Raw genomic sequence first — 72,089 nt, 5'->3', positions numbered from 1 at the left:
AAGAACGTTAGAGTGAGTTCCACTAACAAACAGTTTTACCTTTCACAGTTTTAAACATCCCAGGGGAAGCTGCACTGGCAGCGAGCTACTGTTCAGGGTTGTTCGGTGATGCCGTATGGCTGCGCCGTACTGTTGTATACTGTGCTGTATCATCCCAAACACTACCTCACTTTATTCACATTCACATGCCACTTTAATGCACATATCTGTCTATACATAAGCATATTCCCTCTATCTATTCCATTTTATTTTTATTGTATTTTATTGTATTCTATATGTTTTTATTTTATTCTATAAGTATTCAACTTACTGTATTACGTTTTAGGAGTCAGTTAGTCGGTCTATTAGAAATGGTTTTTTTTCCTGGTATATATTATGTGTTACCACCGGGTGCGTTGCATTACATTTCACTGCATATATGTATGAAAGTATGTATATGTATGTGACGAATAAAAATCTTGAAATCTTGAGCCGTCATTTGACAATGAATGCATATACTTTGAGATCATAATCATTCAACTATTGACATTATCATGATCAGCCCCGCAGCTCTGCGTGACGTTTTCAACTGAGCTCAGCGACGGAGAGGAAGTGGAATCAGTTGCGCAATGGATGTTGTCTGTCATCCTCAGCTCGGCGATCACTTCTGGACGCTCTAAAAAGACATGTTCCGTGCGGAGCAAAGCGCCGCCTGGAGAATGCGGGCATCGATCCCGCTACCTCTCGCATGCTAAGCGAGCGCTCTACCATTTGAGCTAATTCCCCCTGACCGAGGGGCCAACGGCGGATCGAGAAAGTGGGCGCACAAACATATACACACACACACACACACACACACACACGCACACACACACACACACACACACGCGAGAAAGAAACTTCTCTGCATCCCGCGCTCTCTTCTGGCTGAGGGTGGGTCAAAGAAGAAGAAACGCTCCCCGCCCCCCCCCACCCCAAAAGACCCCAAACGACGCCGCCCGAGTGAGACGAGACGACGGGGGAAAACACACACACACACACACACACACACACACACAAAAGACAAAACGGCGGGTGCTCGAGCCGAAACGCCAGGTCTCCAGAGAAGCGGCTGCACCGTCGGTCCGGACTGGAGTGCAGCCGGGATTCGGTTACTTACCGGGAGGAAAGAGGAGGAAAGAGCCGCTCGGTCACACTCCTGCTGTCCAGCACACCTGGGGTAGAGCACGTGGTTCTCCGTGGATGACCAGGGTCCAGCGGCTGCAGGACAATAGATATTATGATGATTATGATTATTATTATTGTGGTTATTGTGATGATTATGATTATTATGATGGTTCCTGACAGAAAGCTCGTTCTGTGCCCCCGACTCCGGCGCCACGCGACCGCTTCTACGCCTGCCGCCTCCATCACGCGGCTGATTGGAGGGATTCGAAGGTGGGCGGGGCCAACGATTCAGAAACGCAGCGGGGGGGGGGGGGGGGGGGGGGCTTATGGGGAACGCCATTTTAGTCGATATGAAATACATAAATATGTCTATGAAATAAATCCTGAAATAATAACAATAATAATAATAATAATAATAATAACAAATATCAATTTACTTCAGGATTTATTTCACAGAAATATCTTTCTATTTCACAGGCATATTTATTTCTTTCTTCCCTCATTTAATACTGACTAAACTGTTGCTCAAAACTCAAACACCACGCCTCGCTTCACGCTTAGGCCGAGGGGAGCCGGCCTCACACCACCAGCGGGCGAGAGCCTCCTTCCCCCTGCACCAAACTCTTCAGATGCGCTGTCCGCCTCCCCCATGCACACTCCCCGTCCCTCCAGCGGTGGTCCCTGCTCGACCCCGTTCACCGGACCGAGTCGCCTTCGCCAATACGGGGATCACGACCCCGGAGACTGAGACGGGCCCCGGGTCATCTCAGAGACTTCCCGTTTCGATCCCTCGGGACGGTGGGACTTCGTAAGGGCGGAGCAGTGTAGCGACCCTGTTCTAAACGTTCAAACTTGTGTTAGTGATGTGTTTATTGTTACTGTGAGCGCTACGATGTAATTATTGTATACGTCGGTGAAATAAATATTTATTGTTTTGTTCTGATGTCAGGGCATGGTCGTTTTGGCTCCTTAGTAACAGATTATTACCGGTCCTCGGTTGGTTGATGCATGTCTACAAAAACATGTTTTGCAGACAGACAAAAATATTGTGATGGATCTTTGTCAAGCATTCCCAGCGCTTTGGCACTGAGCAGCAATTGGCCAATGTCTTGTGGTGGGTGTTATCACGGGTTTGCAGTGTAAAGGGAAGTGAATGAAGCTTGGCTTAAAAAGTCAGTGCAATGCACAGACAGGTTCTACAGTGTGACTTGCCTTAATCCACTGATGCCCCCAATATTGGTCAACTCCCCGATGTCGCAATTACAGCAACCTCGGTAGGATGTTGTGTTTTACACTGGCTTTAATTCTGGAAAAAGATCATTACCGCTGTTAATGAAGAAAAGAAAAATTTGTGGCAGATTCATCCTTCCAAGGCTCGGCTCAGACCAAGTCCTCTGAGTCCTCCAAATTTAATTGGTATATCAAGCACCTCTACAGAAGACAGAGTGCACTGAACGGGCTCTACCATGTAGATCTTGATTTCAGATAGGCAATTTTGGCGTTGCACTCAAGATGCTTCCCTCGTTCAATTTTTAAAGAGTTCTTAAAGAGTTCTGCAACCCATCCATCACCGCGCCGGCTCTGCTCCAGCCGGGGCCCTTTGTCTGTTTGTCAAATCTGGTCCCAGTCAGATTGTTTCGACAGCAACAGAAGCCACAGTGATGTGTGACGGAATGGAATCTTGGCATGAAATGTGTTATCATCACTGCTGCCATGCTGGAGGGCGTGGCCTACACCGCAAAGTCAAAAATAGCAGTATCATACAATATAGCGGATTGATGGGATGACATACTGTATTAAACGAATGCAAAAACCTCAAAATTCAAAAGATGATATGGTTTTATAATAAAGTGTGTGACAAATCACTGCAATTTTCCTACATTTGAAGGAAAACTTCTCTTTTTTAAGTGGATTTGTATGATTTACCTGCATGCATTCATTTGTATCATATGAACTTTTTTATGCATATAATCTTTTTTCTTCCGCCTCTAAGACTACTGTGTCTCTTTGCACTAAACATGAGGTCCTGGTGTCCATGAGGACCAGTGTGGACACAGTTCACTTGTTGTTAGTAAAGGTTTCTATGTTTACACCTTGTCACCTTGTCTACTACTACTACGAAAAGTTTTCAAAACTCCAAGAGCTCAATGTAATCTTTATTTAGGCCATTACTAGGCTGTTACATCCACTTAGTACAGCAACCAATACTAGTGAGGTGGCTGCATCTACATACTACTCAGAACAACAATCACAGCCAGTATGAAGTGTGCTGGGGAAATAGCCATCACTATGAATAATTGATTGCAATCAATCATTTATACAAAAATGAGGTTGCAATCATCCAAACAAATTCTCAAATGATACAAACCTGGCAAAACAGGTTTTTATTTCCTTTGGCGATATATCTTGGTGAACCTGGCTTTACAGCTTTGTGGAAATAAATCTCTTGGTATTAGTGGTTTAAAAGGAGATCGACACACGAACAGTGATGCCAAGCATGCAGGCTCCTGAAAAAAAAAATTGTAATCTGACAATTTAATGCCGAGATGGCCCCAGTGACTAGATATGCTCGAATGAAAATGCACCATCAAATAGCTATAGTCAAATGTAAGGATATCCGACGCTGTGGTAGGTCACTCACAATAATAGTACTATAAAAACATTATCTTTGTATATTATGTATTCATAATGACAATAATATAGAATCACAGTATCATTCTATTTTGAAGCTATAGTACTATAAACTTTATGTTTTTATAAATTTAGCATTCATTGTGTGATTATTCCGATATTTAAAAGCAATGACAGGCTATGTCAGGTATCTATTTTTCCTTCAATAACGCTGTGTGTTGGTAGTGTATTTAAATTAGGTATGGTATGATAAATGCAGATACAGCTACAACTATAAGAAATATACTGTATGGTGTAACTCTAAACAATCTATGGGATCGTTGTAGTTATGTCTAGCATTACAATTCTATTCTGTACATTTTTCTGTGTATTGCATTTTAATCAAATTAAAAGATACACTTCAGTGATATCATCAGTAACACCATGGTAATGCTGTATTATGTTTTTCAAAAATGCATGTTCCAATATTCAACATGTATGATATGCATATCATGTTTTATATCACAATGACCCATGCTAGTCAGAACTTATAACGAGTTTTGAGGATGAGTAGCTCCAGTTTAGGTCTGGGCGACTAAATCTCTTGAGGAATACCTTGATATCGATGATTTGACGGTATTTGGGGGTGAACAGTTATGGTTCCATAGAAGAAGAAATCCTTAATAATGTGGATATTATGCCAAAGGAGTTAGAACAATCTGCAAAGTTTGGGACATTGCCTTGCTTTACTGTAATCCGGCCTTAATGACAAGATCACAATATTACAATAACCCAAATCACGGACGATATTAAGTCTCGATATCATATCGATATATATCGGGCTAGCTCCAGTGGTGAATCTGTGTGGGTTATTTATGTTTTTGTTGCAGTAAATTAAATGTAACTTTAAATTCATTATCACCGACACTCACCACTTGATTTTACCGCAAGTGGGAAAGAACGATTTGCGGATGAAAATATCTGCATACCAGGATTTAAAAAAAAGCAGGCTGCACAGAAGCTAAATGAAAAACAGACTGGAGGGATCACAGTGGTCGAAAGTCTCAGTGACAATATGCTTTCAAGGTAAATTAATATTGACATTTTAAGTTTCTAGCAGGGCAGCGAAGGTCAAACATCTTCTTACCTCAAATAACCGCAAAGGAAACACAGAGTCTCTGACCACAAACATCAGTTTATGTTGTTAAAAGTTGCCAAATCAAAGTCAAAGAAGGAGAAACTAATCGGTGAACGTCTTATCTCCAGCTCCCTGCGGCGGAATTGATCTCTTCTTACATGTCTCTCCCGTTCCTCCCCTTCAAGCTCCTGGATTTGACAAGAAGAAAAAAAACGGAGTGTGCACTTACCGTACGCCAAGTCCCGCTGAAAAGAACCTCGGGAGTCCGGTGCCGCAACTGGAACAAACACTGAGGTGTCTGTGTGTCTTGATATGTTTGGTTTGTCACACCCTCCGCTTCTGCCCTCGCTTCCACCTAGCCTGCAGCCAGTCTCTCCCTCCCCCCTCTGTGTGTGTGTGTGTGTGTGTGTGTGTGGGGGTGTGTGTGTGTGTGTGGTGGGCGCGGCCGCATTCGACACTTGACCTCACCTACTCTGCCTCCTCACCTGTGATCCATCAACTCATCACCTGGCAGTATATCAACCCCCGGCGTTCCACCCGCTCATCGCCAGATCGTTGTCAGAACGACCACGTTAGTCTCGCTCCCGTCCGCTCTGCGTTTATTCTCGCCGCCAAGCCTCTCCTCCGCCTCCGGTCGGATATTCTCCGTTCTCCGCCTCTGAGTAGTTTCAGAGGTCACGCCGAGACGTCCTGAGCATCTCCGAGCCAGAGCACGCGCGGCTGAGTTGAGGCCGTTTAACCCACGATTGGCCACGATCTCTCCACCTGTCCCCCCCCCGCCCGGTTAGGCGTACCACCACCATCATCAGTAGAGAGACGAGTACTCTCTCGTCCCCGGTTGTGATGCCACTCTCTTGTGCCGCATCCAGTTCTTGCCCCTCTCGGACCTCTCCGACTCTGGGGCACACGAGAGCTCCCTAGACCGACAGTGTGGCCGTACCAATGGGGATCGAAAACTGAGCCCCGAGATTTCCCCTCTGGAAGCCAGGGCCCTCAACGCTGCACGCCCGGGTCGCTCTGTGGCTTTCGGGTAGCGATCGAGAGTTCATTTGCCTCCACATCCCAGACCGCCTTCACATACAACTGGTATCCGGTTACCCCTGGCTACAGACCCTCAACTCTCAAGCGGACTGGACCTCCGGCAAGATAACCTCCTGGGGCACATTCTTCCATTACTACTGCATGCTTTCTGCACCGGCCCCTGCTGCCACCGTGACTCTGCCCCTGCCGGAGCCTCTTCGCCTGTCCTCCGTTCCCGGAGGGCTACCATGATCTCGCCGAGGTGTTCACGCCTATGACTCTGCCAAGGACCTCCCGCCTGGTTCCCCTCTCCGCAGCAGTGGGCTCTACAACCTCTCCCGACCACGTGGCGATGGAGGAGTACATCTGGGACTCCCCTTGTCGCGGGTATCATTTGGATCCTTCATCCTCTCCAGCGTGTGCTGTTTTTTGTTTCCTTTGTTGGGAAGAAGGATGCAACCATGAGGCCCTTGATTGACTTCCGTGGTCTGAATAACATCACTGTTAAAAATAAATACCATCTGCCCCTCGTTGGTTCCGCCCCTGTCCCCCTCCATGGGGCCATCTTCTCCAAACTGGATCTGCACAACGCGTACCACCTCATCCGTAGCCGTATCCGTGACGGTGATGAGTGGAAGGCGGCTTTCAACACCCTCCTCGGACACGTTGAATATCTAGCTATGCCATTCAGCCTCAACAACCTCGCCGCCGTGTTCCAAGCCCAGATCAACGACGTCCTCTGAGACCTGATCAACAGGGTTGTTTTTGTCAATCCTGATGACCTTCTTTTATTTTCTCCCAGTCCCCGTCAGGACATGGGCGCCAGGTACTCCGACACCTCCTAGAGAGCGAGATACATGTCAAGGCGGAGAAATGCGAGCTCCATGTCCCTCACGGTGGCGTTCCTGACCTGTGGTACGTCATCGCAAAAGGTCAGGTGCAGATGGACCCAACATCGTTCACCTCACCTGCTCTGTCTAGTCACCTGTGATCCATCTACTCATCACCTGGCAGTTTATAAACCCCGGCGTTCCATCCGCTCATCACCAGATCGTTGTTGGAACGACCACATTAGTCTTGCTCTCGGCCGCTCTGCGATTATTCTTAAGTCAGAGTATTTTCGGTGTTGGATTCCCGACGCTTAGTGTTATTTTCCCTGGTTGTTCCAGTTACCTACTCTCCGGTTGCCTGCCTGCCCAATCTGCCCCGCCTGCCATCCTCTTACCGCCTTGATCCCTTCGTTAACCCCCCCCTGTGTCTTGCGCTTGGGTTCACCAGTCTCCCCAACATGATAATGAGGAGATAATTGGTTCTGGCTTGTCACTGCGGCCTCATATTGATTGTGGTTTTACGGCTTTGCCTTTGTGTGTCAACATGCTGAGTCCTGTTCAGGGATCCGGTTTCCTTTTTTTTTTTTATGACGGTTGAATAACATTATATCATCTAAAGTGGATCACTTGCATGTTAGCACCACGGTATCGAACATGTGGTGGTCACGTGTTGCCGCGGAACGCAACACATGATAACTCATGGTAAATATTCATCCAGATTTTTTTTTTTTTTTTTTTTACAAATAACGCCACTGTACTGGCGTTATTTGTAAAAAAGAGCAGACAAAGTGTGATTTCTACCAAAATCGGGTCTTTGCCAGGATGTTTTCAAATCGATATACTGTACACTCGCCATGGTAATGAGGCTTTTTAAGTCACGTTTCCTTGATCTGCCCTCCTCCTTGGATTACCAGAGTTCCTAGCACGCCCATCAACATCTCATTTGGGCCCGATCTTTAAATTAGGAGCCCACATTTAATGTGAGACGCGGGCCCGCTGGGGAACTGTCGTTGTCCACGTTTTGGCCTGGATCGATACTTTTTCGATTGAGAATCTAATCGCAGCACAAGAGGCCTGACTGGCAGGGAGGCTTTTGTTCGGGAAGCAAAGGTAAAGTGAGCCGGTCTTGGAATACCATCTTAGGAATTGTTTCCCGGACCATCTGTACACGAGCCCAGTTTGAGGAAGGCAGGCCCGCAGCATGCCTACACCTGCCGCCAGGCATGTGAAGGGAATTCTGGCCACATCAAGAAGACACAGCTCTTAATGGCCTTACACGCCCCTGAGCTTGACTTTTGAACTCGTTTGTTATTTGCGAAAAAAAACAACCCCACAAGTAATTGCTTTGGGTTTGGGTTAGGGTTGGCCTCACCCCCCCTGTGAGCCATCGGTGACATTTTGAAGGTGAATCATTGATTTGACGGGACTTCAAAGCTTGTACTGGCGGCTCCTGTCAGTCGTTGGAGCGAGTCGCATTTATCAAACCAAACCGACGGCCGAAAAATGTAATCAAAAAATTTAGTTTGAGACGTTTGAGACAGCGTGTCGGACCTCTGACTTCAATCAAAATCAAACCTGAGATGTTCAGGCTTCACGGGGACATAACCTATTCTCTTTAGGTTGTAGATGACGAAGAGGACGAGTCCAATTACCCAAAGTTAAGGACGAGGGTGGCTTTAGAAAACGTCATTCTATTGAGCAATTCTCGATGTATACTATATGTTTTGACAATTTGGTGGCTGTCCCGATTGTCCCAAGGTATTTGTGTTCTTTTTTCTTTGAGTGAATGTCCGAGAATACTGACGGATTGAATTGAGGAGTGAATTGTGCAAATTTGCAAGAATGAGGATAAACACTTTTATTTTATATTTCCCAACTCAGTTCCCTACACCTGAAAATGGTATTATTTGACATTCAATCTCACATGGTTACAGAGAATAGTTATACTTTTGAGATATGCATATGAATACATTTTTTTGTGGATGCAAAAAACATCTTATTTGGTCTTGTGATGAAATGAAAAAACGAAAGTATGTGATTTGGCCTGAGCTATTGACACACACCAAATATCCTCCGTTCTAAATACTAAATGCAGTATTTCAGCTCTGGTCAGATCGTCAATCCAAGGTCACCAAACCTGACAAAGAGCAAGGAAATGATTGACAGAGCCGATCGAGGGCCAGAAAGAAAGGAAATTAAAATAACAGATAAGGAAAATGAATAAGTATAACAGATTTATACCGTATATGAATAGAGAGAACTGGGTCCATTCAGAATTGGATTTATAAGTAATCCATTTTTTTGAATAAAACACATTGTTCTGAATGAGTGCATTGGTCTTGATGGAGATGAGAGGTGTGCACAGATGAAAGTTTGAAGAAGTGAAAGTCTGTTGCTGCAAAAAAAACAAAAATGCATATGCTGACAACATAACAATATTTCCGTGTAAGTCCTCAGATCACCCTGAGGCTCATGCCACTGGCGTCACCTTACGCAGTGGTGGAAAGTTTTTTGTTTTTTGTTTTCCTTTACATGGGTCTCACTTATTTCCTCATAATATTAAAATTTCAAGAGAAACAAAACAAAATGATCCGGCTTTCACAATAAATATGTTTTTAATAGTGTTTAATTAATTATTAATGTTAGAAAAGTTGACAATAACATTAGTTAACATTATAATATAATATAAGAAAATGCTGTTATTAATGCTATTTTTTAATGTTTTTCCAAAATCTTCTTTTCATTGACCATCCAATTGACCATCATGTATTCAAATTTGGAATTTCTTTCCAACCTCATATTCTCCCTTCCCATGGCGTTGGACATTTTTGTAACACAATTTCCTCAGAATTTCACTGAAAATAAATGATGGGCCTCCACAATAAAGAATGCCACATGATAAGGTTAATGTATGCAGGTATATATGAACATGCATTTCGTATGCATGTGTATATTTGAACACGAGAGCGATGGTGACAAAAACCCTTAAAGACAGTGAACAAATAGGTGAGTCGGTTCAGTGTGCCAGTGTGCATTTGTCTGAAAGGTCGAGCCGGTGTGTTTTAACCAAGGCCGAGATCTGCTCTGACACAGACCAACCATGAAGAATAACAACACGAGGAAGACGATAGCAGCTGCCAAACAAACCCTATAACCAAACACTGAGGGGCCCCGGAGTTTCTAGTCTCCTCGCAACGGAAGCGCCACTGTCATACACAACCTTGTATAAGGTTGTTAAAGCAACAATTGTCACCAGGATTTACCATTGGCTGCCAAACGAGTGTTTCAAACACGTTCATCATTTGTTTGGTCTCAAAGGGGCTCTAATGCTTACATGCTTTCTGTATAGTGGGGATGGTAGCTCAGGCGGTAGAGCTGGTGGTCTAGTGATCTAAAGGTTCCTGGTTTGATCCCAGGCTCCTCCTGCTAGCATGCTGTAGTGTCCTTGAGCAAGACACTTAACCCCTATTTGCTCCTTGATGGCTGCGTCCGTCGGTGTTTGAATAATTGTAAGTCGCTTTGGATAAAAGCGTCTGCTAAATGACTAAATGTAATAGTAACTGCTTCATTAATATTTCTGCGCAAATGAGACCCAGTTTAATGTTCACGCAACTTGATTCTGATCCACAAAAATGCAATAAAATGCAATTACTGTCAAACATTAACAAATAATTCCAATTGGATATAAATGAGTCCTATATATACAGTTTATACACCAATCAGCCAGAATATTAAAACCACTGACAGGTGAAGTGAATTACATTGCTCATCTGTTCCCATGGCACCTGTCAAGGGGTGGGATATATTAGGCAGCAAGTGAACAGTCAGTTCTTGAAGTTGATGTGTTGGAAGCAGGAAAAATTGGCAGGCGTGGTCTGATCCCACAGCAGAGCTACTGTAGCACAAATTGGTGAAAAAGTTAATGCTGCTATGATAGAAAGGTGTCAGAACACACAGTGCATCACAGCTTGCTGCGTATGGGGCTGCGCAGCCACAGACCGGTCAGAGTGTCCATGCTGACCCCTGTCCACCGCTGAAAGCTCCTACAATGGACACGTGAGCGTCACAACTGGAGCATGGAGCAATGGAAGAAGGTGGCCTGGTCTGGTGAATCATGTATTCTTCTACAACATGTGGAGGGGCGGTGTTAGGGTCCAATCCCATCGAGCATCTCTTGGATGTGCTGGAACAACAAGTCGATCCATGGGGGCCCCACCTCACAACTTCCAGGACTTAAAGGATCTGCTGCTGACGTCTTGGTGCCAGATACCACAGCACACCTTCAGAGGTCTTGTGGAATCCATGCCTCCACAGGTCGGAGCTGTTTTAGCGGCACCAGGTGGAGCTACACAATATAAGTGGTTATTAGTGGTGGTTTGAATGTTGTGGCTGATTAGTATATGTCCTATATACACAAGTGTGTGTGTGTGTGTGTGTATATATATATATATATATATATATATAAACATAAAACAAAAGCACAATCTTACCATACAAAATAGGAACTGAAATTTAAAAAAAAGGCTGCTTTTTGACTGGAAGGGAAAGTAAAATTAATTTTCAAAGTCTGAAATCCAGTACGCATGGGTCATCTGGATCCCACTGGATACGGTAGGAGCAACATGGTAAATAAAGGCATTAGTTGGTCAATAATGAACCCATAGGTCCCCGTGGTAAATATCATTATCACTTATCTGCGGTACCAGTGCAAATGGTTAGATGCATAATGGAGGGATTCTCTTCTGGATCCATCTAGGCTCCATTCATATTTTACGCCTACCTCCATGCATTCATCCAAGATTCAAATGTTAATTATGACCTATTAGACCATCATTCAGTGCCGTATTAGATACAGTATACACAGTACAAATAAACAAACACATACTAAGTAAAGCACGCTGAAACGTTCCACTTATCTATGCAACCAAGGGTTAAAGTATTTGGTAGCGTGTTGGCACAGATCATAAAGAATGTTCTCAACCAGCCAAACCCTGTCTATCGACCAGGGTGCAATGAAATGACGTAGGATCATAATTTCTACGACACACAAAACACACACCCACGTTGGGTGGACTGGGTTGGCAGTTGCTTAAGCCAGTCGGGGGGCCAGGCAACGGGTGCAGAAAGAAGTGAAAGTCTGTTTCTGTTCCTCATTTCACAACATGGAGGTCAACATCAAGAGTTGAGGAGGAAATGTGATTTCACCATTAACATACAGAGGCTGTTTCGCGGACGGGGTTCCTTTAAATGCCTTTGAGACGTTGCTTAACATGAGATGGATTAGTTCTAGACTAGGAAGTCCTAGACTGAGGTGATGATGGACTGGTCAGCTCCTTCTGTCTGGTCCTAGTGTTGGTTTTAGTCCAGATCATCAATTTCCTTTGCTGTCAAGGTCGACCTAGAGGCCACATCCATTAATGCAAAAAAATAAACCTGCCTCTGGCCAGGTTTCACTCAGGCCTTCATTTAGACCTGGATTAGCTCAAGCTCTGGGGATCAGAGACAAGGAGACCAGGCAGCTGAGACTATTTTAAACAATGACTAAAAGTCATGTTTGATTAAATCTGATTTAAAGTGTTATTTACTCTGAGATTAGGCCGAAGCTGTCCGCCCAAAAGTGTGTTCACGATTAAGAATTGTAGATTTATCTTGACTTATCAGCGTGGCAAAGGTAATATAAAGATACCAGGACTCTCACCCCACTATTTCAAAATGGGATTTACTCTGTTGGTTATAAACTGAAACACAGATTTTCATCTTAAATATTCAATGAACAATAAATGACGACACACGAGGCAACAAGTCCTTTTATAGGAAAATTTTAATAGTTATTCAATGTTCTACATTTTACAGTAAATATTATACAATTACAAACTTGGCTTAGTAATAGTACTAAGATCACTAACTGATCTTAAAAAATAAAAACCTCAACAACATCAAAAAAAAAAATTAAAATAAAAACAAAAAAAATTAAAATAAAAAGCAAAAGGAAAAAAAACAAAACCCAAAAAAACAAATAAAATAAAAACAGATGTACACTTCATATCACAAGCCTGACGTAGGTCCTTGGACCAAATAGCTAACATACAAATCACTTCTCTCAACGCTGAAAAGACGTTGGGCTTCAGTTTGAAACACAACTGTACGGTAACAGAAATACCATAGCATGTGCAAACTGGGTACCAAACTAAAACTTCCAAAGACGGGGGTTGTTCCTAATACTTGACCTCCCGGGGGGTGGGGTGGGGTGCAAGTACTCTTTCATTTTGGAAGACAAGGAATTTTCCACTTTTTGCATCACATTTAGTGTCAAATTAGACTAAGTAGAGAAAATTCTCTGACAAGTTGAAATTAAAAGAAGCTGCAGCAGAACACCAAAGACATTTAAGAGTCTACTATTCACTTCGATAGTAGTGTTTTAATTTATACTCGTGAAAAAAAGCTAAGATTTAACAACTGCAAGGCAAAACAGAAGAAGGGAGAGAGGGAGGGGGACTAAGAGATTGGAGGACGGTGCTCTCTCTGCGAATCAGAGACACAGCAGCGTTCAAAGAACTCCGACGTAGAAATGAGCAGAATGCCGTTCGGCGACCGAAAACGTTCCACCGACGATGGAATGATGCACGAAGAGTGAAGCAAAACAGCAAAAGACTGATTAAGACAACCTTGCGCGTTTCTTCTCCCCCCCCACCCACCCCACCCCACCCCCCAAGAAACGCGACAAAGCGTAAAAATCGCCCGCCTCTTTCACGTAAGTGCAAATGTAAATCAAAGAGAGGTCGGGAGCAGAGTGCAAAGGGGACACTGTTTCACCGCCCCATATTCCACCGCTTTGTACAATGTCCTCGCGCCTTTGTTTGGCTTCGTCAAATTACTGAGACAGGGGGGCTGTGGGGCCTTTAAGACCGGACACGAGCGTCGGGATTCGGACGTCTGATTGGAAGCGTTTTTAATCCGCTTGAAAAGAATTAAAGACGACACAGATTAAAAAAAAAAAAAAAAAGTCTATTCCGCTCTGCCTCCAGAAATCAGGCAAATGAGTTGTAAATCTGGGGGGGGGGGGTGATTTGGAAAAAAAATAATTGTTTCTTCGGCTTCAGGAGCTACTGTTTAATTCTTAAAAAATAAAATAAAAAAAGAGCACATGTTGTGGCCTCTCTGGCCCTGGGGTCGGCAACTCTGTAATATCTGGTGTCGGGCCTCTCGGGAATTAAAAGAGATCGAGCGTCCCTGATCTACTTTTAAGTAATGGCGCCATCTAGTAATCATATTTGCAAGGTGGAACTTTTTCCACTGTCCGTTTCAAATAGTATTCAATTTTCTTATTGCTCGTGGTTTTAGTTTCACTGCTACTCATATGGGGCGGCGAGGGACGCCCTTCACAAAGCCCAAAACAAGATTTCAGTTCCAGAAAATGAGGAAATATAGCTGCAGAGTAAAAGGCAAAATAAAAATAAAAAGGCGTAGAAAAACAAGAGGGATCCGTGTAAAAATGACGCCATTTTGCCGCAGAAAACAGAAGCACGGCGCTCTGGAGGAGGGAGGCCAAGTGGTTTGGGGAGGAGGAGGAGGAGGAGAGCTGTGGCACCGAGTCAAACAGGTAGAGAGAGGGGGGCGAGATGAGGAGTGAGACAGGTAAGATGCAACCACTACACATAAAACAGACTGCAAGAGGAAAACAGTAATAGAAAGCGAGACATATTAAGGACTCAATTTACCAGTTTAAGAAGGAAATTAATATGACATCTACTGAACAGGAGCGTTGTGAAATATGGCACAGAGTGGAGGACGCAGGGGAAGAAGAACTTGTCCCAAATATCTATTCACCCCAAAGAAACAAAATGGACCAAATCTGCAATTCCTGGTATATCATTGTAATTTCTTCCTAAATGCACACAAATGCTCAATAGTGTTTCTTTTGAAAAGGAATGCCTATTTTCTTTTTTGATTATTTATTTATTTTTATTCAATTAAATTCCATGATTCATCCTCAACTTCCATCTTCAGGAAAAAAAACAAAAATTCTTAAGCAGTCGGGTAATCTCGACACAGATGCGAGATCTTGGAATTCGGCGAAAAGGCCACCGCCACCGGGACAAAAAAGGGGCCGGTCCTTAAACGTGGCGGTCCCACGCCAGCACCCTCCAACGGCCTCGTTCCGCAAGTCGTGACCTCCGACCCCCCCCCCCCCCCCCCCCCCCCCACCTCGGTGACAGATATGTATAGGACAGGAAGTAAAAAAAAGATTTTTTTAAATTACACAAGCACAAACAGTAGCTGCCACACTGACGCAACCATGCTTAGCTAGAAACACATTACTGTACCACTCGCTGTATAAATATACTGCATTTTTTATTTTTTTAACTTAGTGATCCAATGCTATAGTGAACTAAACCTGAAGAGTACAGTATATGCATAACCATTATGCTCAATTGACCACTGAGGGAAAACGAAAAAACAGCAAAAACCAAACTAATGACTAAACTGAGAAATACTGACAGAAACTGTGGTTGATTAAATAAGTCCTTATGGAGGTTAATATGCCACTGCTGTCCGAAGTAAAGTCAAATAAACAAACTGGAATTAGCCTGGTTGTCAATCTTGACATAGTGAGCACATTGAAAGACTCTCGGGCGAAATCAAACCAATGAAGTTACTGAAAATAAAGCCAACGGTCGATCTAAAGCAAGGTTCTGAGGTTTGGGTTAATGTTTGGTTGCGGGTTTTACGTCCGACAGCAGTGTTATGCAATGCTCTTTGCCAAGAATGATCCTATAAGTGTACAAACACCCGGACTAAGAATACCTCACCAAAAATTCAACATTATTGGTTTACTCTTTTTGAAATGTAAGAATGTAAATTGCCTCCTTTAACTCCCTTTCGCTAAAAAGCCTAGGTACCCGTTACTTAGCATTAAAAAAAATAATAATAATAATAAATCAACAATTTTTTTTGTCTTATTTTTTGCAACGTTTCCTCACAAAGTTATTCGATAACCAAATTTTTTTTTGATATGTTATATTCTTACAAGCAGTAACAAGTAATAATATATTGAATATGGGCTGCAACCAGCCCGTCATTTTAAGCAATTCTTTAAATCAATTTAAAATGCTGTTGAAATTATGACTGTGGTAACAGTTGGTTCCCTCTAATTATTACTATATTATTGCGATATCAAACCACTCCATCTAGTTCCACGCTGTAAATGCTTTAGTTACATCAAACCTGGCCACGCCGCGTTGCTGCTATTTACGCCTTTTTCTTTAAATATCCCCACAAACGCCACTAAGATAAAACCGTGCCCCCCAAACCCGGGACCAGGGACCAGACGGGGGTTTGCATGCACACAGGTACACACTGGAGTCTCTTTGGGGTTGATTCTGGACACAACCTGCGTTATCGGGGCGGGAGAGGATGTTAAACATGCAGCCACATCCGACGGACATCGGAGCGTCCGGACTGGTGTGCATGCAAATCCACGCGTTCCATTCCGACACGAGCGCCTTGTGAGACGCGGTAATCCGAATGCGGCTTTCGCCCTCGCCGTTTTCAGCGACGGAGAAAGAAGAGGGAACACGCGCCCGGTGTTCACGGTACTGTAGCCGCTGTGGCCAAAACATGCTTATAGTCAGGGATCTGCTCGGCACTCCAAGTCTTCCGCTGCCAACTACCACCACCATCAGCCCCGGCACAGGGGGAGGGAGACAAGATGGCCAGGGGCGCCAAACAGAAGCAGACTTGTGCGGTTGTTAGCCCCCCCTCCCCCATGATGTTCTGCTGTCCTGGACCCCAGCTCCACCACCCAATCAAACTCCTCAGTGTCCCTAAGACAGCGCCACCCCTCTGTCAAAAAGTGTGTGTGTATGTGTTGTTCAGTAACATGAGTTCATCTAAGTGCCACTAATTGATTATTGTGTTTATATAAATGGCAGAAGCCCCTGCACGTGTGTGTGAGTGTGTATGCTTGCATGCTTGTCTATGTATGTGCGTCAAAGGTGTGTACGTCTGCCGAGCCGCTGACGCGTTTTTTTTGTTTTTTGTTTAAATATTTCCAATAAAATGATATGCTCCAACCACACCACAAGCTGACATGAGCTAATAGACTCCAAAATGCTCTGTTGGCAGATAAGGAATATGAGAGTGTCACAACATACCAGGGTGCTTAGCATGAAGTACTCCACCTGTCCTCAGTGCAGACCAACACTATGCTAGTGTAGACACACACACACACACACACACACACACACACACACAGGGAGACATTAGACAAGTGCTCTGGCCATGACGACACAGCGCGCACAACAGCACGCATGCGCGCACACACACGCACGCACACACACACACGCACGCATACACACAAACAGAGTGTAAGATGAATGACTGACAGCTAGAAGCTCGACGACAAAGAAAGGTGAAACATTTTATCAGTGTGGATAAAAACTTGTGACACGATGACGAGGGGGAAAAACAAAGTCAGGAGAGACTAAGTCATGGCTATTTGGCTAAGTTGAGGAGGAGGAGGAAGAAGAAGAAACGTTTAAAAAAAAAAAAAAAAAAAATCCTATTTAAGGTGAAATCCTGTGCTGATATCTAGTTGGTAGAAAATTTGGCAGCATAATTTGATGGTGAGCGGGATGATTGTTGTTGTTGTAGTAGTGACTGATGGGGATGAAGAAGTGCCCGAAAAGAGTCCAGCCAGCTGAGCGGCAGGACCACACACACACACACACACACACACGCGCACGCACGCACGCGCTCATACCACACTCATGCACACAGATACAAGCGCGAGACGGGAAACAGGAGCAACCGATGCCCGGAATTGGTCAAGAGTCCTTCTGGAGTATCAATGACAGAAACTGTGAGAAAAAGAAAAAAAATTATAATGACTGGTTGGCAAATGAACAGAAGTTATATATATACATATATATATATATATATATATATAAAAAAAAAAAAGCAGCTTTTGTAAAAACATTAGAGTGTTGCAGAATAATAATAATAATAATAATAATAATAATTATAGTAATAACAATAATAGTAAAGTGGCTGTTGCACTTTAGTTTTGTTCTTGTAGACAGGTGCCGAGTTCCCATGGTAACCATTGAGAGCCCATGTAAGATGTGAGTAGTTGCATATGATGGTGGACTCCAGATCTGGTGGGAGAGAGAGAGAGAGAGAGAGAGAGAGAGGAGACAGACATTGAAAAAGAAACACGGCTCTAATGAAGGAAAAGTCCAGTAGGGTAGGAAAGACTACATTCATTGTGGGACTAAATAGAATGTACAATGAGAACAGATCAGCACCCGGTGACTTAGAAAAAACACAAAACTTAATCTGTTGAACTCCACCGACATATGAAGAGCCAAGGACGGCAAGATAAAGATGTACTCTCTATATCAGGAGTTTGCGTGTATTGCTCAGATTCAAGTCGTGCGCTAAAGGCTTGAGGCTGGAGCAGGCGATGGAAGGAAACCAGGGTGCCAGGCAGGGATATAAACTAAAAAACAAAAAGGCGGCGGGAGGGGACTCACATGGTGGGTGGCTCTACCAGTGTGGCGGCACGTAGCTGTACCCAGGCGTCCCCTGGGGCCTGTAGGTCGGCACGGTAACCGGGTGTGCTCCGATGGGGGGATGCTGGGGTGTTGTCAGCAGGGTCCCTGCAGAGAGCAACGCCGTTAGGGCCGTTCAACAAGAACACAAAACTGTAGTGGCTGGAAGACGAAGCCAGGGCTCACGTTATAACTTCCGTTCAATCTGAGCATCACAGGCCTAAAAGTCTCTTCTTGTCGATATTATCAAAACAGAAAAGAAGAAAATAATAGAGAAGAAGGAAAAAGAATCCCTTCCCAAATCCCATCTACAGAACCGACAGACGGTTGGGACAACATGTCCGCCGCTGGGTTGTGTTCTGGTCTCACCTGCACTCATAGCCATGGTTGTCCCGGCCACCATACCCATGGCGGCCATGCCGTTGTTTCGCGGGGCAGACACGGGGACGGGGGCAGGGTACAGGGCCGTGGAGGGGATGCTGTTCGGCTGCACCACCGTGGTGTGGTGGATCACATGGGGCTGGGCGGCGTACACCGGCTGGGTGTAGTAGGCTCCCTGCGGACGGACATAGAGTGGGTTGGATGCGCGTTGACACTGATGAATGAATGAAATACTAATAACGGCACAAAAACATGTCACGAACACTAGAGTCGCAGCCCCCCATACGCCTCATGAATCCGGAATAAAAAAACGGTCTTACCTGTGCGTAGAGGTTCTGCTGAGGGTAGGCACTGCGGATGGGGTACATAGCTGTGGGGTACGGGGTGGGGGTGGGGGTGTAGGGAGGAGGTGCTCCGTTCGTCTGGGTGGGAGACACTTTGTACGGGGTGCCCGCTGCAGTATATCCTGCAGTGAGGAAAGGGGGAGCGAAGGCATAAGACACAGTTGTATCACGTGTTGTGACAAAATAGGTATTAGCGTGACAGATCAGTATTCTCACACGCAACAAACTTCTCCGTTTACCCTCAGAAAATGCCTGAAATTTACAGACTCGTCCACTAGATGGCAGGACCAAGCACCAAAACAATCAACCCTGTGGCTAAAACAAGTGTTATCTGAAATGCCTCAAATTATGATCTATACACACCAATAAAAACTGTGGTTTAGGTTATATATACAGTTCACACTGACGTCACTGGCAATAAAGTTCAGCAACTAATCACTCAAAGTGCGAGTGAGAGCGTAATGAGGTCACAGTCTGACAACCCTCAAAACCACCACCACCACCTTATGGGCCTAAAGGAACAGAGTGAGGTTGTGGGAAGAGGCCGATATTGCGCATCCATTTTACACTTGTGATGCACAACCAACTTATTGTTGGGTCTCTGCGCCCCCCCCCCCCCCACCCGCTGCGCAGTACCTGTGAGCGGCCACTTGGGGGAGCTTGAAGGTCAAACATGCTACCAGCTAGTGCCGGGAGCTTATGAAAGCACTTTCCCTCACAAGGACGGGGAACAAAGAGATGATGGAGCTGCTGCGTGTGTCGGCTCTGTCTGCATTCTCTCACACACATTCCTTGCTCTAACATGCATGCGGGGCATTAGCGTACAATGGTTCGTGACAATCAAACAAAGGCGCACTGATTGAAAAGCGCTCTCCCTCTCTCCCCCCCTCTCTTAATGGTCTTGAGAAGTAATGACATTGACCAACACAGAAACCATCTGGCGTATATGGAGATTGATTCTGGTCCAGGATGCAAAGTGTATCTGAATTCATATCATATTAATCCCTTAATATATGCAGAGGCATCGAATCATCAAACCTAGCCCGGTCTGCTGCTAACAAAGCATACAGAACAGCTAACACCTGCTTCACATATTCTTTTATGGCGAATTTTGGAATAAATTGGCAGCAATTCATTTCTGCTTGCTTCACGAGCTGATAATTCTCTACCGCTCATAAATGATGCAGTCATAAAAATGGACTTAAAAACACAGTGGTTTCCACGTCATCTTTGAAGCCATCTACAAATCTACTGATTCAGTGATTTCCACGTTATTGATCTGGATCAAAACAAAGAACCACTTTGTCATCTTAAAATGGAACAATAGTATATTGAGGTACATTTTATAAAGCCCAGGTGCATAACAATAACTTTTCTCAGGCTGAAAAGGTTTCTGAACCCCCTGAACCCCAACATAAAGGACAGATATACGTAGGAGACCATGTTTGAGGAGCGAGGAGACAACTGGCCTCTCCATCTGCTGTGGGGACGAGACGCTCGGCCCCAGCAGGGTCTGTCTGTGTCTATATGGCTAGCAGCAGCTGTTAGTTGGCTAGCTTCCTATTTCTACAGCATCAATGTTCCTCCGGCTGGAATCCCATTTATTATTCATCTTGCCGCAAACTGTACCGGGAGTTCAATTTAATTCCGTGGCTCAAATGCCTTCAGATTAGACCGATTTGGTTTGATTACCGATTGTGACATAAAAACACAAGATAGACCTCAACAACAAAATAATATCCATAGTGCAAAACAGCCCCCAGGACATCATTAAGCACATGATTGCGAAGCACATAATTACATCAATGTGCTTCACAAAAGACTGACAAGACAGGCTTACCGTGTATTATTTTTATGACGCCCGACCACATACCCCCCGGTGTGTGAGACACTTTTAAAAGCTCATTGCATTAGGCAACTGTTTTGAAAGATGACAATAAGACTGGAAAATCCGGTGCAGGTTGAGGGCGAAAATAACTAATAGTACTGTAGCTTACTTTACAAATTTTAAACGTTGGAAAAAAACCCCAAACAAATAAGACGGGACGATTAGTGTCTTTGTGCCACTTGAATTTAACTCCTTGAAAACAACCTGATTGTTGGATGGTCTGTGTGTGTTTGTGTTTTACCTGGTGGATACCCAGGACTGCCTGTTTGGTAGAGGTTGGGTGTGTAGGTGGGGGCCGTGGCAGGATACCCTCCTGGATAACCTTCAGGACAGAAGGCGGAGGGAAGATTAGAACACAAACACACACCCACAAGAAAGGAGAGGCAATCTGACCACACACACACACACACACACACACACACACACACACACACACACACACACACACACACACACACACACACACACACACACACACACACACACACACACACACACACACACACACACACACACACCACCCACACCATTTGGTTTTGAACATAATGAGCACAGATGGTACTCGTTTCCAAATGTCTCCATTAATAATACACTCCACTAAACTTATTTTACACACACGCCTGCCAGTATGGCCAAGGAGGGGGAATCATTAGGAAACATTAGCAGCGACAAAAGGTGCAAGCAGGTGCCCGCTCTCGTTCACATCGATCAGACATCAAGCAAACAAAGCAGATTTGATCTGAGACAAACGAGAGAGGGAGCGAGAGAGAGAACTCAAGAAAGTGAGGCAGAATGTAAGAGCGGGTGTAAGTGAGGACCTGCTATTCTTGGCAGTCATTCCAACAGGGTTTTTCTCCTAGATGCTAGTTTGGCGTCGAGGGGACGCGGCTCGGGGGCTTTTTTTTTTTTTTGTCAGCGAGTGTGAGATATTTCCGATTTCTTAGTGGCACTCGAGTGAAATTGGTAAGACAAACAAATTAACTCTCCAACTGTAGCCCCTCACCTCTGAGTAAAGCACCCCCCTACCAAGATATATAAACAACAGTTTAGATAAAAAGATAACGCTTTCCACTATTTCCCTGAGTCAACCACAAAATTGAAAATCTCAATAGCGCCATAATGTTATCATATTAAATATTGTCATATGATATCGTCTGGAATTTTGGCGATTGTAATATCGTTATATAGTTAAATGTTGCCTTTAAGGCTGCCTTACAGTAAAATAATGCAATTTTCTGAACATCAGACTGTTCTAATCAATGCCTCTACCTGCTTGGTCATAATATCCACATTGGGCAATTGTTTCTCAAATGTGTCTTGTGTGTGAATATCCCACGAAAGCATTCCCGAGTCATCCCTAAGAAATCATCGTGAAATTATCAATATCAAGGTATTGGCCAAAAAATATAACATTTGATTTTGTCAACATCGCCCAGCCCTACACTATGTCGCCAAGCGCTTCTTGAATGAGGCTCACTGGTTAATAATACTGGTGTAAAGTAAGGTGATTTTACGATCAGATTGTACGACCTGTATTCAACTAAATGACCAACCACACGCAACCACCTTTTTTCATACAATGGAACTGCTCCGCGAGGACTACTTTTATTATTTCCCCTCGGAGCCCCTCTTCTCTGGATGGTTTACTGAGGTATTTCAATGCTTCATAAAGTATGTTGAACAATGGGGGGCCTCTGATCCTTTCAGCCCCAAAATGTCACTGCCTTACACAGTGAGACGCAGCATTTTATGCCCGCAAATCTCCAAGCTTTATGCTCCGTTTCCATTACACAGGGAAAGGCTCAATTGTTAAACAAAACAATAAGTGTTTAATGAAAAGTATGTTTTTTTTCCCCCCCATTCACTGACTTGGTAACCTGCCAAGTTGTGGGAAACATAACGCTGCATCCCCTTTAGTGGGGATTCAGAAATATGCTCTTTGTTGGACCAGCTACAAGTGTTGGGTGATCCCTCAGTTACAAGAACAGTGAGTAAAGAAAATAGTAATTAAAGAATAATAGTAAGTTAAGTTGTCATTTCAGTCAATGATTTACTTATTTGCATTGAATCAGATAAACAATGAAAAATCGGAATAACAAGAAATTTAAAAACGAGAATTGAACCGAGAACTCAATGCATCTACATCATTCTCTGTTGGTATCAGGTTATGCATTAGAGCATTTTACAAGTACAAATACAGTAGCAGACCTGATAACTGTGTCTGAATTCCTGTCATATAGCTTTACCGAAAGCCTGCTTGACTTGTTCATTAAAGATATAAATAATAATTCTGTATATATACTGTATATACATTTTTTTTCTTCTTACCTGTGAAGGCCATGTTCTTAGGGTTTCCATATGGAGCACCAGGCTGAACGGGACTGTAGACTGGATTCATACCCGAAGATAACCTGTTCTTACTAAAAGACAGAGGGATGGAGAAGGAAGAAAGTGGGGGTGGGGAGAGAGCAGGAGAGCAGGGAAGAAAGGTGTAAGCTTAACAAAAATAAATTGGAAAATGTTAGGATTAAGAAGAATTCACATCTAAATCCCGTATTGAGATTCCTAACGTGAGACTGAAACAAAGATGATCCCGATCGTGTGTGCAGAGACGTACAAGGACCTTGGGGTTCAGATCTATTAAAAACAAGCCATGATGTCAAACAAGACACAAGACTTCAGAGAAAAATCACAAGAAAGCATGAATACATTGATAGACTGGCCTGGTGTCCTTGGCCTCCAACACGTCCAAAGCCTAAGGCCTATTGTCTGGCCTCCTGTGCTGAACTGGACTTGAAATGGCTCTAATGAGGCTTAGTCTTCAGACTGGTGGGTACAAGATGCCAGACTGGGTTGACCAGGCCTCATTCATTGGGCATGTTCGTCAAAAATAATAATAATAAAAAAACGCCCAACCAAAGTTAGCCAGGGCTCACTTGTATCCTGCCACTACAAAAAGCCAGCGTTATTTTTGCTCACATACCCAAGTACACTGGATGACAGTACACATATTTAGTGTGCAATCCTGAATGTGACATAGCTCCTTATTTTAAAGTTGCTTCAAGGCTGATGTAGAGTTCTGCTGAGATCAGTACTCACAAAGTTCATTGTTGATTCTACAGATGTCTAACACTTGTCATATACTGTATTTCATGAATGGCAAGTGACAAGGAACAATTATCGAAGAAAGAAAAGAAAAGATAAAATACTGTGTGATTGCGTCAGCGAGTTCTTGGGGTCACCGTTAATTGGGGATGAATGCTACTCATTTTAGAGAGCTTTATCATGTTGCTCCCTATGATTGAAATTGAGGTTAAACCAGAGTTTCTGTTAGAAAAAAATTGCTGGCGGTCAAGGTGTCCTGGAGGATTTCAATTTCCTGGACAAATTGGAGAGATTCCGGTCAAATATTATCTGTGTTTATTGAGCTTAAAAACAATTGATAAGCAGGTTATATAAAGAATGACATCATCAAGACATGTAGATGTATAATATATTTTATTCAATATTTAAAATAAATAAATCCTGTCAGTTTAGCCATTTAAAAAATAAATTAATATTACGAATATTACTATTTGAAATCAAAAAATTTCCATTTTCAATAAGTAACAAGTTTAATTAACATTTCACTAAAATAACATTTTGATCAAATCAAAAACAAAATAAATATGGCAAGAAGGTCTAAGTAAATAACAAAGTTTGTGGTGTTGTCCGTCTTCGTCGGGACGTCCCGTCGACAAATTTACACAGTGGTTATTTACCGTCTGCTTTGGGTCTGAACTTAAATATCCAAAGAAAATGCCAAACTTTGGATGTATGTGTCCCAGCGATATATCATCATTCTGTTCCTCCTCAGAGTTGTAGACGCTGCGGCTTTGTCTCCACTCCGTATCTACTGTGTTTAAAAGTGCAACCTGTCCATGAGGGAGGGGGCGGGGCTTAGTTCTATATCGACAAACGTGATTGGTCAGAGGTGAAGCTTTCAGATCAGCTTTAGATCATCCAAACTGGTTGGCTTCCAGTTGCAACTTTCCGGGCACGGGATGAACAGATCGGCGGAATTTATCAAAATGATCCACCCAGCACTAATTCAAATCATGCTTGGAGGGAATTATTTTCACCGGACATCATGACTGGAGAGATCTAAATATGTCGGAGTTCAACAGATTTTCCCGGTCTAAAAGCGGCAATTACCGGATAATGGAAACGCTGGGTTAAACCCATGTTTGTGTCATTTCTTCAAGTGTATCCAAAGTATCTAAGCACAACAGATGTAATTGCCTTCTTTTGCAACATATTCCACTGTGTTCAACGTTGTTATCCGAACCACTTGTAGGGTTTGTTTTCCTCTTTGCATCTCTGGTCATTCCGTTTAATTTATGTGTTTTCAAAAGGCACGGTCTGATTTGATAATTCAGTTTGCATGCGGCATGGAGGGCACAGGTATTATGTCATGATTACTGATATTGGCAGCCCTTTGTGATGTGTATTATATCCCGATGACGTTGAATAAAAAAGAACAAATAAACACCATGCAGCAAGAAATACTTGTAAACGAAAGCCTTTTCATAGCTACTGCTGCAGAAAAGTGGACCAAAACACCCCAAAACTCATTTACACTTCTGGTTTAGGAACTTACCTGATTCTTGCGGGTATTTGTGACTGTGTGTGAGTGTTTGTGTGTACATGTATGAGTGCCCCGTACCTCTTGTGCGTGTCTGGTTGATACATGAAACTGAATTTGTCTGTGGGATGCCCGCTCGCCATTCTTGCTGTATGCAAATGAGGAAGGGGTGGAAGTGGATATGCAAATCTGAAATTAAAACAGCGAGAGGTCATGATTACAACGAACACAGCAAAGAAAAAAGAAAAGCAACAGCAAAGCAACGCACCACAGCAAATGGTGAGCGACGGCAGCGAGGGACACGGTGACGAACACGACAGTCTGAGTGAAGGAGTGTCCGATGCGTGTTCTAGTCAATGTGAGGCAGGTACATAGAGGTGACATGTGCATCTGAAAGTGAGGTTTTCAGAACAAAGCGTTCTTATCACACAGGGTGTGTATGGTTTTGCATGTCACCGGTAGTAACTTAGTTGATATCGACGATTGCATAATTAAGTGACATTACAGAAGAGCAGTCACAGCTTTACAAAACGGCTTTAAATTGTGTAAAATTTTTGTTTTCTTCTTTCCTTTTTTTATTCCAAATGCCCAGAGTTTCAAGCAAAAGTAAGAAATGTCGCAATTTTTACGGTCTACCCAAAGATTTATTTTCAGACGCTCAAAAGTAAACCTCTTCTACAATAGGCAGATACTATTACACTATTATAGACATACACTACAACAGTTGCATAAAACAACATTGATTAATGGCAATCAATCGTCAATTTAAATTTCACAATTGTGACAGTCCTAAACTACAGCTAGTGTTATTCATTCATGTGGACACTAAGTGTGTGTAAAATCACTCAAGTGCGTATGAGTGTGATTGTGTGTAATGTACTGCAAAAACACCAAATAAAATTGCAAAGCAAACAGCCAATGAGGAAGCGCAATACACCCATTAAAAAGAAAAAGAACAAATAAGAAATACAAAAAAATAGCAAGATAAACAACAGAAGATAAAAAAAAGGAATTAGAGGAGATAGAGGATTGGGAAGGAAATTGAGCAGCGAAGGACTGTTCCCACCAGGCCGTGTGGAAGTATGATCCAATTCACAGATAAGCTTAAACCCAACACAAGCAGCATAAACACAGTGACACGGCTGAGGAATGGAAATACAAAGGAAAACGTTTGTGTGTGTCTGCGTTCTGGAGCCCTTTGAGAGTTTATTAGGTTGCAAACTGAATTGGTGAGTCCAAAAGAATGGCAGTATGAGCTTGAGGCGTGTATATGGAAGGAACTTGTTATCTGAACAGTGTGTGAGGTTATTTCCTACCGCCGTTTTGGTCTGTTTATGTATAATGTACAATTTGAAACTGAAATCTGGTCCAAAGTGTTTATATGTGTTGGATTTCACGTCTGAAATTAATATATATAAAAAAAACCCCACAAATCAGGCCTAGTAGCAGCATGTTTGCAGTATAGATTTTCCATTTAATAGCTTTTGAGTGGCTCAGGCATGGTGCTTATTTTGTTCCGTAAAGAAACGGAGTAAAATAAAATAACACACATCTAAAACAAAAACCTACTGTTTTGGCACACCGATCATGGTTGCCCTTTGGGCTAAGTCAGAGCGGTCAGAGCCGATCGCGGCCATTAAACATTCGGAGCTGAAACCCCTGACGCCCACCCCTAACAACGCCACTGTTCACCTAGTATTATCTGGATGGCTCATTTAAAAAATTTTTTTTTTTTTTTTTTTTTACATTGGTGCATATATCAGTGCATTCCTGCATATATAATCCACCCTTAAGAATTATCCAAACTAATACCATTAATCTTCAACTGTCGTCACAATATCCAATTTTCCTGTTCCTGCAGGTTTGCTATCTGTAAATGGCTACAAACTTGGACTCGGCACAATAGAGCTGAAATACGACCTGGATTTAGTAGAACTGTCTTGCGGCTGTGTCCAGTTTGTGTTGCAGTGCAAAAAAACATTATTTAATATTGCCACAGGCCAGTGATGCATAACTACATTGTTCAGTCAATTTGTATGTACTTAGTATGCATTTAGTCTGTATCGAAAAACATGCAACTAGCACTGAAATGACTTGCCATTTTGGAGATCCATTCACACCTTGACACATGTGCCCCCCCCTTTTTTTTATTGATCTGTATGCATATGTATATCCTGTTAAGGCCATCTTCTTTGTTAATAGCAAAGCTGCGTGTGTTCCCTTTTAGGGTTTACTCTACACACAGAGGAAGAAAGTTATGTCCACTCTAGTTTGACACTAACAGTTAAGCTTCACCATTATTTCATTTACAAGACATAAGCAACGTTAGGGAATGTTTAATAATGACTGTGATCGGAGTATCACCGTTATCTCCCTAACTATACAGGTATGGAAGTTTGGACAAACGTTACCATATGCAATAACAAAAATATTCTTTGATTGGGTCCAGAGACATTTATATGGGGTCTGCGGCCTGATGCACATCACTGTCCCTGATATGAAAAAGGTTGAGAATCACTGCTATAGGTTGTAAGTCATTTTGGAAAAACTACCCTTCTCATTTTGCGCACACGCACGCACACGCACACAGACACACACACACACACACACTCTTTGTATCCTACAGTGTGAACAATGCCCATCATTACTAGCAGGACAGGTGGTTCACCTTACCCTGGGGGTCCTACCACCACCTCTGCCTATCTATAGCTAAGCTTGAATACGGAGGAGGAAAACAGCCATGTGTTCAGTGTGTATGTAAGGGTAATGAAGTGGGAGTGGGTCAGTCGGAGATGGGCACCATAAGTGAGTGTGTGTTTCTGTGTGTGTGAGCAACTGCAACTTCCTTTGTTTTGGGGGGTTAGAGGTCGGGTGTTGATGAGGTGGCTCGGTCCCTCATTTCCTCTGAGAGTGGAAAAAAAGACCTATTCTGCCTATAAGCCTCTCCTTTCAACAAACCACCAGCCATTATTGTGAAGACCATTCCCCAGAGGACAATCACCCTGCACCCATCTATGAGTGCGTGCACAAAGGGGGTGGGTGGGGGGGTGTGTGTGTGTGTATGTGTGTGTGTGGGGGGGGGGGCAAGCCTTCACATAATGGATTTCAGACTATTCTTTGGTGCTTGAGGCAGAGTCCAAGGGGGAAAAATACACACCAAAATGCCAGTGCCAGTTCACATGCTTTTAGAAAAAGGCCATGGCAGACTAAGAGCTTATCGATTAAAACTTTGAGAGGTTTACACTTTCAGCTAATTAAGTTCAAATTTTCTGATCTTTTCACCTCACATTTGAAAATTCTGCAATGACATATTTTCATTTGAACACTGATATTCTGCCCCAAATATGTTTACAAAAAAGTTCATTCTCACCAATGGTGAAACAGGTCCATACTTACAAAGCATTCAGTTGACAAAAACTTGGGTTTTTTTGAAAGTGAGAGGGCTGAGTGAGAGTGCCAAGCTGCTATGTTCACTCATTAAGAGTCCACATTTTTTTCTTTTGTTGATGATTAGACCGGACAATTTCCAGAGGGTCCTGTTCAGTTATCAGATTTGAAATCCATTCAACCAACGTGTTTCTCTACCATTCATTCATTTTCAGAAGTTGTTCAGTTCTAACACATTAATCAAAGTTGTCATATTTGGAGGTGGGTTCTCAATGTGATGTCCAACTATCATGCAGAGAAACATTCCAGTTGGTCGACAGCCAAAGAAAGCTCAACAGTTCATCTTGACACATTTGAGGCTCGGGATCTGTCTAAAACACAGCATCTTTTCATAGTTACATTAATTCTAACACATTAGGTGTCCTTATAAGGTGTTCAGTCATTTTCTTTTTAATGAGCATCAGAACTAACGACAGCCTTTTTGAAACATACAATTACAATGTAGGCTGTAAACCTATGAGGTAATAACCCAGCTCACCTCGCTGTGCTGAAGAAATTATGGCGTTTAGGTTATACACACAGTGAGCTGGGCTTCCCTAATAGTAGCCCCTGGCCTGGACACTACAAATACACATGGCCGACCTGCATGCTCTCAAAACTTGTGATCATAAACTGAGCACAGAGAGAGCGATAGAAATCTCAAGACAACCAAGGCCCCCTCCGTGTTTTATTTTAATGGCTTCTGGTAAGTGTCTTGTTTTCTGTTGTTGCCTCTATTGCTCACAAAGCTTTCTGCCCAAAGAATACCTCACCATGAGCATTCACAGTGAAGAGCACAGCGGGTTTGTTGTTGATGTGCACGGAATGGTTAGAACCCCTGAATGATTCCCGACTCCATCTTTACAGTTTATGTTACTTGTTCCTGCGAGGATGTAAACATCTGTGAGGTATTTCTGTTTTTATGGACCACTCATAATATTGTCTACACTTTATAAAGAAAAGACTCCTGTCATCCAGCGGGAGAAGCAACGTAGTGTGGGTAATAATGAGTGAGGACGTGCAAAGGAGAATAACACACACAGTTCCTGAAAAACATACAAAAGAACCTTCCTTTCCACCCCCACCAGAGCTCTCTCCTCCCACATAATACCTCACCAGGCATCTGCTCTTTAGGCAACACATCAAAACCAGTGGGCGTTATCACACTTAGGCTTAGGATAGAACGGAACTGATTTGTCCTTTTTAAACCCTTAAGGCAAGGAGCAGTTGACTGGCATGGGAGGCCTATATGATTAAAAAGACACCCCGAAAATACGAACAAAGTCCTATAAAACACGGTCTGCCCGTGTGTGCGCCTCCAAAAGCATTGCTTTTGGTCAAACAAGTATAAATGGAGTAGTTAATTATGAATACTGCAGGGTGATCATACTGTGAGCATAATGCTCTATACGTTGTGGGGAACACCGTTCCTTGCAGTCAACCCAAATAACTTCACAAATTAAAGGTAATCAAGTTCAATTGAAATAACCCTTGTTGCCCTTTGCTTGTGCTTCTCAATAGCAAACAAAATGTTAATACTTCTAACAAAAAATAATGTCTAACAAAACAATGGGATTGCTTTGACACAAACTAGTGCAGTGCCCATTCAAAGCATGCCTGTTCATGAAAGTCGCGGCAACTCGCGGTGAAAAACACTGGGGAAATACTCAAGAGGGGAAAAAAAGGAAAAAAACAAACAAACACCCAAGTCATGTTTTTGGATAAACTCGTGAGCTTGTTTCATCAAAGTTTAAAGTATTAATATTACACATGCCACGTGTCTGCACCAAACATGTCTGTTCGGAATGGGCCAATTGCTTTCATAGGAAGCACTGCCCCCCGCAGTTTCTCACGGCAAGCCCTGCCCCCGCTCACTTGCTGTGATAAAAATGTTATAACATACGATTTCATACCATTTAACGATCTTTTTCACAATCAATGTAAAAATCACAATTTCTGTTAAATGCCATATTTATATAAATAAATATAAAGAAGACAGTTGTATGCCATGATGTATTTTATAAACACATTTATTGGTGGAATGAAATTGTCTGAAATAAAACACCGGTCTTAAAGAAATCTGCATTGTAAAATAAAATAAAATGTTCCAACAAAATTTAGCAGCAGTTAGCATCCTTTTTCTTTAACAAAAGAAATAAAGAAAAATAGTGGAAAGAAAATTTTAAATAAATTGCAAAATATTATTTTTATATAATGAACATTGCACAGCACTCATAATGTAAGATAGACGTGAACAAGAAGTGACAAGTTCAGCTGCTTTAATTAACATTTCACTTAAAGGGGACCTATTATAACTTTGAGGTCCCCAAAACATGTCTTGGAAGATAGTTGCTGAAAATACGACTCAAGAGCATTCTAGTCATTCTAACATGCCTCTTTAACCCTCCTGTTCCGGGACCTCGATGATATAAAGTACGTAAACTTTGACTGATTTCACCTCATCAGTCCACCAAAATGTGTTTCTGAACAAATTGGAGGCGAGAAATAAGCAATTTTCACTCATATCAGATTTATAAGGCTTAATTTAAAAATGTGTTCTGACTTTTGTTGCCGTGCTTCGAGCTTGGGGGGGGCACACACTGCACCGGGACTCTCTGATGCACCGGACAGAGCACGCGGGAATTTTGTTTCATGTAAACGTCAGAAAATAATAACTATTCAAATAATTATTTTTGAAATACTTACATTTCCATTGTATGTGGTTTCTTCATGGACAGTAGGTATTAATACCTCTTTCTATTAAATTATTTGTTCTGGTCTTACCAACGTAGCTTGTATTATTCTCCAGCCATGGGCGGAGTTACTCTCAGATGGAGGCCGGTTATAATTGGCCGGTTATAATTATGGAGGCCATTATTTCCAAATAGGACCCCTTAAAATAAAATTGAGATAAAAATCAAAAACAAAATAATTATGGCAAGTATGCCTAAATGGAAATAGTTAAGTTTGTGGTGTTGCCCGACAATGGATATTTACCATCTGCATTGGATCGAACTTAAACATCTGTTTTTTTTTTTTTTTGTTTGTTTTTTTTTAAATCGACAATATCGAAATTATCAAGCTTATTTTATTTGGACATCGAGGCAAAAAATATTGCAATAATTATAGTTTGATTGCCAAGCACTATGTGCAGGAAAATCCTTTGGCGAATTCAACAGTAATATGTCATCCGTGTAAGTGGAAGGATGTCAGGGGAAAAAAATGTTGCAGTACTCTGCGGGTCAGGTTTTCAAGACCTTCTCCTGCCCAATACTGAACCAACCCCGCCACCCGCACATATTGCCAATTGGTTCCGCAACCCAATTACACATGATCCGCGGCCCAACCCAAGGCCACATATCCTAGCGCTGTTTAAATATTTTGGTTAGGCTTAGTCAATTATGTTTAAAATTATCATTTTGGGCCATTTCATACATGCAAAATCAAGGTAATATATTTTAAAACGAAGGTTATTCAGGAAATAGTTAAAATTAATATTATTTTGCTGATTCTCATAAAATTGAGCCGCAAATCCCCATTGGTCGTTACCAATGTCGCCATATTTGCGTTGTGACGAATCCCAATCTATGTTTTCTCCCGCCTTGACAGCCTTACACTCACGCGTTACTTTCAGTAACGGTGCCAACCTCGTCATCGGTCCAAGTATCTAGTCTTACTATTCGCTTTCTATGTAGTATGTATGCAGTATGCAGAGTTGACAATCGACTTCCTCTCTACACAGACACGCGCATGCTCAGTGTATGTAAATGGTCAAATGCACATTATTATGATTAATTTAATATCCAACACCTGCGATTCGACCCACACGCACTTTGTTGTACCCAAAACCTAACCCTGAAATAACAACACTTAAAAAAACAAACAAACTCAAATCACTTTTTTGCACCTCACCCGTCGGGTGCCCACAGGTACCCGATTTGATGCAATACTCTGCCCTGTTCATCTCAATCAACAATGGTTAAACTGTCCATAGAAAAACAATGAATCAATCTGATACTCATGGAAATCTCTTGATTTCTGGACTGCCGGGAAATGTTTACAGAATAAATTCCATTTACCTATTGTTTCCTATTAAAGAAATTAGAATGTGCTTTTTAAATTGTTTGAGCAAATAAGAACAATGTTGTGTCAAAATTGACATTGCCAGAAAGTGCATGTGCAACTCAGTGTGCATGGATCACATAAAAATAGATGTTTTAACTGAAAAGCATATAAGTAGATTGATGGCTACAATAATCAGAGAAGTGGTAAATTGGTTAAGATCTTCAGCCAGGCCAATACTGTCAACCTGTAGCCCGTGGATAACACTCTAAAATGGTAGCGCTTTTTATAATGCAAAAATGGGGCATTTCAGTAAAATTAATGGGTCATATCACCACAACATTATGTTCAAATGTACAAGTGGCACCCTGATGGAAGTAGGTGTTCATTTGTGAGAAACACCTACCCTGGTCAACACCACTAGTTCCAAATACAGCCAATTACATACTTACAATTCATAGCCAACTGTAGATATTATTGGAAATTCTGAGGTCAAGTAAAAAAAATATACAGTATATATCCCCTTTAATATGCACTGTGTCAATTAACCGTCTCTCGACTACAAAGCCAAACCGCTCTATAACACAATTATATATAATAATGTCTGGATTTTTACAATATGATGCGTGGGGGCAGTTTGATAAGGTATGTTCTATTCCAATCAGGCCTGCCCGGCAGCAAACAGCTCCAATGTGCCCCTGGGCTATTTTAGATCTAGGGCAGCATAAAGCACTGGGGGACAGCATCTCCCACATTCTCTCTGGCAGCTTTCTTCCCTCCTCATCTCATCTCCTTCCCAAAGTCATTGCATCAGTCGCACAACTAATGGGTCTCATGCCTGGATTATGTGACAGTATTGAGTTGGGCCACTGTAAATAGAACCGATATTCCTTCCCCAAAGAGTCTATTCTGTGCCATTAATACCCATCACAATGATCCATTTAAGAAAATGTATCAGCCACTGTGCCCATTGCTACTAACTCAGATTCAGAGAGGGCCTGTTCAAGTTATGATACAGATCATTCTCTAAAGAATTATAGCCTTATAGCTTGGCCCAGGTGTGACACTCGCCTGACAGAAAGGTTTCTATGAGGTCATTGCCAACTGAAAGGTGGTGTAGCACCGCTCTTTACATGGTTTTTCAAAAGGACAAAAATTAAAACTGCACTTGTCTTAATCGGGATGCCAGCTCAATTAACAAAAGAATGATCATAGATATGAGTTTCTTAAAATATAGAGGACCCAAGAGAAATTATAATTAAGCCATTGTCATATCTGCACTGAGTATCAGCACTTGCACTGTAAAGGTAGTGTTGGCACATTTGTCAGCCTTAATGTTTTACTGTGTGTGACTAAAAGGATATTTTGGAGTTAGGAGTTGTGCTCCTTTAAACATTCCAGATTATTGACTGCTTCAATAAAAAATGGTTTTGTTTCAAATGTCAGATCAGGTCAATGAAAGCAGGAGAGCCAACACGATGTCAAAGCCCACATCTTATTTAAAATAAATTGCATGAACGATAAGAACGTAAGTTAAACATTAAGAAAATGTATTCTAGTTTGGTTTGTCAGTGCTACAAGTTAAAAAAAAGATATTTTATCTTTCTTCATATATACTCAATTTCCCTTTCAAAGTACAGGCCTTATATTTACAACCTCTGTTGGGCTATGGTGTGGGAACCAAAAAAAGAGACCAGAGTCCCATCCATTGACCTTCTGCAATAACTTGCACCTTGGCGTTCAAGGGAAAGCTCACAAAGAAGATTGACAGCTGAGTGATTAAGGACTGAGGTTAAACCCATAACACAGAATCAATCGTCTGAGGCAAACCAGAGAGCAGACCAGCAAAATTGTCTGGAAAAGAGACGACAAAGAAAGCAAAAATAAATGAGGGATTATATTGGCGGTAGGGGTGCTAATTTTGAACGTTTTTTCTGACCGACAGCTGACCATCGTTAACAGATCATTAACCATTATCCGACAACATTAAACATTAACAGCATTAAAATATACTATTTAGAATGGGAGAATGACTGGGATGTGCCATATCGTATCGTTCGCGATAATGCTGGTATAAATTTTTATGTGATTTTAAAGAAATCATATCGTGATAATGGAAATAATCTTACTTGCACACAATTAAGCTGGGCAAAAACGATCGCATTACTTTCAATAATATATAACCCAGTCATACACTAGGGGTGGGACGAAATATCGATACTGGAATATATCGTCGCTAGTAAACAAATACATTGGTATTAAAGGGACACAGACTTATCGACAAAATCGCTGGTAACTCAACGTTTTCAATTCTGAAGTGATTTTCACTAATTGTGGTATATATTATTATTACTATTATTATATATGGTTACAAACATGAGAAATTGAATATGATACTGGTTACTTATTGGGGGGAAATCTCTGGGGTGAATCATCTTATTTCATTCACTACCAGGAAGAAGGTATCATATGTGCCCCATATTGCTTTAATTGAACAATTGCATATTGATTGAATAATTCATACACTTTAAGATATTATTTAAAACTTGGACGTCTTTTTGTTGTACATAATTCCTGCTTTTTTGCCTTTTTAGGGGTATTTGTTCTTTTTCGGTTACACAAGGTAGATCTTGCAATGTATCGAGTATCGTGATATCATTGTTATCGTGTGCAACGTATCGTGATAGAATGGTATCATGAGTTACACTGCAATTCCCACCCCTATCACACACGTAAAGATATTTTAAACAGTTTATTACAAATATTGAATTTTTATTCTGATCCTTTTTTCGTACGAAAACAGCTTAGCTGTACTGTTAGCTGTGCCGGTACTTCCGGGTTGGGGAAAGGCTGCGAAAGCCGCCCTCTTACGTGCCTGAAATAAAAGGCACGTGTGGTTGCACATGTCGCGGCCCTGAGTTGAGTTTAAGAAATAGATTATATAGCCATTTTTTTTTTTAAGCACCCAACAACCTTTTTTCCCCTTTATATTTTAATGTATATTTTTAACTATGTAAGTGATAGTATTAATTGGTCAGAATTCTTACTGTTGTTTAACAGTTAAAAGGTTGATTATTAACCGCCATAATTTTAGGTAATAACATATATAACAAAAGCAGGACAAAACTCCATTTACCCAAAACATTGATAAAACTTAAATTGTTGTCCTATCATATTGAGACGACAGTTTTCTGTGTTGACAGACCCAAATACACGCACGCCCATTGTGGCCACTTGACGTGTTGGGACATGGTCTCCGAAAATTTCAATTGTTCTCTTTTATGCTGGAGCTTACCCTCGCCACCTTTCAGCTAGCACTAAATACCTGCACACAAGCAAAGTCACTGATAAAAGACAATACTCTGGCGCACAAACTCTTGCACAAACATAATAAAAAGATTCAAGAACAAACACCACATGCAAAATAATAATGTGGGCAGGAATCTATTCAGGAACACATTACAGGGTCCAAACTACAAGACAGTGAAGCTGCCCCCCTTTGTAGGTTGTCACCACCAGGTTGTGATGATCGGAACCAACATGATGTGAATAACACTTAACAAGGGGTATCCGTGTAATCCAGACTATGGCTCAAGACCATCTCTCTGGACACAGAAGCACACTGTGAAAGTAAAAGATTGTTGCAGTTCAGTGAGTGAGTGTAAGGGCGTATGGGGGGGAAAAATGCATTATTATTTTGCATTAACAACATGACAAAGAATAAAACTAGAATGAACATTGGACCAGCACCTAAAAGGAGGGGACCTTTCTGGAAAGAAGAAGGAAGAATCAACATACAATACCAGGTGAAAAATAGTCTTTCCAAAAAATTGTGCGTCATTAAATCCATGAGGTTACCATTAAAAAACAAACCAAAATGTTGACATTGACAATGCTCAGCACCAATGATGGACCACTGATGTTGAGTATATATACCAATTTACCAGCGGCAATTTACCAGCTATACCCTTTCACGTCACTGTTCTAGCTCAACAGCAGATGAGTTATTGGGATGGTGCGAACAGGGCTTTAGTGGCCTGTGTATATGGGGTCTTACATTTGTTCCTTTAAAAACCAGCAACAGTGTTGCTTTGGCGTTGACCTCTAATTCATCCACATATGGTTGACACCAACTGACATTCTCCATCTTGTAATATTGCTAGGTAGTGTGCCGTCTTATTTTTTTTCCTAACAAACCTTTTTATGTACTCTTTATGTGTGGGTTTCATCTTGTTACAACCTCAAGCTGCTTATAAAACCAGCAAAATGCCGAGGAATTTTTCATTTCTACACTTCAGATCACTGCATCTTATATATAGTGCATCCAGGCCTTGAGGTGAAAATAAAACGCTCAACAAAAGGAAAAGCCCATGAAAAAAGCACATTATTCTAGAATAGGGAGCGCTCACAAAACTACCCCACAAAACTACTGCTCACAACACTACTGAGTACTGACACTATAGAAGGACAGCCACGTTTGCCAAAAAAGCGGTCCGCCTGAGGACAAATAATGTTTGCCAGTTCTTTGTCTATAAATTTTACAGTGCGTTCTACATTTTTAGGAACATCTGTCATTGCTTTAAAGTGATATTTGTGTTAAGGTTTTACTTTCAGTAGCCAACTTGAACTAAGTTTTCAGTTGAGCTTAATACCAATTAATCCAATCTTGATGCAATTCTTTTTTGAGGAACAAACAAGAAGAGTTGTCTGAAAAAGACTCATTTTCACTGTATGCAATGGCTCTCATTACTTAAGACCAAACTATCGTAAGAGTTCTTAAGCGATGTCTTTACGTTTTCATTATTGAATGTACAGGATGACAATAAAGTCATTATTTTCCCGGTGCTTTCTTTGAAAAATTGTTTGGGTAATGTTTTCAGCCAACCTTAAGAATTACAGCCTGGTGATAAAAAAACCCCAATAAAACTCTTATGCTTTATTATCGCTGACGTCAGTGCCATTATTCCGTGACGGCCTCCTCAATATTTGATATTGACTGTCTACTCTAAAGGCAACCAAATGCCAACAATCTGAATCTATTTAAACATGCTGGCCACACTATGTTCAGAGTCAGAAGCACCAGAGGACTGTCTAGAGGCCACCATCTATAAGCAATTGGATCATTGATCAATGATGAGAAACTCATTAAGCAGATCAAACCGCTGGGGAATTAAGTGCTGGAAAGACAGTGTTCTGCAATGGAACAGTTGGCCCTCATAATATAAAGTGACTCCAGCTTTCGCCAGGCTGACAGTTTTATGGCTGCATTGTCCAGCCCCCATTCAAGAGCATGCGATTATACACAACCACCACCAAAAGCCAGATTGAAGCTGTTGCTCAAGGATCTGTGCAGTGTTTCTTCCAAAGAAGAAACATTCATAGGACATACACATAGATACTAAACATATTCAACACATTGTTGATAAAGCAAAAATTTGATTAAAAATGTTCAAACTAATAATCCTGTCAATAAACAATATATATTCAAAGTCGGATTTCCTTTATCTCCAAATTAGGGACGGTACTAACACAAAGTGCCACCGCTATTAGACTACATCAGATCCAGCAAACTGGGGACAAGGGATTCCACTGGGCAGGCACCATGCAGCAACTCGTCAATGCTTCACTTTAGAGGCAATTTTCAAATATTTATATTTAGGATCCATCACACAAAATGAAAACCACATTAAATGAGAAAACAATTTAAAGATCTGTTCGCTTATGAAACGCTGGATGTTCACAACCTTCCAGATGTAAAATAAAAAGGCTCTGTCATCTGCTGCTGTTGGATAGTTGGCGTACTGGGACAGAACGTCGGGGATCATTTTACTCCTCTAATTAATGGAGATTGGGTAATAGAAGACAGAGCGAGCAGTCATAAAAAGGTGATCTTCAAAGAGGAATGATTTCGCAAACGAGACTTGTCAACAAAGAAAAAAAATGAAGCATGTGCCATTTGGTAAATCATCACTACTTCTGCTCAGTACAGGCATGGTGGGCATGTTTAAAATGGCCCTTCAGCCTGTTACGTCTGATCCTATTCTCAGTTACGTATTATTTTATATTTTCGATTATGTTTTTTTTTTTTTACCCACTTGATTATTTCTATGCTTTAATTCTTCTTGCTTCTATAGCATGTGTTTGGGCTTTGTTTAAAGCACAAGGAATGACCTTGTGCATGAAATGTGCTCCACAAATAAGTGCGCCCTGTCCATATGAAATTAAATATAACATTTATATATATATATATGGTGTTGATTCGATCGTTTTGGGCATCGCAGCCATGAAGCCTCTGCCTGGCGCTGTTGTTGTTGTTGTTGTTGTTGTTTTTATAATAAAACATATAACAATACACGGGTGCTGGGATTACCAAAGCACGTTTTTATTATTCTATAAATTGAACCTTTAGTCGTGTTTACGGATTGTGGCCGTGAAATGCCAAGTGCATTTAGTTAAATTTGGGCTGTGTCCTCGGACCCGAGGCCTCCGCAGTGTCCCGAATGTTTCCCCAAAGCGAGAACGTGCATGGGTACGATTCGCCGCTTAAAAACAAAATGTGTGCGGCGCACTGGCCTCGAAAAAGGGGGCCCCGCGGGGTGGGGATGGAAGCGCGACAATAACGGGGGGAGCGAGCGTTTAAAGATCCCCGATCCGGGAGCCGCGCTGCGTTCCAGACGGAGAGCAGCGCCAAAAACAGCCACTGGGACACAAACGGTTTCACTCAAACACAAGCTTCCGACACCATTTTGAATATCCGCCGATTTCCGTGTAATGACCGTGGGACGTCGGCTGCCCAGCCGTCTTTAAAATTCGGCAACACGGTGCCACCACCGAAATCACAGGAAAAAAAACCCAAACACACCCCTCATACCGATGCGGGAAAAGCCACATTAAAGTGCGGTTAGCTCGCCTCACTAGCCACCGTAGCATCCCCGCAGCCCTATGAAACACGCTGTTTAGCATTAGCATTTAGCTTGGTGCGTTAGCATCTGACAATGGAAAAACCAACGGCTAGCCCGCTAGCTAGCTCGGCGCCGTAGCCAGGACAATTAAAAAGGAGACGGAGGAGGAGGAGGAGGAGGGGGGGATAAAAAAATAAACAAAAATAAAAAAATAAACCGAGCCGACGCGTCTACACCCTCGTCCGCCCCCGTAAGAAGCAGCGTTCTTACCGATGTCACTCGGGAAAAGGTCCCACTCTGCGTGTTTTCTCCTCGTTCGTGTGTCTCTGCCGCCTCGCAACGCTGCAGTCTCTCGCTCGGCTCCTGGGTCTCCGTGTGTGTGTGTGTGTGTGTGTGTGTGCGTGTGTGTGTGTGTGTGTGTGTGGCCGGTGGAGCTGGAAGACGGAGGCTGCTGCTGGGTGGGGGATGGGGCCGAGGAGGGAGGAGGGAAGGAGGGAGGGAGGGAGGGAGGGAAGGAGGGAGGAACCCGCTGCTAAAAAATAAAACGACGCTGTTGAAACGCAAGCGACATTTATGTACAGTCATCAGAAAATATGACATAATAATAATATTTGTAATCAGAATAATTATTATTCTAATAGTTATAACAGACATGTTGTTGTTATTATTATTATTATTATTATTATTATGATTATTATTATTATTATTAATGTAATGATAATACTTTTAATAACAGAAAATATTACAATTATTATGATTATTGTTAATAATCATAATAATCATAATAATAATAATATGTATAATCATATGTATAATCATATGTATAATAATAATCACCATTATTATGATTATGATTCTATACTACTGCGGTACTACACAATAATTCTTTGAATTAAATGAGGGGTCAAAGGTCTGAAACAAGATAAATAAATGCAAAGACGCCGACGTCGACGTTTCGGATCAGGTCGATGGAAAGGTTCCGTTTCCACGTTTTATTGACGTTTCCCGTTTCTTGTCTCCTACTGTTCATTGTACTGATGCGGCGACCCCCAACGGGGGCAGCCGGAAGAAGAAGAAGAAGAAGAAGAAGAAGAAGAAGATGATGATGATGATGATGATGACGATGATGATGATGATGATGATAGTGATGACGATGACGATGATGATGATGATGATGATGACGATGACGACGACGATGATGATGGTGGTGATGATGATGATGAAGACGAAGACGATGCAGATGATGATGATGATGATGATGATGGAGACGATGATGATGACGATGATCATGATGATGGTGGTGATGATGATGATGATGATGATGATGATGATGATGATGATGATGACGATGATGATCTACTCATGAAGGATAAGGCAGGAAAAGCATCTGGTGATTATATAAGATTAGATTAGGAAGTAAAATGATTTCAATTAACATGCGGTAGGAGATGGGCGGTGAGGGGCGTCCCGTGGCGCAGGGAGGACAGGAAGGGACAATGTGGACACAAAGTTAAAACGGCACAAAAATGCAAAATAAACACAAGTAAATACGGGGTCTGACCGACAAAGGAATAAATCAGAATCAGAATCAGCATCGGAAATTCTTTAGTAATCCCAGGGGGAAACGACTTTTGTTACAACTCCAGATCTACATACAACATATTTACATACAACATTAAAAAAAAAAAAAGAATAAGGAACAGATGCCGCAGCCCAAACTTTACTTTGTCACTCGAAACTGACTGAAGCGTGTGTCGATTAGAATGGTTTATAAACAGTAAAACTTCCGCATATTATTTTTCTTTTTTTTGATTATTTATATGATATAGTTTGTAACTTGAGCCCTAGATACATAGTCTCATATATAGACAGTAGTTTTCTTGACAGGCCTGCACAGGATGATGTACTGAGCATGAAATAGTGAACCGGTAGTTAAAAGTTAGCAGCTCGTGTATATCTGAAGACATCTGATTGACCCAGTGTCACAAGCGATCGACTTAAAATCACGTTCTCGTTCAAACGTGTGGGGGACGCCAATCAGCATCTCGTGTCGTCTAGCGCCACCCGGTGTTGGAACGAAGAAGCGCGGCCATGGTCCGGGCGGCAGCTCGCCCGGAAGTGCCGCGTTCCCCCTTAAGGACTACACCTCCCACCCTGCGCGCTCCTTCCGCCAACAGACGCGAGGACAAAAACGTGATAAGCGACAGGGCCGCGGCGCGCACGTTTCTCAACGGAGTCGCGACAGTTGATGATGAAAAAAAAAATAATAATAATGTTGACAATAATAATGATAATAATAAACACGTCTATCGATCGACCGCACAGAGTCGCGGGTTTTACCCACGCGCCAATTCCTCTTTCCGGTTGTACCGCGCCATGAGCGACAGCAGAGCTGTCCATGGTTCTGACACAGTGAGTGGGGCTCACCGCCGTTTAATTGCTTTTGGGTTTGGGCTGAAAACATCACAAACACATCTTATAAGACGGCATGGGATGACACCTTGATTCGAAATAAACCAACAAACCTTTTATTTAAAACATGGGGGGAAAATAACAAAGTCACCCGTTTAATTGCACGATGTCATGAGCGTTTACCTAAATACATGTGAATTGGCCGAGAAGTCTATCCACACACACACACACGCACGCACGCACGCACGCACGCACGCACGCGCACACACACACATGCGCTCGCACGCACACACTCACACGCGGGAGGTACAGGAAGGCACGAAAGGAATGATGGTAACTTCTTGAAATCGAATATTTATGAATCCTCTTCTCAGACATGGATGACCGTTTGGAGTCGTTCTTCCTTACGTCCTCCGGCAGCGGCGGCGGCGGCCTCATCGTGAGCGCGGCCGACGGCGTCCCACAGTGCGAAGGCGCCCCGGAGCGCAGGACCCTGCTGCGGGCGCCCGAGTCCCAGGGGCTGCAGCTTCTGAGCATGCTCAGATCGTTCCGGGAGAGAGGCCTGTTCTTTGACTTCAGCATCAAGGTGCAGGAGCAGGACTTTCCCTGCCACCGCTGCGTCCTGGCCGCCTGCAGCGATTTCTTCAGGTCTGTGGAGTCCGTGTCGACCTGTTTTGTGGAGGAGGGAAGTAAAAGAGAGAGGACGAGAGAGAAGGAAAGACCGAGGGATAGAGAGGGATCAATCAATTCTTGCAAAGTTCAGCATTTTTATGACTAAAGTTCCCAGATTCTCCTTGTTTTGGTTTTGCCATTCTCCATTTTCCAGATTCTGTCTTTTGTCTCCCTAGGGCCCTGTTTGAGGTGGATATGCGTGAGCGCGATGACGGCTCGGTAACCCTGGGTAACCAGTCTCCTGTAGCCGTGCGTTCCTTTCTGGACTTTGCCTACTCTGGAGAGGCGGTCATCACCGACAGCAACATAGACATGCTTTTTCAGCTCGCCTCCTTCCTGCAAGTACGATCCCAGGGCGGAGAAAGACTCGACTCCGTTCACGTTGCTCAGATAATAACGTGCTCAAACCGCTCTGTTTGCGCACTCAGGTCTCGGTTCTTTCTGGAGCCTGCGGCGACTTCCTGATCCGCACCCTGGATCTCTCGAACTGTCTGTCCCTCTTGGCTCTTGCGGAGGGCTACGGGTCCTCGTCCCTCCTCCAAAAAGCCAATAACTTTGTGGTTCAAAACTTCCACGACCTTTCTTTAACTCAAGACTTTCTGGAAATGCAGGTGATGGTTGAAATATTTATATTTATCTAATGTATAAAAAGCCGCTGATCTACAGAATATACAGCCATTGCTTTTTTAAACCCTGCTCTCATGGACAAGCCTGACCATTACTTACGTGTACTTCTTATCACTCACTTCCTGTAGGTTAAGGTGTTCGAAGCCTGTTTGAGATCAGACGCGTTGAGCGTGCCCAGTGAGGAGGCGGTGGTGACGTCGCTGTTGAGGTGGATACATCACGATCTCCCAGGTAGAAGGAGGCTGTTGCTGGGACTCCTGTCTCTGACCAGACTCCACCATCTACCTGCGACAGCCCTGAAGGTGCATACAGTACAGGCACAGACAAACATCCTGGACTTCTAGAAAATTGCACGAAAGTACGTTGCTATTCTTTAGAAGAAGATTAGGAGATTCTCTTTATTTATCACATGCACGTACGCACATGCTTTCAAATGGTGGCCAGTCCTGGCTTGTCCTTCCTCCCGGGGGGCCGCCAGGAGCAGTGGGCAACGTATAGCCACGGGCCCCGCGACCAATTTGCCTCATGTAGAACAGCTTCATTTACTTTGCTTCATTTACTACTGTGTATAGTAGTGGTCTACCTTACAGCCTTGCTCCCACTCACCTGTGCTGCCTCCAGGCCCTGCGTGACACAGAGACTCTCATCTGCGTCGACGAGGCTCTGACCAGGCTTCTGTCGGAAGCCCAGGGGCGACAGAGTCAGTACAGCGGGCTGCTCGCTGACGCCAGGCCCACCACCACCCAGAGCTACATCTATATCCACAAGACAGAGGAGAGCGGCCAGGTCCGCCACAGCTTCTGCTATTCTCTGGGAACGGACCAATGGAGAGAGCTGCGATACGGAGAGGGTGCCCACGCGATGCCTGACCCACCGGGCTCACACCTCACCAGCTATGCCGAGAAGGTACGGTAGGCGTGGGACACGATAGGTTCACTTTGTTTGCAGTAAACCGGAGTCACATATCAAAAAGCAGAAGAGGTATCTCCCGCAGTTAAAAGTGTCCTATAAATGACACGGATATGTAGTCCATGAAATTCTCATCGGTGTTGTATGTGCAGTTAATCAACGCTTCTGGAGAGATTCAACAAAGGCGCTGCTGGGATTTGAACCCAGGATCTCCTGTTTACTAGACAGGCACTTTAACCAACTAAGCCACAGCACCACAGTGAGGGCTGCCCCTCATTCATTTCATCTGCTGTGCACACGAATAAAGTTTTTTTCTACCTTCTCTCTCGCTCATCTGCATACAAGATGTTTGTGACCGGTGGTTGCCAGGGTGACTGCTGCCGGGCGGTGCGTCTTCATGTAGCCGAGCCCTTCCACGATGCCACGGACGAGGTGTGGTGCTTCTGCCCTGTGACAGGAAGCTGCTCCCCTGCGGCCGCCATGTCGAAACCCCGCACCATGCACACCGCCATCACCTGCCTGGACAGAGTCTACGTCATAGGTGGACGGACCAGGGGCTCCAGAGGGGACGCGCCCAGTCTGCTGGAGGTATCTATCCATCTATCTTTCTATTTTTTCTTGTTTAGTTTAGTTCCAAATATATAATGCATAATTCAGGATGAAAGAAATGTAAAATGTGAGGAAAATCTATTAAAATGTGCATCACTGAGCTTTAGTGCAAAGGATTTGTAATTTTGGTCCTTTTGAGATTTATATTTTGTCTTTATTCTTTGTGTATTTATGTGTATTAAATCCAGTTGAATTGCATTGAATTGAATGTAAAATGTAAAATTTAGATTGTAAAATGTAAAAATTAGGATTAAAAAATTTAAATCCTTCTTTATTTGTTTTATCACAAAGGTGGAGTACTACCACCCTGTCTCTCAGAACTGGTCCCTGGTCAGCCCGCTGCCTACAGCCATCTTCTACCCAGAGTCCAGCGCCTGCGGCAGCATCATCTACATTCTGGGCTCGGAGGTGGAGATCACAGACTCCTTCAACCCGTCCCTGGACTGCTTCTTCCGCTATGACGCCAAACAGGACCAGTGGAGCCGCCTGGTGGCAGAGTTTGGCCAGTTCTTCCACGCCACTCTGGTCAAGGCGGTGTCAATCAATGACACGCTGCACCTCTGTGACCTGTCTACTTATAAGGTGAGTCAATGTCGGCGGACAGTGAAATGAATGAGAAACGGATCAAAGCAGGGTTTTATTTTCAATCTGTTTCTGTTTGGCAAGGCAGGAGTTGACATGCACCCAGGTCAAGTTTGGTGAAGTTTGAATCCTTGTCCTCCCGTTCTCCGCCCCCTATTTCCTGCAGGTGTACAGCTTCTGCTCCGAAACATGTCAGTGGAAGGGCGAAGGGTCATTTGAGTGCGCAGGGTTCAACGCTGGGGCAGTGGGCACAAAAGACAGAATCTACATCTTGGGAGGAGACTACTCGCCTGATGAAATCACAGATGAGGTTCAGGTAAAAGAAAAAATTAATTCAATTGGAAGGCGGATAGATGATTTGTAAGAGCACGGAAGGCTATATTCAACCCCTTAAAGCAAAAAAAAAAAAGGCAACACACTTTCATCCTGTGTTAGTGACTTCACTTTACATTGGCATTCTGGACTCATCATTAGTCTGCGCTGTTTGCCATATTCATTTTTAAGGCTTATTCTCTTAAGATAAAGCCACTAGTTTGTAAATAGCAAATATGCTGACATTGATCAATGATCAATAAGTGATCACTAATGTCGTCCTCTGTTTTCAGGGTTTTTCTTATCAGTTGACTTTTCAAGGAACTCATGAACTTCACAATACACTTTTGGTGCCCCCATCCATCATCTTGCTCTTTGTGACGCCGACAGGTGTATCACAGTGGGAGGAGTCAGTGGGAGGAAGTGGCGCCGATGCCCAGAGCGCTCACCGAGTTCCACTGTCAGATCATCAGCTTCAACAGATACAGAGACCCGTGGGGCGAGAGTGGGGACTGAGCGCTTGGATGCAGCAACAAAAACACACACACACGCACGCACGCACACACGCACGCACGCATGCACGCACGCACGCACGCACGCACGCGTTCACACATTCAAATGCATGCAAGTGGAAGTACATGCAAGTCATTTGTTTTGGCAAATGCTGTGCTGATGACGGGGCAATTCCAGATGCATCTCCCCAAGAAACTAGTTCAGCACATGTCGTATTTACTCGTTCTACATATGCATACATACATATACAAGTGCACCACAAAACCTAAACCAAAACCCTCTGCTTAATATTTTCTTCTATTTAATTTGAAAACAAGATGCTATTGATATGAGGTTTGAAGCGGCTGTCAATCAGCATGTGGGTCCTCCTGTGGAGGAATCCTGTACTGCAGGGAAGGTCTTTGTTTTTAAATGCTATGTTATGAAACAAATAAAATATGTAGAGCCAGATGTACTGTATGTTTTCGTGGGAAGTCACAGCTCATGGTCAAATAAATATTTGGAAAAACCATACGTACCTGTATAACATCACCAAGTGATACTTTCTGCCTCAATTTACAACAAATTAAATATGAGATCACAATTGTATATTCAGAGAAAATATACACGTGGGCATTAAATTAGCTTTATTTTGATGGGCAAATATCAATCAAATGACACAAAGCGACTTATATGGTTACTGTGTACACAGTATTTGTCTTTTATTTGTCGACAATGGAAAACCTAGTTTGATAATGTTGTAAAGCTTAATAATATCATCTATTTTCTCTCTTAAATGGAAAAAAATAAGGGTGTCCAAGAGATGACTAAGTGAGGTTACGCGTTGAAGAGAAGGCCAAACCCCATTTCTCGGCAGCATCCGGGCCGTTCCAGATGGGACCAGTTCCTTCACAAAACCGTTCTCAAACACTTACAGACGATATTCTCGAGAACAAATGGAAACGGTGAGCGTGCAGAGTTTGAAATATTCTTTAATAGCAGTGTCCTGCGGTCACCGGGCTGCAGCTGCTCCCCCTCATTCAAACGGCTTCCTTTTCAACCATTTCCTTTCATCCTCTCCTTCCCTCCCTCGTATTTTCTCCTCCGTCGCTCCATGTTATGTATTTTTGTTGTTGTTGTTGTTGTTGTTGTTGTTGTTGTTTAGTCCATGTACGTTTTGACCAGCAGCCACATGAGCAGCACAGTGATTAAGACGATCATGAAGTTGAGGAACAGCTCCTGCACCGATCGGTCCATCCTGGTGTCGCGGACAGGGACGAGCGCAGGGAAAGTGCCGCGGGAACGGCTGCGAGAGACAGGAGGAGGCGGAGAGGGAGACAGTTAGGATGAGCCCCCTCCTAGGACTGAGGCCCTCGGCCCGGGGTCAGAAGTTGAAGGAAGAAGGCAACACTTGAACGGAAGACTAATAATTCACAATTGATTGGAAAATACTGTACGTCGCAGGGTGGATTTCATGCATTTTTTTTTTAACTTAATAAACAGATTCAAATGAAATCCAACGATCCTCCTAAAATAAAAAATGGAATTTTCCTCATCCCACAACTTCTCAGATGTGGGGTTTGAACATCCAACAGCTACATACACACACACACACACACACACACACACACACACACACACACACACACACACAAAGATAATAACATCAATCAATCAATAATGGGTAATCAATACCAAGGTGAGCTGTTACCTTGTTTCTTTTCGGATATAGTGTTTCAAGTGGAAAAAAAGGGGGAAAGGAGGTCGAAGGGCGAGCCAACGCTCCTCTCGGTCGCGACAGCCGCGGGCGGGCTTGCCGGTCGCGAACGCCGGAGACGCGTCTTCGCTTTTGGGGAATAAACGGAAAGTTGTCGCGCGTCACGGCCTCGCGTCCCGCTGCCTCCGCTTCTTCTGCGCTCCCGGAGGCTCTGTCCTAAAGTAGCCGTCCCCGGCGGACCGCCCCTGCCTCGCATACGGACGGGCTGATGTCACGCACCGTCCGCGACCAATGGAGCGCGCATTTCCTCCTCCTCGTCCACCGCCGCGTACCGAGCCGACGCGCACAGCAACAGCGGAGTTGAGCGCGGGCCCTCGTGTGCGGGAGACGCGCCGGGGGCACGGAGGGGTGGGGATGGGATGGGTTGTTATTTATAAAACGTTTGGGTTGGAGATTGTCGGCTTACTCGGCTCCAAACACAATGCCCGCGGGGATGAGGGGAGCTGTAACACTATCGCCTGTCCCGTCTGGAACGATGCTCGGGCACCGGCGAGAATCGTTTAATCACCCCTCCCCAAAAAAAAAAAACGCAACATGTGAGAGATCCTGTCAAGCTCAGCGAGCTTCACTGTTCCGAGCACGGCGGGCGGGGGTTGGCTGCGTAAAGCGTTTGCCGAGGCCTTAGTCCTGCAAACAGCGACACTTCTGCTGTAGCCTGCCTGGCCTCACGTATCCACTCAGGGAAAAACTATTTCCACAGCCAAATTGGGGCAGGTAGCGACGGGCCCAGTGGCTGGACACGAAACAATGCAGCGACGCGCCTTAAAGAAGGACATTGAAGGGCAAAGAACAGGGATATAACGGTCCTTTTAATTTGGGACATTTTGTTTTGACCAAAGACAGGCAGACGAAAGACAAAAATTCCCTTCCAGTAAACATTATCATCATAGTTCACCTACTGTTTAAAATGCCAAAAATCTGTAAACATAGATAGTTGTCATTACATTGTCCCTCAGCGGTGACTGGCCTAAATATAATATTTATATAGTTAGGTAGTCTAATTAAAATCTAGATGTGTTTTGCAAGGGGTCAATCTCAAACTAAAAATAAACATGATACACAAGATGATTCACTGGCAGAAAGCCATTCAAATACCAGCAATCAAAACTTTAAATCATCCAGAAGAATGAGTGGTTCTAGATTTGTTGCATTATATCCCAGTAAAATAAGATACAATACCATTTTATTGACCCTAAAATAAATGGTAAATTTGGGTATTATATTGATTGTTTCAAGTAAAGGCCGAAGGGCTCAGAATAATAATAAAAGAAAAACATCAAAGAAAAATAATAGCAAAGAACACATACACTTATGCAGGGACACACATCTTAACTTGTTGGTCCAATATGGACAGATTCCAATAACGCTTCAGTGTAGTGTAGACATGAGCAGTGGTGGAAAAAATACTCGAAAGCTGCACTTGAGTAAAAGTAAGAGTAAGATATCTCACTAAAAAAACACTCTGGTAGAAGTGAAAGTCACTCACTGGAATACCACCCATGTAAAAGTCTTAAAGTAACTGATATTAAAGGGACTTAAGTATCAAAAGTAATTATATGGTATGACATGTGCTTAATTATCAAAAGTAAAAGTAAATGTGGTGGAGAAAAAAAGCCAGACTTTTTGTTATTTTGTGATGAGCTTTTTTTGTTGCTCTGATTTTTATTCCGGTTGCCAATATTTCTGTTTTCTGTGGCACGCATTTGAGGCACTACATTCGGTAAGACGTATCTTTTGCTTAGACATAAGAAAAAAATCCATCGTAAATATGGCCATGGGTGTTGGTCTCCATCGTAGCAGCTGCAGGTGCAGGTGCAGGCGCAGGTACAGGTGGAGCAGCATCACTGGTGGAGTAGCAAGTAGCCTGCTGCTGGATATGACCGTTGACCTCGTGATAACTGCCTTCTCGAACATCATTGCCTCCCACTTTTCCTGCGATTTTATTTACACGGTGTTCGGTAAACGTCGACTTTTTTTGTGGCTAAATGTTGCAAAGTAAAAGTAAAAGCCGGCGGAAATATAAAACTCAGTACAGATACTCCCCAGAAATACTTAAGTACAGTAACAAAGTATTTTTACTCCAACCGCTTTACACCGAGGAAACAACCGACTGCAGTTAAAAGAAAATTCCACATTCCAACGGAGCTTGTGAAAACTCCACCGAAGTGAAAACGCGATCTAAGTCTGAGTATTTATGTTTGCATTCACACGATTGCATTGGTGACCCGTCGTTGAATTTCTGTGGCGCACGGGACCGCCCCGCTTCGCGGCGGCTAACCTCTCCGCTCAGCTCGCACTTGACAGCTGCTTAGGACGGCGTTGTCCCTGATCCGGCGCTAAACCCGACTGACACCGTCGCGGTCGCGGTAGGATGAAGTGCACACGCGAAAGGTTGAAGCGCCCCCGCTCGGATTCCCGGGGTCATTCCGAGGGCGTGCTCTCTCACGGCTCATAACGTCCGCCGTTTCGGTGGCGGCCCACTCTGCCCGCGGCCTCCGTAAACATGTTTGACCCAGGGATTCCCGTCTCCACGGAGACCGTGAGTGGCACCGGCTCGGTTGTGCAGGCATCTGCGAGTGGAGAGAGCCAGGCCCGCTCTGACAGCTGTGGACTCCCTGCAAGTGTGTGTGTGTGTGTGTGTGTGTGTGTGTGTGTGTGTGTGTGTGTGTGTGTGTGTGTGTGTGTGTGTGTGTGTGTGTGTGTGTGTGTGTGTGTGTGTGTGTGTGTGTGTGTGTGTGACATTTAAAAAAAAAAAGCTGGGCTGGCAGGGCTACCCTGTAAATCAGGGCGGAGACAAAGTGGCATCAACATGGTTCCACAGACACCATTCCACACATTCTGGGCCACTGTGTTTCTATATTTGTATTTTTGTGTGACTGTGCGCACGGATATGTGTGTGTGTGTGTGTGTGTGTGTGTGTGTGTGTGTGTGTGTGTGTGTGTGTGAGCAACCCTATTGTTCTTCATATTGAACATGCTGTTATTTATAGACAGTAAGTAAAAGAGAATTTATCACTATCCGTCTAAAGGTTTGTACGGGATGTCTCGGGAGGGTTGGGTCGAGACTGTTCCAGCTCCAGTACCTGTCTAGTCTATGATGAAAGATGTTCACCGAACTGGGTTATTTTCTGTATGAGTTTCCTTTAGATCCTTCTGCGCACGAAGAAAGTTCCCATGCTGCCATTCAACGCTTTATTTTATTTCACTGTATCCTAAATAACAACATACAAGTGGGAAGTGTCACTTGTTGTTGCACATTATGCAATCACCTGGTTCTTTGTACCTCTCCCGCTTTACACCACTCTCACGTTTCATGCACACAAGACGGATGTTGTCTTGCACAAAAGCGACGCTTGTCATGACTGTTTTAAAAAAAAAACAAAAAAAAATGGGATCTTATTTCCGGTGCGAGGGCTGTGTCAATCCCTCCGCCTCCGCCTCCGCCTCCGCCTCCGCCTCTCTGTCTCCATCTAATTAGAATACAAAGATGCCAGCAGCAGGAGCCTGGCGACCGGCCCCGCATTCCAAACGGTTACGGCGTTCCTTGAGTGGTTCCACCGCAGTCCTGACCACAGCTCTGCTTTTCCATACGCACACCCTGTGTGGGGTGGGGTGTGGGGGTGAAGCCGCCCTCGGGGGGGGGGGTGACAAGGAAAACATCTCCCCAACACAACCACCTCGACCTTTCAATTACAGTTGACACGCGCCACAGCTTTGCCGAGGGGGGCTTGGAACATGGGCAAACACTGAAGTTTGTTTTCAAAAGGGACCAAACAAACCCCGTCCAAAGATCATGATTTTAGTACGATTACGGACTGGAATATGAGACCCCGATAATAATTATAATAAGCGATTTATATCGTTGGAGACACATTGGACATCAGGTCCTCAAGGATGATCACATGTCAAAGTTTCACTCTGGACAGATGCTTGAAATCCGAACAGCAACATTTAGGTCCTCTAATAGATGCCGAATGCTTATTCTTCCCAGGTTCGTCGTCAGGGATGGCCTTAAACCATTTTGGTTTGTATTGCTCACAAAGTCAATTTAAAAAAAGGGTATCTACAGCTCCATGGCGGAAATGTCCCCAGGCCATGCCCGATGGCACTGCTATGGAAGAGGGCGACCATGTGCTCTCCTCTCAGACCAGCTGTTGTTTTGTCCACTAAACACAGCGTGCCATTAAAACGAGCGGTGCGTCCTCTCTGGGCCAGCTTGGTTGTTTGCAATGACTAAGATGAATGAGGACAGGTGAGGACTTAATTCCACACTGCAGGCACGCAAGCATTCAACACACACACACACACACACACACACACACACACACACACACACACACACACACACACACACACACACACACACACACACACACACACACACACACACACACACACACACACACGATCCCCATCATGCATGGACACATACAAACCCACACACTCAAATACAGTCTAATTCCCAGCGGGTTGTAGGGTGATTACACCAGCAGTGGAATGCAAACATGGAATCTTAACTAATTACTCCCTTTGAGAATGAAAGTCCCTCTGCAGTGCAGCTGCACAATGCAAATTTAGGGCGGACAATGTGTGTACATGACGTATATGATCTGGTATAAAACAGTACACAAATGGGACCAACATGGCTTGATCTTTCACATAAAACATAAAAAAAAAAAAAGACTCATTCTCCATGATCCACCAGTCAGAAAACATGGCCTCAGGGTTTTTGTGTCCCTTATAATGTGGAACCATCTGCAAACCTCTTTCAAGTGTTTGTTGCATAGCTTTGAATTATACCAGTTCTTATGTTGCCCTTGTAGTTTTGTTTCTTTCTTTTAAACGAATGATTTTGTCTCGTTTTGTTTTGAACCCAGCCACCCACTGGTCAGCGAAGGGGAATTAGCTCAAATGGTAGAGCGCTCGCTTAGCATGCGAGAGGTAGCGGGATCGATGCCCGCATTCTCCAATGTTTTTGTTTTTTTTTTTTTTTTACACCGGGCGATGAAAATAACTGACCACGGGGGTTACCATGGAAACGACGCTATCCGGCTGTAGGTGGACGTCCGGTTCATCTTTTATGAGCAGTGTACTTTATCGGAACGACAGCCGGAAGCCCACCAGCATTTAAACACCCAGTGGTCTAAGAGCGGAACGTTCCACGTGTGCCTTTTGTTGCGCCCGGACGATCATGATCGCAGGACCATGGAGCCCGGCGCTGTCAACGTGAGCGCTCTGAAGATGAGTAAAGAGCAGAAGAAGCTCATCCGAAAACAGGTGAAGGCGAGCCACGTTCTGCTGAAACACGAGGGCATCGCCACCGCAGCGCATCCCACCAAGGTAGCGGAGGAGCCTCTGTAGATCACTGTGGTTTGAACAAAAACAGTAAACACTTGACGGTCTCGGTTGACAGTTAGAAACCTCTCTTGCCTGTTGTCAACAAAGTCAACAAGTACAAACACGGTCCAACTAAGCCAGAATATTACACAACGTATATATAATTATATTAATATATATCAAAAAGATTATACAATAACACCTATAATATATATATAAAAACAATTCAATATGAAAATTAAATTTTTGTGATTTTTTTCCCTCCTCCAGCATCTGGTGGTGGCTAACGGTGGTCTGGGGAATGGGGTGAGCAGGGAGCAGCTCTGTGCAGCGGTGGAGCAGATGGGAGAGCTGGAGACTGTCCTCATGCCTCCGCACAAGCCCTACGCCTTTGTCACATACAGGTTGGGATGGATGCTTCTGCAAATAAACAGAACACCTTCGCTCAATCACCATGTGCACGTGTTGTCAAGGAGGGATATAGTGTGTCTTGCGTTAATAATATCGATTGAATTAGTTTCTCATCCGTCCGATCACTGACTGATTACTGCTGTGTTTTTTAAATCATCAAGGAAAACCAAGACTTCTGACAAATCTTTGACGAAAGTTGCCGTTTCATCATGTGGGCCTAAGCCATCAATCATTTCTTGCTTGAAATACTGTAGTTATTTTTTGGTAAATGTTAGATTTTCCCCATTTTATGCGGGGAAACAACACAAAAGACCCTAAAGCCCAAGTGACTGTAAACCTGACACAATTATTACATATTTGCCTGATCACAATTATTTGAGTGGATTGCAATCATTTCCTAAAATCGTTACATTTCCTTCAGTAATTTGTTTCCAAATTTCAGTGGCAATTTAAACAAATGTTGGAGCATTTTCATTGGTTGCTTGGAGGCAAATTAACTGTGGAACCAGTTATTGATGCATAGTACTAGTTTTAGGGCTATGCACAATACAGTTCCTCGACAAGGGCAATAAAACACACAAGTTTACTTTAGAATATGCTCAACTGACTAATATCATTTATCTGTGTAGTTTGTGTTTCTATTCTTTTATTCCGTCACTAGGTCAGAGGAGAGTGCAAAGAAAGCTCATGCAGTTTTTAATGGACAACCATTGGATTGTGGAGAGAACAGAGTCACGCTCTACCTCAGCTTCGTCGACTCAGGTACTGTTTTTTGGTAAACACACCAACATACTGCGCTGCAAAGTGACTGCTAAAGTTCCAGTGGCTGTTTGCTCCAGATTGAGTGTGTTTAACAAGTTCATCATCATATTTACAATCATGAATAATAAAACACCGTTTGTGATGTAGGTAATACAACCGCCTACACATTCAAATGTAAGGTATTTGGGGACTTATCAAAGTCAAGAATTGGCCTTTGCACCGACACCGTTTTGCAAGTGTTGTGTGCCCATGTTTGCATTTGTTTTACCAAGTTTTGTCTGTGATTTGCTGAATAAAAGCAAAACATGTATTTTAGTCCCTGTGGTGCTTTCTTTGCATGTGTGGAATCTTCAGTGCAAAATGTAGTAAACATAATCCCTTTCTGTCAAAGCAGTGGCCTGTGAGGCAGAGAAGTGTGTGTCCCTGCCAGAGGGCCTGGTATTGGTAGAAGACGTTGTGTCCCCAGAGGAAGAGGCTGCGCTGCTGGATGCTGTCGACTGGTCATCCACCTCCGATGAGGTTGCTGGTATGATGGTTCATAATGGCTTTTACATCATATGTCTAGTTCTTTGTTGTTTGGTGTTTATATTTGTTGAGAAATATACATTTTATAATTAAGTCTACATTAAGGGTTAGTTGAGCCCCAACTGTGCTTCCATTGTAATAGTTTTTTTTCCATTGTTGACATTTAAATTTAATGTAGAATAGAAAAAAATAAGACAAAATCAATAAATTCTAAATGACATAAATGAATGCAAGTTGCTAATTATTAATACACAAAATCTATTTCTTAAGCTCAGAAAGCTCTGAAACACAGAAGAGTGAAGCATTATGGCTATGAATTTCGCTACGACACAAACAACGTGGACAAGGACAAGCCCTTATCTGCAGGTGAGGTTTTCTACACCTACAAAACAGATCTATTTCCAGCGGCTCGTCACGATGGACAGAGCCGATCATCCCCTGTTAACCTGCGGGGGTGAATTAGACGGATGTGAAAACGACACCAGAAATCCTACATTATTCCTTTTTTCAATCCGTTTAATTGCATGTCTGTCTGTCTATCTGCCTGTATGGGTGTGAGTCATGAAGTGAGTAAATCCATGCATACATGTGGTTTTATTTCACTTCCATACACGCCAGGTCTTCCCGAGGAGTGCATGCCTGTACTGGAGCGCTGCTTGAAGGCAGGCCACATCGACACCATGCCAGACCAGCTCACTGTTAACCAGTATCACTCAGGGCAGGGTGGGTACATCCTTTCTACAAATGTTCTCTTTGTTTAAGTTTTAAGTTTTTGATGTAGGAGTGCGGTTCATGAGCAAACTCTCTGTTATTATCTACATGACCGTATCTGGAAATGATGTGAATCCAAATAATGGGAAAACACCACATGGTAACAAAAGGACAACAGGGTGTACTTCTGAAATTCGACTCAAATGGAATGTGCCGATCATGTCCACAGGGTGGCAGAAGAGTGTTACATATCCAGTATGACTTTGCGACGTGGAGATTCCTCTTTGTACGGTCTTGAGCTTGTACCATTATTATTCATTTATATATTTCTTAAAATCACAGTTATTCTGTAACTCCAGTGATTATTTCTCATTCTATTCTGTTTGATATATTCTTATATTTCTTTTCAAGATTTGATGCGTTGTGATGTGTATGGCCTCAAAGGTTTCATCTTAGGTTTGTGACCTGTGGTTCACAGGTATTCCTCCTCACGTCGACACTCACTCTGCCTTTGAGGACGCCATTGTTTCCCTCAGCCTAGGGGCCAAGGTAAGATATCAGTCGTTCAGAGAGAGCAATCAAATTACCCCTGCTTCGCCAGCAAGTGTGATTACATCCAAACTGTAGTTCAGGGCGACCGAGGGAGTGGTGTGATCATTCTGTCGTTTTACTACAGTACATCTCTCTGCTGCAGTCACGGCAATATTGTTTTTTTTTTTTTCTGTCCTCTTTCTTTCCCTCCCTCTCTCGCTTTCTCTAGCTCTCTTACACAAACACAGGAGTCCTTCAGTGTACACAAGGACTTCCACTGCAGGGTTTTCTATTTTATCATGATAAACGGTGGAAGAGATGAATGGAGGAAAACAAAAGTAGCAAAGTGTGTCTGTGCCTGTCTGCATGTGTTTTTGCACACCTGCACACAAATGGAATATTATGCTGAACTGAGTGCCGCAGCTCACAGGGTTTTCCTGACTATTGCATTTTTCATAATTATCTTTGCTCTCAGAACCCTACTCTGACATCATACCGTATACCTGTACCTGAACCTGGTCAGGGGCGGCCATATGGTAACTGACATCACTCTCTCTAGTGGTCGTCTGAAATCATTACATCTTTATTATTATTATTATTATTATTATTATACAGACAAACACATAGTTGTATTAAGAAAAGGCTGTCCGCTATTCGAATCCAACATCAACAATTGAAACTTTATCGTGGAGTCATGGTTTATTTCCAATGCCTCGAAAAGACAAGATGTATGTCCTCATGTAACATAACGCTCTTATGTTTACGGAAAGAGACATGCTTCCATGTTGAGAGAAGCAGGCTGGTCTTCAGATTTGAATGAGTGAGACTGCTCGGTCCGAGGCGATGCCATGGTTCATATGATAAGAGGCTCTGATCAGATCGGTTGTTTGTTGTGATTCATCAAGACATAGATTTATAGCGATGGTGAAACACATCACCTTGTTCTACCCGTGACAGTTCAGCTACACAGATGGCTCACAGATCATCAATTTATAGGGTAACCATGGCCGATGTCGTGTGTTTTGTATGGTTTTTTTTTTTTTAAGCCTTTCAGAGAATGAGGAAGGGAAGCCATATAAGAGGTGTGCACAACATGTGTGAAGGATGATGTACTTGGTCTCGTGGCACTCTGTGGCTGCCACCTTCACCTTTGACTCCGCTCTCTTCATTGATTGGTTCATATAAGACTGCGCTTGCTCATTTGTGCTGTTAGACTCTGTGGGCTGAATATGACGGCGATTTGAAGGAAAGATTTGATTATCTCTCTGAGTGTCTTGTATGAACGCCCCCGCTCCTCACAACATACACACGACACCCCCCCCCCCCCCCCTCTCTCTCTCTCTCTCTCTCTCTCTCACACTCCCCCCTCTCACTAACAATCTGTTCCAGTTCACAAATCCAATTTTGGTGCTGTCATGAGTGGGAGAGCTACAGTTTGAAGTTGCGCACATGTAATTTCCCAGCAGTACTTGTGTTGTTATGCGCTGTTGAGAGACATTAGGATCAAACAGCGCTGATCCACTGGTCACTAATGAGACGGATGGATGGTGCAAACAGCTTCTTTGGGTTAATTTTCAGCCCGACAATGACACCATAGAACAGACAAACACTTTGTTTTTGTTTAAAAATGGGTCGGATTGTTGAGAAATCGGGCTAAATCCAACAGCAGTCGTTGATTTTAAGTATCTGTTTATCTTCCTCGCCGATGGAAGGAATGCTCACTTCACTTCAAATTAGGAATGTGGAGTTTTGTCTCGCAAATATTGCTAATAAATTTAGTTCTTGTACAGTGCGTCCTTTCAGTTTGTACAAGCATGTGAGTGTAGTGTTTGTGCTGCTGCAATGCTGTTGGATCTCCACAATATCACCCACGGTAAATCACTCCATTTCACCTTCTATATATCCTAAGTGATTACATTTGGATGAACACAATATAAAGAGTGCCCTTAGAATAATTGCTTATTTGGTTTAACAGTGAAGGAATAACAAATATGTCGACGTATTATTCTCCCAAAAACAGACAGACACAGTTAAAGATGTATATCCTGTAGTTCAGATAAGGACACAATATGTACAATATGTATATGTTTTTCAAAAGTACAATCTGGAACCGTGTTGAATTTGAAAACAGTCAAACACTAAGCACCTCTCTAGCCTCTGAACATCCTCACCACGACATACTGTAACCTTGACTTTCTTAAAATGAATGACTCAGCCAACATTGTTCGTTTCTTGTTCTTATTGAAGTCTTTCAATAAAAAGCCTTAAGAGAAAAAGTTTCCCTGAATATTTATAACAAATGGCCAATGTTCTTGTGGTGTGTGTGTGTGTGTGTGTGTGTGTGTGTGTGTGTGTGTGTGTGTGTGTGTGTGTGTGTGTGTGTGTGTGTGTGTGTGTGTGTGTGTGTGTGTGTGTGTGTGTGTGTGTGTGTTGCACGGTGATGCCACAGACGGTGATGGAGTTTCGTCATCCCGACGGCCGTGTGGTTGCTGTGGTGCTGCCGGGGCGAAGCCTCCTGGTGATGAAAGGAGCAAGCAGATACCACTGGACACATGGGTGAGCCAGATCTCTCTCTCGCTCTCTCTCACTCTTATATATTATTATATATATATATATATATAATATCTCTCTCCAGTCCGGCTCATTCAAGGCACTATATTGCGTATCTGGAATGTAAATCTTCAACAATCTGTATCAAACCTCAATGTTTTTAGGGCCCCATCTACATTCTTACTTTGATTACAGATAACAAAGGTTTAATGGTAAACACTGGTTATTATGAATTTTTTTTAAATTTAAATTGAGGTGAACTCCTTGTCCCTCCTCAGGATCACTCCCAGAAAGTTTGACGTGGTGCCAGCATGTGACACGCAGCCCGCTGCCATCTCCTCTGACCTGACAAACCACGGCAACCTCACCCTGAGCAAGAGGGGCACGCGGACCTCGTTCACCTTCCGCAGGATCAGACACACGCCCTGCCAGTGTGGTGAGCCTCTAACCGCCAGAGAACACACTTCATTGTTTTAAAATTATACCTTCATTGAGATATAAACTTGGCCTGGCGTTGGCGATCTAGGATTAGCGCTACAAGGTTCCACTCTTCCCGGTTACTGACTAATCTCTCTCTCTCTCTCTCTCTCTCTCTCTCTCTCTCTCTCTCTCTCTCTCTCTCTCTCTCCTCTACTCTCTCTCTCTCTCTCTCTCTCTCTCTACTCTCTCTCATCTCTCTCTCTCTCTCTCCTCCTCTCTTCTCTCTCTCTCTCTCTCTCTCTCTCTCTCTCTCTCTCTCTCTCTCTCTTCCCCCCCCCCCCCCCCCCCTCCAGCCTTCCCCTCTGCCTGCGACAGTCAGGGAACTCCCTCGGCGCCCCTCTCCCGCATCCCCCCCTCTCCTCCCCCGTTGCCATGCCGACGCAGCCCGCCTGGAGGAGACGTACGTACACCGCGTGTATGACGCCATCGCCTCCCCACTTCAGCAGCACCCGCCACTCTCCCTGGCCCCGCGTGTGCCGCTTCCTGTCATCATTGCCGCCTGGCAGCGTGCTGGCCGACGTGGGCTGTGGGAACGGGAAGTACCTGGGCGTCAACCCAGACACGGTTTCAGTGAGTGCTCTATCATGTAATCAGCGTTACAAGGGGGGGGGGAGCAGTTTTGGAAAGATGAGGTGATTGACAGTTTGGGCTCACGTGGTCCCCTCGGTCTTCCGGAAGGAATCTCGCTGAGGACACCCATGAAATCTCCATTGTCAGACCAATGCTTCGCTTGTGTGGCCCTCCAGTGAGCCGCCGTTAGCGAAATCTAAGTTCTACCGGCCACGGTGTCAATTGTGTTGTGCGACTATTAGTGTAATTACGATACTATCAATATCACTCGTTGTAGAGAGAAAACGATAGCTATTTATCGATCTCTATCAAATGACACAGGCCATACCAAAACTTTTTAACTTTCCCTGCATACCTCCTTGGTCGAATAGCAGGTATGGAGTGAAAATCGTAAATTTCAATCAATTAATTTTCTTATGGAAAACAAGAAGCTGTGAGTAGGCGCATGTGAAGTGTGCTTGTTAAGTTGAGTCAAACCTGGAATATTATGTTGTGACTGTGCTTAGATCTTACTGAATACATTTTTAGGGATCCCCGCAGGCGACGAAAAACATGAGCTTGTGTGATGGTGGAGCGTTTTGAGACCCATTTGGTGTTTTTCCAAACTGGCAGCTGTGGTGATACTGTGGCGCGGTGCCACAGGTGGGCCGGTGTTGGTGAAATATACATATACACCCATGAGGCTGTCATGCTGCCACTGACATCCCTATTTTTTTTTTTAAATGTGACCAAAATGGGTGTTTGTGAGGGGGGGGGAGGTATTCAGTCTATTGCTGAACTGCTATTTAATTAAATTTATTAATTATCATTTTTAGCCATTTTCACAGTGGATGGAAAAATGTTTTATGTACATTATAACATTAACCCAAATTCACATAAAATAATCTCTTACTCTGCTAATATTTGCATTTTTCTTTTCTTTTTTTCTTCCCTCCCGTATGTATTACTCTCTGTTCGTTCCCTCTCTGTCTTATCCACTGATTTCATCGCAGATCACTTTTAACATTCTCAGCTTTTAATGGAAATCACCGGGTGTCGTGTGTGTGTGCGTGCGTGCGTGCGTGCGTGCGTGCGTGTGTGCGCGCGTGCCGCTTTCTTCCTAGAACCCAAGAATTCACATGACTCACGAAGCCTAATTGAACTTCTTCCTCTAACAAAATGTATAGAAATGTTTTCTCATTATCTTCTCCTCCTCCCTTCCTCCCTCTTCGTATTCCCTCTTTCCTTTCCTTCCGACATCTGTGGCCCCTCTCCCCCCTCCGTCCCCTCTCCACGCAGACTCTCCATTCTCTTTCTCTCTTTGTTCACCTCTCATCCATCATTTTCCCCATCTTCTTTCTATTTCTCTCATCCTCAATCTGCTTTCCTGTCGACTTCTCCCTCCATCCTTCACCGCTGCCCTCCTCCTGGCGCATGGGATGACGGCTGCTGTTTATGTGCTTCTGTTCTCTTACGTTTTGGAGATTGTGAGCTCAAGATTACGTTTAAAATTGAGCCCTATTAAATGTTATTTGGCTATAATTCAGTATGAGCAAGTTGATAGTCATCCTTTTAAAGTCAGTCTTCGTCAAATATGGCTTAGGTTGGCCAGCACTGAAAATGTATTGGGTACAAATAACCACATGTGGGATGGTAACTATTTATTCTATGTTTTGTTGGTTTATTCGCAGTTCCTACATTACTACATTACTGCAGGACACAGCAAAGCAAAGTTTAATGTGTGTGTGTGTGTGTGTGTGTGTGTGTGTGTGTGTGTGTGTGTGTGCGTGTGCGCGTGCGCGTGCGTTTTCTCCTCCCAGCTGGGCTGCGACCGCAGCAGTGCCCTGGTCCAGATCTGCACAGAGCGGGGCTTCCAGGCGTTTGTGTCCGACGCCCTCGCTGTCCCGCTGCGGCCGTCCACCTGTGACGCTTGTATATCCATCGCTGTCATACACCATTTCTCCTCTCAGGTAAACACACAAACACACACTGTGAAAAAAACCACCTCTGGCACCTGTTTCTCCCTATAGACCTCTGTTATCGGTGCTGTTCACACGTGTACTGTATCGGCGTGCTCAATGGCAGAAACACAGATAGAAACACAAAATGTGCCCCGTGTTTCCCATACATTGATTTATTTGTGGCAGCCCGCCACAGTATCAACATCAACCACCAACATTGATTCTCTCACAAACACATTGACAACAGACCCGTCTGTGAACAGCCCCTGCTATGCCACAGGTTCCCATGCGATCGGTATCTACCGGACCGGATTGCAACGCAGACTTCAGTGCCTCATTATCTATAATTGTCCGCCCTCCAGTGCTCTGAAATCGACACATGCGCCTTCACAAACATAATTGTTTGGCGCGTGCCAAACAGCCCAACAGCAGTGGCGCTCATCAATGTCAGTTATTCATTATATTTTATTTTATTCTTTATTTTATTTATTTATTTACTTTTTTGATTGTATTTCTTTGTAAAGTGCATTGCGTTGCCCTGGTCTGAATTTCGCTTTATAAATAAAGTGTGTGTTGACTTGACTTGACTTGACTTGACTATTGTCGCTTAGCCAATCAGATTAAACAGGCGACTCCTAAGGGTTTTCACTACCAATAATGTCCGGTTCATACAAACAGTCAGTTATTTATGTACATATTATACATGTAACATGTGAAAAGTATATGACAAGTAATTAAGGACAAATGGGTTTAGATCATAAAAACCCTCTAAAATTGTCATGGGATGACGGCTGCGGTTTATGTGCTTCCGTTCTCTTACGTTTTGGAGATTGTGAGCTCAAGATTACGTTTTAAATTGAGCCCTATTAAATGTTATTCGGCTTTAATTCAATATGAGCAAGTTGATAGGCATCCTTTTAAAGTCAGTCGTTGGTTTATTCACAGTTCCTACATTACTGCAGGACACAGCAAAGCAAAGCTTTATTTGTGTGTGTGTGTGTGTGTGTGTGTGTGTGTGTGTGTGTGTGTGTGTGTGTGTGTGTGTGTGTGTGTGTGTGTGTGTGTGTGTGTGTGTGTGTGTGTGTGTGTGTGTGTGCGTGTGTGCATGCGTGTCCTCTAGGAGCGCCGGCTGGCTGCGGTGAGGGAGTTGGTGAGGCTTTTGAAGCCTGGCGGTCGTGCCCTCATCTACGTCTGGGCCCTTGAACAGGAATACAAGCAGCAGAGGTCGAAGTACCTCAAAGACTCCGGCGCAGAGCCTTTCGGAAGCCCCCCAGACAGCGGCGAGTCACCCGGTGGGAACATAAGGAAGGGTCTCGAAGACGACGGCGAAAAGAATGCTGGGAACGGCGCTCCCGTCAATCAAGCTGCCGGTGACGACCGGGTGCATCCTGGGAAGCTGAGTGTCCACACCAATCGCACCGCCTTCAACTCCCAAGATCTTTTAGTTCCCTGGCATTTAAAGGAGGGGAAAACGGGTGGAGAAAAGGCAAGAAAGGGGGGAAAAGAGGCTGGAAAGGGTAAAAGAAAAGACGGATCCAAAACCTCTTCAGATAATTCTTCCACCGATGCCCGCCTTCCTGATACTCCCAGCCCTCATTCAAACGGGAACCCCAACCCAAACCCCAGTTTGGACTCCAACCCTCTCCCAGACTCCCAATCGGCTCCTATGTTGATGTCAAATTCCAGCCTTGGTTCCGGTGGAGCCACACCCTCAGGTTTGGCTGCTCATATCAGTGACGCAGGCGTCTCTGAGCCAGATACCAAGACACCTGAACCTTCGAAGCCCTCACCCGAGTCCAGGCCCAAAACCGGTCAAGCTGCCGTGTTTCACCGTTATTACCACGTCTTCCAGCAGGGAGAGCTGGAGCGGCTTTGTGGTCAGGTGGCCGGAGTCCAAATTCTGTCCAGCTATCATGACCAGGGCAACTGGTGCGTCATACTGGAGAAGGAGTGAGCAGCTTTTAAAAATAAAAAAAAAAAAAAAAATAAAAATTTAATTTTTGTATATGCATCAATGTTTTTACCTCCACGCTTCTTACAAAAAGTGTTTTCGCACACAGGAAGTGGTATGTTATGATATTGTAAGGACGCCCCTCGGAAAAACATTCACATCGAAGCATATAATCGCGCCCAATTAATCCTGGATGGGTTTCCTCCATGTGGACGCCCCTCAAAGCAGATCTGTTCAACGAAGAATAATCTACGACAAGCCCATTAAACCTAATGATGAGATATATGGCGAGATACTGTGTCTGAAGGACTCTACGTTATGAGCGCCTTCCAAATAAATGTGAACATTTTTACTTATTCTTTTGTGTTCTTTAAAAAGAGGCTCGGCCAAATGTTTTCATTGGGGCCGGGCGACAGTTTCCATGGCCGGAGCCAACTCACTATATTTAGAACGGTGAGGAAGAACAGATCATCCGTTAAATGATGTCTTCAAATAATTGTTGTGTGTTTTGACCCGGTGCGTCCAAACGGAAAACAGAACCGACGCCAGAAAGTTTGAGCAATTACAACGAGGTCTCGGAAGGTCAATTCGGTGTAATTCTCTGTGACGGATGACCGCGTGGCGTGAATCTGTCGCTCAAAACGGGACCGAGTTAAACCCCACGATGGACTGGTTGTGCAGTTATGGTTTTTCTCTCAACTGAGGTCTTTGAAAAGAACGATTACTTACGTGACGACGATAAAACAGCGACGGGTTGCCGGCGCGGTGTGGTTTGGGAGTCCAGCCCGATTCAGCCGCGTCACCGATCCTCTTGAGCGGGACACTCATGTCGTTTAGCAACATCAATCTCCATCCTTTGCGCTTGTATCCCCGTCTCCACTTCCCCGGGATCGGGGACTCGAGGGCGGCGGAGCGGCCCAAAAACATTTCGCAATCTGACCGGAGGAAACGAGTCGTTGTGAATAAGTCCCGTGGACAAGTATGGAAGAAAAAAAAAAAAGACCCGTAATATAACGCAATCCTCTTAAACCTCGCTCCGCACGATGAATTCCTAGCCGTGACAGATTATGGTAATATCACTTTTTTAACAAATTAAATGCCGCCAACCTCTCGCCCGGCTGGGAGATGCGGTTTGAAAACCATCGCGACACACAGTGTGGAGGCAGACGAAGATGGCATTACTGTATCTCCATAAATCTTAGTTGTAAGGATGTTTTTTTTTTTCCTGCTGTGCTTTATACTCCCGAGTTGTAAAGTAATAGACACCAGGCGTGACCACCACCTCGGTATAAGCTCCGGTCAAATACATTTCACATCCCGATTTGGATATCTCTCATGTTCTCTGCTGAAGCAGTGGGGTTGTGGCAGTTTTAATGAACGTGCCCTTTTAGGTGTGAATGGCTTTAATTATAACATAGAACTCAGTCCATGGACCCTCAGTACAACCGATGTATTTCGAGTAGTTCCGTTCCCTGTGCGGAGAGACGGACGTAGAGAGACGGGGCCCATTTTCCCATCCATCTTCACGCCCGATTGGAGGAAACGCTCTCTCTCCCCAAAAGCAAGAGGAAAACGGTGACATGACGTCGAATAAGAGCAACGAATGCGTCGTCAAAAATCCGTCCGGGGGGTTGTGCGATTCGTTCTCTCGGCACTCGCTTGAAGGTCGCCGAGGGTTTCGTTTCATTCCCCTAATGGTTTCTCACCCGCTCCTGTGCTCTCCCACTCCTTCCGTCTTTTCTCACTGTACGCTACCCACAACGCAACCTGTTAACCAGCTAAGTTTTACCAGCGCCGGGGATGTTCCCGCAGAATGAATCCCGGGCTAATGGGCTATTGACGCCGGCAGCGCGGAGCTCTGTTCTTCGGGGCTGGCCCGGTCGGTAATTGGCCGAGGGCTGCCAGTAAATTACCGCGGTGGCCGCCTCCATGCACCGAGCCCCGGAGAGGCCGACGGGGTGTGATGATAACGGCAGCATGGAGGAAGAAGTCCAGTTGTGATTTGGTTTATTGATCTGTGTGTGTGTGCGTGTGGGTGTGGGTGTGGGTGTGTGGGTGTGTGGGCTCGTCCTGTTTTACTATTGTTTTGTCTGGCAGCAGACAGCCACTTGACATTTGGAAAGATAATTAAAGATTTCTAAATGTGTTTCCCTTTGGCAAAGCCTATTGATCTGGCTGACTGCTCATGCATTAAAAATATTCAGCCCACAGGAGCCGAGGGACCTTTTTTATTGAAAACAACACATTAAATGTCTCCTTGCATTCCCTGCTGTAATGTGCTGCTGTTGTTGACCCAAAGGCCAACATTCATAAGCTATTTGCTTATGAATGTTGTCTGGCTTGAAATAAAACAACACCTCGAATGGCCTGTTTGTTAGTTTCATGGTGGAATGACGCATGTTTGATTTTTAGGGAAATGGACGACACCGTCGGCTGCGTGAACTTAATATCTTGTCAAACCTGGAAATGTTGTCATATACATATATAACTACATAAAACCAGATATAACTGCACGGGTAGTGTCTTGTATTCCAGGGAAGAGACACGAAACGAACAAAGCATACAGATCAATAGAGAACGTTCCCTCGTGACGATTCAAGTACCCAGACACTACAATACCCAGAAAACCCTCCCTCCCTTGCCGTAAACGCCTTACGACACTTGGGAAAACATTCATCACGACAGTGTCATGGCGGCGTACGGGGGCGCGTTTCAAAGTTCCGGATCCATAGAGGAAAGAAGGGAACATAAGCGGAATGCGCGCCAGGAGGTCATAGAAAAGGTTAGAAACTATGATATCGTGCATCGAGACTGTACAGTTTGCGATATTGGTTCCGCTTAGTGGGCGGTTGTATTTCGCCCGAGCGAAAACAGGCTTACAAAGCTAAGCTAACAGCTAATGGTGCGAGATCTATTGCACATGGAGGTTGTCATAGAAGTACAGAATGATTGGGGTAATTATTATTAAATGATGATAATAAAATATTAAATATCATTAAATAGTTTTTGTTGAATTATCAAAATAATGACCAAGACCAATGTCCCATTCCTTTTCCATTTTAGTGTCGATCATGTCCGATTTACTTGGGGACTAAGATATTACGATTTGATTACTTATTATCTGGTGTTATTAAAAAAAAGAAACTTGTCATTTTATTACCTTTTCTCATTTTTTAACATCTGCTGTCTCGTTTATCCATGAGTGTATATGATCTATGGACTATGCGCGTATGTGCGTTGTGACGCCGTTGGCAAGTGTGAAGCTGCGGGTTCGGACCCAGACAAATTTCCCTGCGGGACAATACACCACCTCTGAAGTGCTGTGTCCTCCCATTGTCTCCTTGTGCGCTTTCATAGTGAAATATATGTTGATCTGGATATTGTAGGACAAATACTGCGAAACTAGATAAGGACCATACATCTGTCTTCCAGGGCTTTTATTTGATGGCTCCTCCACAATCACATTACAGTGTGTGCTCAGTGTCCAACCATAAACATGCACACGGATACGTGTGTTATCTCTTTGCCGGGCAGCTGTGTTAACATTGTACACACATACATAGGATGATAATTCTCAGTGTTTTCTATGTGTTCTGGAGATTGTTTTGTCTCTGTTGGATTGGGTAAGTGGGGTGTAATTCAGAATATCGTGTCACAATGCACACTGTTCATTTATTTACCTATTAAATATTTCTCTAAGCCGTCTGACATTCTCTGGTAGCGTTTTTGTGTCTTATCAGATATAAATAACGGCACAATAAGAAAACCGCGGCTAGGCAATGTTGACTAAAACAGATATAACAACACTTTTGGCTAAATACCTTGAAGTCAATGTTGTGACAATATGTTGAAGATGACTGTTGCTCTTGTACACAAGAGAAACAATCATTAGTAACGTGGATATTATGACCAGGCAGAAAGAGGCATCGATAAGAACAGCTAGAGTAGTCTATGATGTTCATATAATTCCATTGCTTTACTGTAATGCAGCCTTAAGGACAACATTTAACTACATCCAGATATTACGATAACCAAAATCCCAGAGCATGTGTCGTTTCACAATATTGATATTATAACTATGTAATACATCATATACTGACTATTACTCAGCCATAAGAAAACATGAAACAGTTATCCCTGCATCACTCACTCACTCACTCACTGGAGAAGCACTCACTCACTCACTCACTCACTCACTCACTCACTCACTCTCCTGTCTTCACTCAGACCCATTCCTTTCCCTTATTCTTTCCCAGGCGAAGCATCAGTATGAGAGGGAAGAAAAGAAGAAGGAGCTCAAGAGGCAGAGAGGAGAGGACACCTGGATGCTCCCTGAGATCAACCAAAGGCTGCAGCAAATAGAACAGGTCCGCACCAAAATTAAAACACACACACTGATTCTGAATAATGATATTGAGTTAAAAAGTCCTTGTTATGCTTTCTCTTTCTTTTATTTTCAGTAATTATTATTTTCAATAAGTCATTTTGTAGTTGAATAGGAATGCCCGTTCATTCATTCTGTCATTAAATTAATAAAAACCATGCATATAACTTTTTTTGTTTTGTTCTTATCTTTCTACCCCACAGGAGGTCTCTGTCAAAGGCAAGAAGAAGAAAAAGGAGAAGAAACCCAAAAAGGTTAAGAAGGAGAAGAAGAAAAAAGCAAAGAAAGAAAAGAAAGAAGCCAAGTCAGGAGATGGCTCCAGTGACAGTTCAGAGGTACAGCATTCCACCAGTAAGGTCCAGTGTATCCCAGCAAGACCTGGAAGACTTTTTGCTACAGGGATGCCATGAGCTTATGGACAAAAGCGTTACCGAATTCTTGGAACAGCAGCCCAGAAGTTGGACCTTCCCCTGTGATAACAATTCTTAAGCAACCAGATTGTTTTGCTTTGCGGATTAACTGCTTGGGCTCCATAAAAGAATTTCCAACAGAAATCTGCAGTAGCAATAGATCTTTTTCTTTATATATTTTTGTTGCAAGCGAGCACAAATCCAAAAATAAGTACAAATATATACAAGAGTTGAGTACAAATGTGCATTCTTCTCTTTTTTTTTTTCTCTCTTCCCCCTAAAGAACTAGCAGATAACACAAAGTCTGCAACCCCCTCCCACCAGCCTTATAGTGGAAAATGACATAAACAAGGATTTAGTCTAACCTGTGTTTGTGTCTTACTGTCCCTTTTTCTGTGCCTCTAAGGACTCAGGAGGGGAGTGGGTTGAGGCTCAGCCCCAAGTGGAGCCCGCAAAAGGCTGGCAGATTGCTGGAGAAGCAAAGCCTGCAGAGAACAGCCCGAGTCCGGCCCAGAATGCTCAGGTAGCCATCTTTCCTCGGTCTTGCGGATGCATCCAGTATAACCAATTTAGACTGTGGGCTGCATTCTGTGTCGTTACTGTGCTTTTGTGTGTAATGATTGATATTTGGTAAATTTGATACTAAAGTTTAGGTATCAGTGAATCCCTAACCAATGGAGATTTGCACTGTAAACATATGTATATCATTATGTAACTCTGTTAATTGCTGACGATGACTTATGTACAGTCGGTTTTACTACTGGCAAATGTGCTGAAATAATGTTTAAATTTCAGGACGCTTTTTAAGTGCTGGTCTTTTTTGCTCTCCTTTCTTTCTCGCTGCTGAGTTCATTGACCCTGTTTCCCCCCCCATCTACAAGTTCTTCTAATGTCCCTGTGTGTGTGTGTGTGTGTGTGTGTGTGTGTGTGTGTCTGTCTGCCCGCCCGCACCCATCAACTTTGCTCCCCTCATCCCTCCGTGCTGCAGAGAGATGAGTGGATGACTTTTGACTTCCTGGCGATGAAAGCGACCTCCACCACAGAGAGGAGAGCGGAGAAAGAGCGACTCAAAGAGGAGGAGAAAGCCAAAGCTCAGGCCATAGAACAGGTGTGTGCATGGTTATGTATGTTGTGTTATGTAAGTCTGTGTCCATATATTTGGTCTGGTTAAGCATCCGGAAGTTTTACAAAATCAACATAGATCTATTAACCTTGTGTATACAGTTCATGTCTCTGAAATGCTAGTTCACCAGTTCTGTTACGTGTGGAAACGAGTTTGTTTTCCATATCGTAAAAGTGCAGTGGATTTAACCGAGCGGGTCATCCACGCAGCAGGCTAGTAGACCTAACATGCCGCCTGAAACAGTTTTTAAATATCAAAAAATAGCATTTGGGCTCAGTTTCTGATAGTTTTATGCTAGATGGGCTATAGCGATCAGATGAGATGGGGATATTTTCCTTCACCTACCTGGCGCCCGCGCCCCTCTCACGCGCGTCAATTTCTGATGTCACTCCCCGGGTTCTGTACTGCACCATATCGATGTTAAGCGATGTTTGTGTTTGCTTGTGTCCGTTTGTACACTTGATGAAAAGGTTGTGTAAGGCAATGTCCACCTCTACTCACCTGTGTGGTTTCCATGGCAACTGGATGTGTACCGCTGAGAAGTTTTGAAATGGGGTTGGATCAGGACTATGTGTATAACAGTGCGTGCGCAGATGTGGCTGCTTCTTTTTTGACTTGTTTTTCCTCCGTTGATATGTAAGTAGAAATATATATCTCGATAGATGTTTCACCATGTTTTCGTTTTGTATTTTATTGAGGCTGGCTTACACAAGCTGGAGCTGAACCCTTACTGGAAGGATGGGGGTGGGGGTCTGCCCCCAGAGCGGGCGGCTGGAGCTGCAGTAAAAAGAGGTAAATGATTGTAATCCTCTGCATAACTTCCACATCAGAATCCATGCCTTCCACCTGTCCAGCTTCACTTCGCTGCACAACATTCACACTTGGTTAGAATGTTGCTGAACAGCAAAGTGCTTTTCCTCACGGAAGCTGGCACCGTGGGTGATTCTTTCGGAACCAGGAAAGCTCTTCTTTAACAGAGGGGCCTGCGCTGATTCCCTTCAAGCCTTGATTACACCGAGCGACTTTTACTGTTGGGTCTGAAGCGCTTTGCGCCTCCCCTCCCACCACCATCTCCGCCTTACTGTGGGAACAGCGCTTAGATGACAGGACAAGGTCCCGACACAGTCCATTCTGGACATACGGACGACGCCTGGCGCCCCTGTCTCAAAGTATCCCGTCTCACCTTGTGGACACATGAAAACTTCTGATGGTGATGTGAGGAAACCCAGCTGAGAATGGTTAGGAGCTTTGAAATGTAGAACCTCGCGTTGCTAACAGTGGAACCAAAACAGAGTCTTTACACATGAAATCAAATGGTAAATAATCGTTCGAGCTGTTGTGGGCAAAATCGCTCTGAAAACAAATAACAGAATTACGCTGCTTGGTTCCTACTTTTTTTGCTTAGTTCCTTCGGCAGTCAATTAGGGAATCAAGTCGTCAACTACTAGACCGTGGAAAAAAACTCATCCCAGACAGAACACGACAGTGCCCGACAACATGTTTAAAATTCAACACAGCCATTTTTCACTGCCGAGTGCCAGATTGAATACTGATCCAATCCAATTACTTCCACCGAACGGTAAGGACGTAGCTCATTCGCTTTTGGTCTTTTGACCATAATCTAATGATCCATTTTTCTCAATTAGACTTCTAACATGCCTGGTAACAGTGTATCCCTAATTTGTGATATACCCAAGATGTTTGTCACAGTTTTTCATCTTGTTTATTTTTTTTCTTCAATAGTAAATGGCATGTCTCATTTCTTTCTTGCCAGGGCTTTTTGCTCCTTGGTTATAAACAGATATCTCTTGTATCATCACAGCATATCTTAGCATAACGTTACGAGCCATGAAAGACACAAATTCACTGTAACGAGTCCCCTCATTGGGCTGTTTTTAATGCAGAAAATGTAGGAATACCAACTAAATAGTCCTTGTTCTCCTTCCTGCACCATCTTATCTTTTTAATCTTTTAAACTAGACACTCAACCTAACAATGCATTTAATGTCTCTAGCTCCATGTTTTTTTTTTATAGCATAATTTATAGCTTTGAAGAGTTCTGAAGTTGAATCACGGGGTAGAAACGCCAG

The 72,089-nt window shown here is 43.5% G+C and overlaps 5 protein-coding genes across 5 annotated transcripts in view; 3 read left to right on the top strand and 2 right to left on the bottom strand.

Moving 5' to 3' along the window:
* Window positions 1–17,863: 17,863 nt before the first annotated feature.
* On the bottom strand, window positions 17,864–40,270 carry fam168a (family with sequence similarity 168 member A). The gene is made up of 8 exons (XM_080006818.1): window positions 40,194–40,270; window positions 25,615–25,722; window positions 23,238–23,329; window positions 21,151–21,231; window positions 18,998–19,143; window positions 18,666–18,852; window positions 18,279–18,404; window positions 17,864–17,900 (listed from the first exon to the last, which is right to left on the bottom strand). Exons 2-7 carry the CDS (start codon window positions 25,674–25,676, stop codon window positions 18,292–18,294), a joined length of 681 nt encoding a protein of 226 aa, XP_079862944.1. The 5' UTR covers window positions 25,677–25,722; window positions 40,194–40,270; the 3' UTR covers window positions 17,864–17,900; window positions 18,279–18,291.
* Window positions 40,271–42,711: 2,441 nt separating this feature from the next.
* On the top strand, window positions 42,712–46,562 carry kbtbd3 (kelch repeat and BTB (POZ) domain containing 3; the record flags this gene model as incomplete). Its single annotated transcript, XM_080006607.1, has 9 exons — window positions 42,712–42,983; window positions 43,184–43,349; window positions 43,436–43,618; window positions 43,763–43,936; window positions 44,256–44,540; window positions 44,889–45,131; window positions 45,444–45,734; window positions 45,901–46,050; window positions 46,437–46,562. 9 exons carry the CDS (start codon window positions 42,712–42,714, stop codon window positions 46,560–46,562), a joined length of 1,890 nt encoding a protein of 629 aa, XP_079862733.1.
* A 602-nt stretch (window positions 46,563–47,164) lies between these two features.
* sln (sarcolipin) lies at window positions 47,165–48,648 on the bottom strand. The gene is made up of 2 exons (XM_080006868.1): window positions 48,250–48,648; window positions 47,165–47,844 (listed from the first exon to the last, which is right to left on the bottom strand). Exon 2 carries the CDS (start codon window positions 47,793–47,795, stop codon window positions 47,700–47,702), a length of 96 nt encoding a protein of 31 aa, XP_079862994.1. The 5' UTR covers window positions 47,796–47,844; window positions 48,250–48,648; the 3' UTR covers window positions 47,165–47,699.
* Window positions 48,649–52,552: 3,904 nt separating this feature from the next.
* alkbh8 (alkB homolog 8, tRNA methyltransferase) lies at window positions 52,553–64,295 on the top strand (the record flags this gene model as incomplete). The annotated part of the gene is given in 15 exon segments (XM_080006606.1): window positions 52,553–52,566; window positions 53,516–53,654; window positions 53,922–54,055; window positions 54,724–54,824; window positions 55,219–55,350; window positions 55,620–55,715; window positions 55,968–56,072; window positions 56,539–56,609; window positions 59,041–59,147; window positions 59,420–59,577; window positions 59,915–59,972; window positions 59,974–60,055; window positions 60,057–60,191; window positions 61,991–62,140; window positions 63,252–64,295. Coding segments are annotated over 15 exon segments (2,316 nt in total). The 3' UTR covers window positions 64,086–64,295.
* Window positions 64,296–66,758: 2,463 nt separating this feature from the next.
* Window positions 66,759–72,089, top strand: part of cwf19l2 (CWF19 like cell cycle control factor 2) — a 26,466-nt gene continuing 21,135 nt past the window's right edge. The window contains exons 1-6 of the mRNA XM_080006605.1: window positions 66,759–66,864; window positions 68,339–68,449; window positions 68,670–68,801; window positions 69,283–69,399; window positions 69,865–69,984; window positions 70,698–70,791. Of these exons, the coding sequence (XP_079862731.1) occupies window positions 66,772–66,864; window positions 68,339–68,449; window positions 68,670–68,801; window positions 69,283–69,399; window positions 69,865–69,984; window positions 70,698–70,791 (667 nt within the window). The 5' untranslated portion in view covers window positions 66,759–66,771. The remainder of the gene's footprint in view (window positions 66,865–68,338; window positions 68,450–68,669; window positions 68,802–69,282; window positions 69,400–69,864; window positions 69,985–70,697; window positions 70,792–72,089) is intronic.

This window comes from Zeus faber (genome assembly GCF_960531495.2).
Source record: "Zeus faber genome assembly, chromosome: 9".
NCBI classification, from domain to species: Eukaryota; Metazoa; Chordata; class Actinopteri; order Zeiformes; family Zeidae; genus Zeus; species Zeus faber.
This window is presented reverse-complemented; position numbering and strand designations above follow the sequence as displayed.

What these genes read in the sequence shown, in the direction of transcription:
- fam168a (XM_080006818.1), bottom strand. Translation starts at nt 25,676, where the DNA reads ATGGCGAGCGGGCATCCCACAGACAAATTCAGTTTCATGTATCAACCA. An exon ending in CAGTCCTGGGTATCCACCAG is followed by an intron (nt 19,144 to 21,150) that starts GTAAAACACAAA and finishes TCCTCACTGCAG; the next exon opens with GATATACTGCAGCGGGCACC. An exon ending in AACCATGGCTATGAGTGCAG is followed by an intron (nt 18,405 to 18,665) that starts GTGAGACCAGAA and finishes TGCTCTCTGCAG; the next exon opens with GGACCCTGCTGACAACACCC.
- sln (XM_080006868.1), bottom strand. Translation starts at nt 47,795, where the DNA reads ATGGACCGATCGGTGCAGGAGCTGTTCCTCAACTTCATGATCGTCTTA.